The 71,073-nt window shown below is 45.4% G+C and overlaps 4 protein-coding genes across 4 annotated transcripts; all 4 read left to right on the top strand.

Annotated features, from left to right (window-relative positions):
* The first annotated feature begins 983 nt into the window (after nt 1–983).
* LOC123190268 (villin-4) lies at nt 984–9,355 on the top strand. The gene is made up of 23 exons (XM_044602883.1): nt 984–1,210; nt 1,509–1,613; nt 2,319–2,418; nt 2,746–2,814; nt 2,917–3,159; nt 3,233–3,410; nt 3,487–3,619; nt 3,764–3,926; nt 4,474–4,624; nt 4,716–4,816; nt 5,104–5,259; nt 5,504–5,572; nt 5,639–5,707; nt 5,791–5,928; nt 6,008–6,136; nt 6,561–6,708; nt 6,819–6,832; nt 6,921–7,061; nt 7,150–7,275; nt 7,466–7,531; nt 8,236–8,539; nt 8,637–8,788; nt 8,877–9,355. Exons 2-23 carry the CDS (start codon nt 1,558–1,560, stop codon nt 8,988–8,990), a joined length of 2,820 nt encoding a protein of 939 aa, XP_044458818.1. The 5' UTR covers nt 984–1,210; nt 1,509–1,557; the 3' UTR covers nt 8,991–9,355.
* A 3,227-nt stretch (nt 9,356–12,582) lies between these two features.
* Nucleotides 12,583–14,096, top strand: LOC123185967 (uncharacterized). The gene is made up of 3 exons (XM_044597772.1): nt 12,583–12,850; nt 12,914–13,411; nt 13,489–14,096. The coding sequence occupies exons 1-3, from the start codon at nt 12,772–12,774 to the stop codon at nt 14,031–14,033; spliced, it is 1,122 nt and encodes a 373-aa protein (XP_044453707.1). The 5' UTR covers nt 12,583–12,771; the 3' UTR covers nt 14,034–14,096.
* Nucleotides 14,097–15,148: 1,052 nt separating this feature from the next.
* LOC123185968 (uncharacterized) lies at nt 15,149–19,005 on the top strand. The gene is made up of 2 exons (XM_044597773.1): nt 15,149–15,845; nt 17,450–19,005. Exons 1-2 carry the CDS (start codon nt 15,328–15,330, stop codon nt 17,517–17,519), a joined length of 588 nt encoding a protein of 195 aa, XP_044453708.1. The 5' UTR covers nt 15,149–15,327; the 3' UTR covers nt 17,520–19,005.
* Nucleotides 19,006–19,326: 321 nt separating this feature from the next.
* Nucleotides 19,327–25,404, top strand: LOC123191858 (probable plastid-lipid-associated protein 12, chloroplastic). The gene is made up of 12 exons (XM_044604431.1): nt 19,327–19,370; nt 20,143–20,566; nt 20,688–20,741; nt 21,329–21,403; nt 21,542–21,661; nt 22,810–23,001; nt 23,186–23,269; nt 23,346–23,435; nt 24,134–24,193; nt 24,288–24,367; nt 24,937–25,047; nt 25,184–25,404. Exons 1-12 carry the CDS (start codon nt 19,327–19,329, stop codon nt 25,260–25,262), a joined length of 1,413 nt encoding a protein of 470 aa, XP_044460366.1. The 3' UTR covers nt 25,263–25,404.
* The last annotated feature ends 45,669 nt before the right edge of the window (nt 25,405–71,073 follow it).

The raw sequence follows: 71,073 nt of genomic DNA on the forward strand, positions 1-71,073 counted from the left end.
CCAATATAATGGATGAATAACTAGACGTATAACAATTAACAAATAATAAAATTACATTAAAAAGTATACTAGTCTTTTTCTTCATTTGATTTTACGCTACCCGCCAAAGATTGAAAATTGCACTGAACCAACAACAAAGAAAAACGACACTTGCAAACGCCCTGGCCATACCAGGCTTTGAAGACTACAATAGTCACTCGTTCTTTGAGATGAGATCTAAAAATCGATGAAGCAACATCGGCCGGAGAATCACGCCACGTAAAAACAAGCTTGCAATCCATCACCACCAATCCAGAGGGTTAGAGAAATCAGACCAAGTCATAGAAGAACACCGAAGAAGATCTTGAAGTTGCCACACCAATAGATAACCAAAAGCTCTTCTTGAAAGAAAAACAAACTGCCAAGATCTGAAGTGAACCAACGGATTTTGGGACACAAACTCTCACAGGCCCTTCTTCAACGTCGGATCGGACATCGTAGAAGTAGGCAGAGACCGAAGAGACCTTGTTCCAACACGCCATTGCCGTCGTCGTCTCGTCGATGTTGCTGGAGAAGCAAAACCTACGCAAAAAAAGAGATGGACGGATCCCGGCTGCCGGACGGGGAAGAGGAGGGGGACCGAGGCGGCGGCGGAACCTGTGGCGACCCCTAGGGTTGGGAGGCGGCGGCTGTGTTCTAACACCGGAATGAATCACTTCAATCTCTTCTAACATTTTTTAATACTTTGACCTAGTATCGATGAAAAGCGAGAGATAGACTCTTGGTACTAGAGCTGTCTTCAGTCTCCTCGGGGCTCAGGGGCATTACCCTATGTACTGTACTCGCTATTCCGTTCTTCTATAAATGAAAGGATACGCAAACTTTGTGTATTTATAGAAAAAATATATTTTAAAAGGGAGGGAGCCTTTTTGAAAAAGGACAAGTGGAGTGACACAGATAGGCTATAGCCGCCAGCTCAAATCTGATGGTCGTGGACCGCAAATCGCCGAGATGAGGACGAGACGAGCAAAAGGGGTTCGAGGCCAACGAACGAACGGACTGGAAAAAAAGCTGAGCTTCCACAGTTTACCTCTTCCCTCTCCGGACCCGATCTCGGCGGATGGCCATTTACTTCGGCCCCTCTCCTTCTCCCCACGGATGCTGCTTCCCTCTCTCTCCACCCCCCAAAATTCCCCAACCCCGTCGACAAGGCCAGCACGGGCGGCCTCAGGTGAGCGACTCTCTGAATCCATCCGTATTCTCTGTTTCTTCCCTCCTCTCCGAATCAATGCGGGCTTTCTTGCGGATTTCGGGACCGAAACATGGCCCGATTGCACGCACGGTTTCTTTTCGCCGATCGTCGTGGCGATTTGGGGGATTATGGGCACAACCTTTTTTATATCGGGGTGTTGGGATTGGGTGGATTGCTGAATTCGGGGGCGCTTGCAGTGTCGCGGATTTTGGCGGCGAATTATTGGTTCTGTTAATAATATATAATGGGTGATCATTTTCCTGTTACCTCTTTGCAGCGTAACGCCAGCGCCCCTCTGATTCGAGGGTTCTTCGGCAACATCCATCATGTCTATTTCTATGAAGAATTTGGATCCGGCTTTCCGCGGGGCTGGACAGAAGGAGTATCCTTTTCATGGCTTTTAATCATCAGTTTTGCTAAAGCACTTTAATCATCGCTATTTCTAGCTTTTTTTTCTTGAGATTATAGGCCGGGCCTGGTCAGGACGATTTTCCTCGGCAGAAGAAGCAGAAATCATCTAGGTCTATTATATCGATGGGATAGAACTGTTTCTAACAGTAAACTTTGTTGAATTTCTATTCTGAATAGTATTAAGGATGTAGACAACAAGTAATGCTTATTTAAATTTCTTCATTCAATTGCCACAAGTCATACCCCCTCCCCATTCCAAGTCATACTAGTAGTTCTTTCATGGTTAAAATGCTGCGCTAACACAGTTCAGTTATTAGCAAGCATGAACTAGAAGACCTATCATGTCGTCAATGCTCATTGTTTAGTGGTAGAAGTAAGGGCCTTTTGTAATTTGTATAATGGTCACAGTGTTGCGTTCTTCTTTATACAAAGACGCTCAAGCTTTTCTGCATTATGGACAAGAAGTAGAAAAATGGCTAGATACACTATATTGGAACGGTGAGTAAACAAAACAGTAAGGATGATGAGTCTAAAGCAAAGATCAGGCAAACAATAGTAAATGCTGATAAAGAATGCAATTTTTTTCCTTTCGAAGTTCCTTTTCTTCATTGATCCCCATAAGTACTGTTCATAGGAGTGTCATATACGCCCATAGTGCTCCTTAATTACAATACAGCGGTTTGGAGATATGGCGTATTGAAAATTTCAAGCCAGTTCCTGTACCGACATCTTCACATGGAAAATTTTACATGGGTGATTCATATATCATCTTAAAGGTATGGGCATATTTATGCCTTGTTATGCAGGCATTTTTTGTTTGGAACATTGTTGGTGCATAATTGTAGAAGTAGAAGAATTTTTTATTTTGAAAATAAAAAAACTTAGGTCAAAATATAATATTAGCTTTCTCGTCACTATATCAGTACAATGTTTAATCATTTTGGTGCATCGCATTATTCATATCCATAACAAGCTAGGTTGTTTATGCCAATACACTTATTTTATCTTGATGTTCGGATTGTGTATGGCTCGAGTTCAGCTCCTTATGTTATTGCTTACGGCACCAAAAGATCCCGCCCTCATGTTCTTTTGTCTCCCTACAGACAACAGCCTTGAAAAACGGTTCCTTCCGCCATGATATCCATTATTGGCTTGGTAAAGATACTAGTCAGGTATATTCTCAAATCATTTGGCAATGCACCACTTGATTTAGCTATTCCGACCTGTTTCCCAGGCTTTGCGACAACTAACATGCTGAATATTTGTCCTTGAAGGATGAAGCAGGAACTGCTGCAATTTTAACTGTGGAGCTTGACGCTGCACTTGGAGGGCGTGCTGTCCAGTACCGGGAATCGCAAGGCAATGAAACTGAAAAGTTGCTCTCATATTTTAGACCATGTATCATGCCACAGCCAGGAGGGGTAGCTTCTGGGTTCAATCATGTAGAAGTCAATGAGCAGGAGCACGTTACCAGGTTATATGTGTGCAGAGGAAAGCATGTTGTTCATGTTAAGGAGGTAAGCTTTCTAATGTCCTGTTCAATTTAAGTTTAGTTCATTTCTTGATTGTGCTGGCTACTTCACGAACCAGGTTCCTTTTGCTCGATCTTCCCTCAACCACGACGACATATTTATTTTGGATACCAAGTCCAAAATATTCCAGTTCAATGGCTCCAACTCATGTATTCAAGAGAGAGGAAAAGCTCTCGAAGTTGTGCAGTATATCAAAGATACTTTCCATGAGGGGAAGTGTGAAGTCGCAGCTGTTGGTAAGCAACTCTCATAATGTGCCTCGAGTATTTCAAATCACGTTTACAAGATCTGACAAGTGAGAGTCCTCTGTAGAGGATGGAAAGTTGATGGCTGATGCCGAAGCTGGTGAATTTTGGGCTTTGTTTGGTGGCTTTGCTCCTCTTCCGAGGAAGACAGCTTCAGAGGAGACTGGGGAAGAAACAGAAGCTGCAGTCAAATTGCTATGGTAATTGATTACCACTAAATACCCATAGCACAACATCATCAGTAGCCAATAGAGTAATTTGATATCCACATGATTTCATCCATGACTGTGAGATATATTAACTCTTGAATATCCAATTGAGTAGCTATTTTTGTGACTTCTCAGTTTTAATCAAGGACAGCTGGAGCCTATTGGTTTTGAATCGTTGACGCATGATTTGCTTGAGACAAACAAATGCTACTTGTTAGATTGTGGTGCTCAAATGTATGTTTGGATGGGCAGAACTACTTCTTTGCAACAGAGGAAAGGTGCAAGTGAAGCTGCCGAGGTAATTTGTATGCCTAGATTGATTCTACTACATATTAATTACATCTATGCAAAAGTATTATAAAGCCTGAAGGCTCTGATGACCAGATTGTAAAATTTTCACTAAGTGGGAATATGACAGTGACCCGGTTGTAGGGAGAGGCTGCTTAACCTCCTCACCAACCTCAGTTGAGTTCTGGGAACTGTTTGGGTGCATGTCGCCTTGAGAGCGCTTGTCATTTTTTTTAATATGAATGTTCTCACTTGCTAGCTGATACTATAATATGTCCTGTTGATTCTCAACAGTCAACTATAGTTTTGTAGAGAAGTATGATAATGTTCTGGAGCAACTTGGATGCATTAATACATGTTCTTTTTGACGGTTTACTTATTTCCGTCTCAGAACGACAACAATACATTATATATTCAACTGACTTAAGAAAAAGTACCACCTTGGAGAAATATCATATAGCATTCTCTGGAAATATCTTTCTAATCCTACAATCAAAGTATGCTCATGTTTTATATTTGATGTAGCTGCGTGCTCAGTATGCTTTACTTTTGTACAGAAATTGCTCACTGGTGATAGCCGAACAAAATCACATGTTATGAAAATGATTGAGGGATACGAAACAGTAACGTTCAAGTCAAAATTTAATGAGTGGCCACCAACTCCTGATTTGAAATTGTCGTCTGAGGACGGAAGAGGCAAAGTTGCAGGTTACTGTCCATAAATTATCAGTTTTGGTATTACGGATTGCCAAAAGATTCATTAAATCACACATATTTATCTAGTATTTTCTTTATACAGCTCTCCTCAAAAGTCAAGGATTAGATGTCAAGGGCTTGATGAAAAGTGCACCTGTAACAGAAGAACCTGAGTCTTATATTGATTGCACTGGTCATTTACAGGTATTCTTTTTGATGACTTCCTATAAATTTGTATTGTATGAGTAGTGATCAGTGGTTATCTGTCTTGTGCATACATGTTTTAAGGTGCTAGTCTGCTAGGTCTCTTTGAATAGTCCACATACAAATTAGTCATCTTGTAAATCCCTAAACCCAGCCATGCCATTGATCTGCACTCGTTTACCTTTCGTGCTCACCCTCCAACAAAATTTTCTTTGCATAACAGCATTCACCCATTTTATCTTGGTCCATGTTTGATGGTGGTTTTGTATTCTACATCTTGACATCAGGTCTGGCGTGTAAATGGAAATGCCAAGACTCTTCTGGCATCATCCGAACAATCAAAATTTTACACTGGAGATTGCTACATTTTTCAATACACATATACTGGAGAGGACAAAGAGGAATGTCTTATTGGAACATGGTTTGGGAATAAGAGTGTTGAGGTACTACCCATACACAAAACCAAGTCGAGATATGAGTTTGGAATTGATATGACACATGGGTGGTAATCAGTAATTGGTATCTGTTCTGAATTTGTTAGCCAAAATAACTGAAGATTAGCAGTCTTAAGCTGCTAGTCGTTTCCTGTTCTCTGTTGATAAGACAACAGATTTTTGGACAAATAGTTGTGTATTTGCCTATTTTAAATGCGGATTTGTGCATTCAAATGATCTTAATTGCTTTCAGGAGGAGAGGGTTGCAGCAATTTCACTGGCTAGCAAGATGGTTCAGGCTGCAAAATTCCAGGCTACCATGGTAGTAACCCATTAGTTTTTCATATGTGAATCTTGTTTCCACTCTCTAATTTATTCTTCTGTGCAGGCTCGCCTTTATGAAGGGAAAGAACCAATTCAGTTCTTTGTCATATTTCAGAGTCTCCAAGTGTTTAAGGTTTGCTTCTGACAGACTGAAGTTGTTAGATAGATAATTCGAGTTGAATGTAACATCTATTATCTCACTAATTTCCGATGTAGGGTGGTCTTAGCTCTGGATACAAGAAATTCATTGCTGAAAATGGTCTGGATGATGATAGTTACTCTGAAGCTGGACTAGCGCTATTCCGGATTCAAGGCTCAGGACCAGAAAACATGCAAGCAATTCAAGTAGATGCAGTAAGTTCATAATCTTTTTTTTTGTGATTAAGATCATATCTTCATATCATTTGCTTTATCTCTACCATCCTTTCACTAGGTGTCTTCATCCTTAAATTCGTCATATTGTTACGTTCTACATGATGGAAACAGTGTGTTCACATGGATTGGGAACCTGACTACCTCACTGGATCAGGAGTTAATTGAGAGACAGCTAGATGCAATTAAGGTGTGAACAATCTTTCCTAGGCATTTTTTTTGTATTTATGCAACTTTCCTCTGTATCAGTTGCAAATTCAGTATCTGAGCTCATTAGTCTTGAAGGAACAATAGATGGCATAAAATGAGCTCTTGTTTACATTATTAGTATATGTTCTCCAATTGCCATGAAAAAGGAAAAAAAGAAGTGCCCACAAGAGTAAATGGCGTCTACTCATTTTAATCATGATATATATAATTCTAATAATTATCTGTGGTTATCTGATGTTTTGAATCGTATTGTTTGGTTATCACCATTGTCACCGCCCTCCTTGCTATCTTGGTTGGTTTGATTTGAATTGTGTTATTTGATTATGCTCTGAAATAGCTTTGACTTCGGTTTGGCTATCCATTTGTTTATCTTTTAATTTGTGCTTCCCCTTTTGGTTATACAGTCAGATCTGCCATCCAGATCACAGAAGGAGGGCAGAGAAACTGATAAATTCTGGGAATTACTGGGTGGTAAAGTGAAGTATTCAAACAAGAAAATAGAAACAGAGCAGGAAAGTGACCCTCGTCTTTTTTCATGCATCTTACCCAAAGGTATTCACAAAGTCATTGTATGATGTCCTACTCAGTGGAGTTTGCATTCCAACATGTACTGACACTTCTGTTCTTCCGGTGCCAACAATATTGCTGTTGGGGGGTTCAAGATGGCAACTTGAGGGTAAGCAAAACAACAACGTGAAGGTTTTCTACCTGAGAATGCCCGTCGCATGTCTAATGCCAATTTCTTTCAAATTCTACTTGAACAGGTCAAAGAAGTATATCACTTTACTCAGGATGATCTGATAGCAGAGGATGTTTTTGTTCTAGATTGTCACTCGTACATATTTGTTTGGTTCGGTCAGGAGGTTGATGCTAAAGTGAAAACACAAGCTATGGATATTGGAGAGGTAATAACAAAATCTTGCGTAGTCTAATTAGAACTTACATTTCCTATTTGCTCTCTTACTATCTTTTTTTTCATTGCAACTGTGCCAGAAATTTCTCGTGCGCGATTTCCTTAGGGAAAATCTCTCCCGGGAAACAACGATTTTCACTGTCTCGGAAGGAAGTGAGCCTCAATTTTTTACTAGGTTCTTCACCTGGGACTCTGCAAAATCTTTGGTACGTTTTTCTTCTTTTTTGCTTTTTTGGTGAGGCATTGGTTGTTAGTTGGTATATAAATTGCATGCGCTTGTTGTGAAATTAATTGCAGTTTCTGTTTATTTATGATTGCACAAGCACCTAATTATCCCTTAATCCTTATTTAGTTCTAGAATAAAATGCATCTCACTAACTCTTATTTTTGTTGCAGATGCATGGCAGTTCATACCAAAGGAAGCTTGCCATTTTAAAGGGTGGAGCAACTAAATTGCTTGATGTAAGTCTTAATCTAATCATCTTGCAGTCCTCGGTGGAAATCTTAGGTTCCATGGCTTGTAAACGATACTTCCATTCTGTCATTTCTTTGCTTTGTTAGTGGCTGGCTGAGTCTTCCCATGTTTTGTGATATACTCTTGCGTTTGCGGATATTGGTGCTGAAGTGTGCATATATGCATGTGACTACTGACTAATGATCATTACCTCTCGTACAGTCGACAGTCCTATGAATGAGCCCATTGTTCAGCATTTGTAGAGCCATTTTGTCATCTACATGAATGAGCCTAAACACAATGCTGCACATTAGTTTGAAATAAGGAGATAATTGAGTATCACTTAGTTGGATGTCTGTCCTCGCTCAGCCCACCCAGGGTCGATGCCTGGCCTCCCTGTGGTCCTCGGCTGTTTGTTCTAAATAAAAGTACCACAGGTGGCTAGTGCCTGGTGACGAGTTTATTATTTTACTTTATTTTGAAATAAGGAGTACGAACTGGGTAACAGTAGTCCTGTAGTGGAATAGCTGTTTTTTTCTTGTTTGATTACATAATTTGGAACTGATCAATACAGTTTTACTTTTGGTCATGTATAGTGGCACTAATATCTTTCAACTACAATCTTAAGTAGTATGCATCTTGGTATTATTTTGTTTTACTGATAAATTGCTTTAATGACCCTCTGCAAAACATCTCTACTCTGTGTTGTCAGAAACCAAAACGCCGAACACCAGCAGTTTCAGGAAGAGGTGCAGCACAAGATAAAGCTCAGCGCTCAAGAAGCATGTCCACCAGCCCGGAGTGCCACCGCGTTCGAGGCAGATCTCCGGCCTTTGCAGCATTAACTTCTGCCTTTGAGAAACCTAGTACCAGGAATCTTTCCACCCCTCCCCCTGCTGTTAAAAAGCTTTTCCCTAAATCAACCGGACCTGATACGTCGAAAGAGGCAGCTATCAGTGAGCTCACCAGTTCTTTGGAGGGTCCCTTGAAAAGAACAATACCGAAGTCAGTAAAAGGTATTGTGCAATACAACTGCTTAGACTTTGTGATGCCAATTGTGATAGCACTTCTGTTGCCTTACATATCTCCTTTCTGGACCTTTGCAAAATTAAGCGAGCCAAGAGGCAGGGAAGGCAATACAGGAGGAAGATGGCGCAGGCGACGACGAGCCAGAGGATGACGAGGGGCGTACAGTCTTCCCGTACGAACGCCTGGTAACCACATCCGAGGATCCTGCGCTCGACATCGACATCACCCAGCGAGAGGTGACTGATGAACTGTTCCTCTTCCACTCCCTACCCCCTCGTGTACTGCTACCTGACATGTGCTGCTGCTTCTGTAAACCGAATGCAGATCTACTTATCGACGGCCGAGTTCCGCGAGAAGTTGGGCATGAAAAGGACAGCGTTCTACAAGCTCCCCAAGTGGAAGCAGAACAAGCTGAAATCTGCAGTGCAGCTCTTTTAGCCCCGTCGAATGCCGACCAATTTTGCGGGGTTCTTCTCTTCGCCTAGCTCGAGTCAATTGTTTTCCTAGGCTCTGCTTCTTCTTCCAGTAAATATAGGTCTTTGAGGGGTGTTTTTCTCTACTGAATCAGAGCTCAGGCAGGTTCTTTCTGTTGTGGGGCTCAGCGTTTTTGTATTCTTTTTATTTTTTTATAAGGTTGGTCGTTTGTGTGCCTGCCGGGCAGCAGAGATAAACAGGGTTGAAAATGAGTTGTAGCCTGGTGCCTAAACATATATGTACAGCAGACTGTCGAACCTGCTCAGTCGCCAAATTCGTTTTGTTTATTGCATCAATAAAGCCTTATTGCGTGGGTAGCTGACATTAAATCCATCTATGGTTAACTCCTGCTCCATCTGTGGTTTTTGGGCCGTTGGATTGGAAAACGATGGACAAGACGCACACTTTGTAGAAGTAACTATGTATCATCAAAGCCAATCTGTGCTCCGAAACGATGGACAAGACGCACACTTTGTAGAAGTAACTATGTATTCATCAAAGCCAATCTGTGCTCCGATTTCCGCTTTCATTGTTGTTCCTTTGTTTCAAGTTGCTCATGCACAACATTTCAATTTAACTGTGGCTTTCAAATATATATATTTTATAAGGTTAACAAAGATTACTTGAGTCTTAATTTAGGATTCGGTTATTCATTGTATGTCCCCTCTTATTGATGCTTAACTGGAATTTAGCCGAGGTTAAAAAAAAGGATTAAGCGAGGGATTCAACTATTCATTGTGCTTTCTCCTCGTCGTCGTCATTTCAATGATGTTTCCCACAACTAGTGAGATTTCAAATAAGTTTCAAAGTCTAAAATGAGGCTTGACAGAAACTCGGTAAAACTCAAACCACAATTTTACCACAGTGAAACCCATATGAAGCCGAGAAATCATCAAGCAATCCTGAAACTTAGTGAAACACAAATTGAAACTCCACGAAGAAATGTGTGGTTTTAGAAAATTTCATATTTGTCAATCAAGTTGCAAAAAAGTGAATATTTCAAACTTTGAAAACATATTCGACATTGGTGTTGTTTCAAAGATGATCAAAATGGATTTGAAATTGGACATTCGGTTCAAATTTTATGACTTTTTTGTTTGGACATACAAAATAATACGTTTATTGATGGGATAGTGAGATGCGTTCCACAGGTTGCTTTTGATGAAATAAAAGGTCTATTTTGAAGATGTGTGCTGCCGATATTGTAGCCTCATAATTGCCCTCTATTTTCTGTCCAATTGCTCAAATACCATGGGTGAGGAGTCTTCCATGGGCGGGCTCGATACGCCATGTCCATAAGCCACACCTCTTGCTTTAGGTGCACAGTGTCATCTCTACATTTTGTGGTGACTATATAAATGGACAGAGTTGTGACACTTGAAATTTATGTAGTGGCACGAGGAGTGTGGAGTTATGGGCGAGGCCTCGCAGGCATACAATCCGTTGCCAAACTCCACTTGAGGCAACTTGGTTTTCCAACGTTTTTGCCAACAAGTCGATTTGAGTGAGCTGGATTGGGTTTAGCTCAACCCATAATTTTAAAAAGCGAGCGAGATGGATTCGACTCGATCTACGCAATGTAAAATTTGAGTTCAGCGTGTTTTGTAATGTAAAATTTCTAGGGTCCGCTTATTGTTGCATTGCACAAGAGCTATGGTCTTACAAATGAGAGGCCTATGCAAGTACTCCCTCTGATACCTTTTAGTCTGTGCATAATTTACCCCAAAAAAATCCGCAATGGTCTGCATGGTTAGATCTTTTGCCTATTCTTTCCAAGAATGCCCCTTCCCTTCCATCGCATTGATTACGCCAGTTCGCTCGCCTCCTTTCTTCCACGTACGCTACGCCAATCAGCACGCACACCTCCTCCTCCTCCTCCTCCTCCTATATCTTTGCCTTCTACTACATCGATCTCTTCTCCTTCCAAGCTCATCTTCATGGAAGATAACCTCTTGTGGGAAGACCGCCAGCCCGTCGAAGAATTTGAGATAGCGCTAGCTCATCCCGTGCATGTGTGCGAGGGCAATTTTGTCCACAAAGCATGCAGTGGAGCTTGTCTTGGTATGCGTGTCTCCTATGCGCGAACAAAAAAAAAGGATTAGAGAGAGTACTTATTGCCTTAGGCCTCTTATTTGTATGACTAGCTTAGCCTGCATGAAAGATATTCAAACTGGCATGACGGTGTCAAGCAATGTAAGAGGGTAAAAGTGTAAATCTTGATCAAACTAACAAAACAAACTTTATGCGGTTCATACGAGTTGAGATGGCAAGTGCTATTACAAGGCAAGTACAATGTATTAAGCTACATCAACTACTTCTAGAACCAAGCAATGTGAAAGACATGTTTGTTCATGAAAGAATAAACAAACTACGCCAACGATCGAGAACAACCGCTTAGGAATGTGCCCTAGCTTAGAGGCAATCATGTGATGATCAAGTTCAATGTGCCTTAGCGTAGAGGCAACCATGTTATGGTCAAGTTCCTTGTATTCATGAGATATTAAACACTAGCCCTTGAATACCATCTTAGACATGGAATACGTGATTAGTTCGTGAAACTATATATTGTACCATGACATTATTCTAATGTCCCTGGTTGTGGATGATATGGGGAGGGGGGGGGGCACATATCCAAAGTGTAGCATGTCTATCAGCTGATGATCATGTTTGAAGGGTCATGGATATAGAGATATCGATCCGATAGATGTGACTGAGTTGGACTATCGTGTTTTCGGATGCAACGAGTAGTGACAGTATAGAAGTATGGATATAGGAAACCGAGATTTGTATAGAAGATCAAGCCAAGCCCAAGAGTTGGAGCTGGGGCGCGGAGTGGAGGTCGGCTGCTAGGAAAGTAGGTCGGTCCATCTATGATGGGCCTCTCCATATAACCCCTCAGTTGGTATCCCAAAGGGGAGACTCTTTCGAAAAGCCCTAGATCCAGGTCTTCCCTACCTACCACCACCTTCGACCTCTCCGCTGCGAGGTTTATAAACACTATAGGATTACAATTACCAAAGCATGGGTTTCAAACGGAGGTAAGTGATATTCAGACGTACCTTACACTACAAGGCCACAAGCAAAAACAAACAAACAGAAACCAAACTAATACGGAAGAACACAAGCCGTGGGCCGGTTTTGACCTCCAAATATGCTTAAGTTTAATATAGTACGTACAGTACATAGGAGATGAGGAGACTTTCCGGTGAAGCGAGTTGGTAAAAAAATTGATCCTATTTGGAAATAATCTTGGACAAGGCAAAAAACAAGAGGGAAAATGGTCGGTGGGAACGGCAGCCGAGGGAATCGACACATCGGACGAACAAATACCTTCATCGTGGCTGCATTGTGCGACGCTAACCGGGGCAACCGGCGGGAGCCACGGCGCCGACGCCCTGGCTGGCCCAGATTGCGCGTCGGTGGCCACTAGCCACGGCGCAGGCCGAGGCCGTCGCTACGGCGCCCGAGGCACGAGACGGAGCGCACACAGAAACTGGAGGCGGAACCTTCGCACGCATCGGACGAAACGGAGCGCCACGTGAACCACCCGCAGGGCCGGCCAACTGCAGAACCGAGAGATGCCCGTTGTCCCTTCCGGCTCGTGCCCTCCCGCGGCGCCGCCCCCGGCCGGTGGCCTTGCACAACGGCTACGCCTCCTCGGTCAGCGGCGCGCGGGACTGCTTATAAAGCCACAGCGGCAGCTCCGCTTTCCTCCATTTCCTCCTCCACCCCAGTAGTAGAGATCATGGCGAGGAGCGCGCGCTCGATGGCGTTCTTTGTGCTCGTCGCCGTGGCCGTCCGAGCCATCTCCGCCGTCACCGACGGTAAGAAGAACTCGGAAACTTCATCCCACGAATTTCAGTTTCTGACCATCTTGTCGCGTGCAGGGCTGTTGCCCAACGGGGACTTCGCGCAGGGGCCGGACAGGTCGGAGATGAACGGCACGGTGGTGACCGCGCGCCACGCCATACCGCGCTGGGAGATCTCCGGGTTCGTGGAGTACATCGCGCCCGGGCACAGGGAGGAGGACATGATCCTGCCGTTGCCGCCCGGCGCGTCGGCCGTGCGGCTGGGCAACGACGCCACCATCCGGCAGCAGCTCAACGTCAGCCGCCACATGTTCTATTCCGTCTCCTTCATGGCCGCGCGGTCGTGCGCCCAGGCCGAGAAGCTCAACGTGTCGGTCGACCCCGAGTTCGGCCTGCTCCCGATCCAGACCGTGTACACCAGCACCGGCTGGGACACCTACTCCTGGGCCTTCAAGGCCAGGCACGGCACCGGGTGGCTGACCATCCACAACACCGGCGTCGAGGAGGACCCGGCGTGCGGCCCCCTCCTGATCGCCGTCGCCATCAAGACCCTCTACGCCCCCCACCACACCAAGGGTTCGTCGTACCATATATAATTCCCAGCATGTCACCATGATCAGTTTGGAAATCTAACTAGCTATCTCGATCGACAGGTAACATGCTGAGGAACGGGGACTTCGAGCAGGGGCCGTACATCTTCCCCGGCACCCGGTGGGGCGTGCTGGTGCCGCCGATCACGGAGGACGTGCACTCGCCGCTGTCGGGCTGGACTGTCATGTCGGACACCAAGGTGGTCAAGTACGTGGACGCGCCGCACCACGCGGTGCCGCGGGGCGCGCGCGCCGTGGAGCTGGTGGCCGGCCGGGAGAGCGCGCTGGTGCAGGAGGTGCGCACCGTGCCGGGGCGGACGTACAGGCTCTCCTTCGCCGTGGGGGACGCCGCCAACGGCTGCAGCGGGTCCCTGGTGGTGGAGGCGTACGCGGGGCGGGGGACCCTGAGGGTGCCCTATGAGTCCCTCGGCACGGGCGGCTCCACGCCCGCGGCGCTCGAGTTCACGGCCGTCGCCAACGAGACGCGCGTGGTGTTCCAGAGCTCCAGCCACCTCATGAAGTCCGACGCCACGCTGTGCGGGCCCGTCGTCGACGACGTCTCCCTCGTCCCGGTGCGCGTGCACGCTGCCCGCCGGCTGCGTTTGTAGCGGATATCTATCTTTTTTGCAGTAGTTTCGGAGTTCGTTGCGTTTGTACCGGCCGGCATTCGGTGCGCCCTGTGTCTGACCGCCGCGCTGGAGGCCTTACGTGTCTCGTTAGTCGCGTGTCTGGGTGACACAATATATAACAGTCTCCGTGAACGGAGACTTCAACGACGCAAAACTCCCCAGCATGGGCTGCGTAAGTTGCTTGAAAATTTTGCACAGAGAAGAAGAAGTGGGCAGGGCAGAGGCGCGCGTGGAGCTCCGTAGCCGAGGCGAGGACGCTGGAAGATGCATAGGAGCCTTTGGATTTAAATCGGACGGCTCAAATAATCGACCAACACCAAAAAAAAAAAAGAAACAATAGGCAACATGCACATGCATGCATGCCGCGCGCTCCGTCTAGTTAGCACGAACACATTCTAACAGCCGCCCAATGCGCGGCGCCCAAATAACGGATTTACAGCACGTAAATAGATTTTTTTAGAGCGCTAGAAGATGTTTGCTCCAACAAACGCTGCAAAATATGCTGTGCGCGCGAGTCCAACGATCCCAATCAAGCGGTCCCATCTGCAGCAGCCCAGAGTTTGCAGCGCGCGCGACCGGGCGCATTAAATATGCTACGCGCGATGCCTTTTTTATGCGCACGCTGCATTAGTTATAGCGCGCACGCTTTTTGTGCGGCTGCTGGAGACTCCAAACTGGATCCGCGCGCGTTAAAACAGTTTTTATACCACGCGGTGCTCATATAGCGCTTCTGTTGGAGATGCTCTTACACATCAAACATGCGCACTCGTATGATTTAAATGTAATATGTTTGCATCAACATACGAAAGCCAGCGATAGTCCCTACACAGGTACTTGCTTGATCACACATGCGTACGTGACATATATGTGTACGTCCCAGCACGGGTTTGAAACCAATCGATTATCGAAAACAAACTTCTCATACAAATAATATCGGAAATGTTAACGTTCACACGTGTGGCATTTAGAAACCCACCCACACGCATTCGATGCCGTTCGATCCATCTGCACGAATTTTATAGCAATTGCAATCGGGGTCAAAAGCCACGTAAGCAAACGGTGTTGTGTGGGCGAAACACTCCTCGCCCGAACGCGTGCGGCAGTTCACAATTCAGCCCGAACGCTTAGATGTTGAATCTTCAAGCATCTGCCGAAGGACCAGCGCACCTTATCCTCTCGCCTCAGGCCCCCACCCCCACTCCACTCGCTAGAGCGGCTGTGGCGGAGCCTTCCCCCCGCATCGACGGCGGCCTCCGAGTCAACAGCGGCGGGCATGGAGGAGTGCAGCTACGCGACGAGGAGCTCCGCTGCTCCGCGGAAGCCTTGCGCCGAGGAGCTCCCCTCCACCCACCCCGCATCGACGGAGGGCCCTGCTTCGACGGCTGCGGCCTCCCATGACCGCCTGACATGGAGGAGTGCGGCGGCGGCGCTCTCCCTTCGTCTCCGTGCGCAGCGGCGGCGCTCTCCCTTCGTCTCCGTGCGTGGCGGCGGCGGCGGAGGTGTGCATGCGCACAGCAGAAGGATGGTGCCGCGAGCAGTTTTGGTGGCGGGTTCGATTCCGGCGAGGACAAGAAGGCCGCCGCGCTTGGGGCTGCACGGTCCGACGACGTTTCTGCTACGCAGGCGATTTGGGCTCGGCTCCACCCCCTGCAGAGGCCGGTGCCCTCGACGACTATCGCCTCCTGCCGTGAGCCCGAGCTGCCAGTGCTACCGCCGCGCTCTTGGTACTGCTCGTCGCAACCCCAGAGCAACCTCCTCCCACTCCTCCAGCCGGCGCCACTGCCCTCCATGGTGAGTCCATCCCCTGCTAGATACACCCGGGGGGCTAGCCGCTGGATGCTCTGCTTCATTAGTGTCGCACTACCCCTAAAATTTGGCGCTCTGCATTTTGCTAACTGTTGCTGCTAACTGCTTTTTTGGTCTATGTTCTGTAGCGTTGTTGCTGACTAATGTGTGCTAGTAGCTAACTCATGGAGATGATAGGGGGAATGGAACGATGTGCATTGGTCAGTAGAGATTCCCCTGGCTTCCTCCTAGCCTTGCTTTTTTCTATAGCAACTTCATCATGTGAGAGGAAGCCAAGGGGATCACGAAGTTATGTAGTGGAGTTGCCATGAAAAATTTGTTGCCATGGGCATAATATGTTACGAGTAGTTGCCATGGCTTTGATAAAAAAAATTCATGGCAAATTTTAAACATACATTTGCCATGGCAATTTTTCATCATTTTCCTTATCATTTCATATTCGTGGCAAATTATTCTATGAAACCATGGTAAATTTGAAAAAAAATCCAACTACATTTTTTGATTATGCATTTTTTCCATGGCAAATTTGATCATTTTTGCATTGTTTCACCTACACAACAATTTAATCATACTAAAAGATGGCAAATATTGGTAAAATACCATGGCAAATTTGAACATGCATTTTTGCCATGGCAAATTTGATCATACATTTGCCATGGCAAATTTAAAATATGCATTTTTTTGCCATGGCAAATTTGAAATATTCATTTTTTCTGCCATGGCAAATTTGAATATGCATTTTGCCATGGCAAATGTGAAGTATGGCAGTTTTTGCCATGTCAAATCTGAATATGCAGTTTTGCCATGGCAAATTTAATCATTTTTTGTGTTGTTTTCTCATACATGGCAATTTTAATCACATAAAATATGGCAAGTTTTGGTAAATACCATGGCAAATTTGAACATGCTTTTGCCATGGCAATTTTCTCTTTCTTTTTAACATGCAAAAATTGCTTCATATTTTTTGACCATGGCAATTTACTTTCATGGAGCATGGGCAACTGTAGTTTACGGAGCATGGCAATTTCTTTTGTTTGCAACATGTCCAAAAATCACTTTTGTTTGGACCACAGATTTTAGTTTAATAGATCGTGGCAAATATAGTTTATGGACCATGGCAATTTTATTATATGGACCATGGCAAATGTCTTCTCTTTTTTTTGCAGCATGGCATTTTTCTTTTTGAACGGGCCCATGGAAAATTTAGTGAATGCATCATGGGACTTATAGTTTATGGATCATGGCATTTTTTAGTCTATGCCTCATACAAATTTTCTATTTTTTGAACGGGACCATGGCAAATTTTCTTTCATGGCAGTTCGTGGAGCGTGGCAATTTTTCGTCCTTATTTGCAATACGGCAAATTTTCTTTTTGAATGGGACCATGGCAAATGTAGTTTACGAGGCATGGCAAATTTTTAATTATATGAACCATGGCAAATTTTCTTTCTTTATTGCAACATGGCAAATTTTCTGTTTTCAATGGGACCATGGCAATCTCAGTGCATCTTTCATGGCAACGGTAGTTTATGGAGCATGGCGGATTTTCTTCCTTCTTTTACAAGCTTGCAAATTTTGTTTTCGAACAGGACCATGGCAAACTTAGTGTGTGTATCATGGCAAATGCAATTTTCGGAGCATGGCAATTTCCAATTTTAAGGACCATGGTAAATTTTCTTTCCTTTTTTGCAACATGGCAAATTTTCTTCTTTGAAGGGACCATGGCAAATTTAACGGGACCATGGCAACATTAGATTTACTCATGTTTCAAAAATAGATACCATCGCAATTTTATTTGCCCCATGGCAAATTAAGTTCAAGCATGGCAAATGTAGTTTAAGGGTCATGGCAATGTTCTTTTCCTTTCGCAACACGGCAAAATCTACTTTCCATTTGACAATGGCAATGTAACTCCTCCCCCGGCCTAGACGTCGACTAAGATGCCGACCAGGAGGTCGTCCTCCATGATGACGACCATGATTTTTTTTGTTTTGTTTTTTGAAAACATGGCATTTGTTTGAATTTTTATGTGATGGCAAGTTGATATGCATCCCCGCTGCAAAACTTGCCAAGTTTTTAGCTTGGGAAACAACAATATTTTCCATGTCAAATTCATACAATTTGCCATCATATAGCAGTAGAGATGTCATGGCAATTTTCAACCAATTTTTTTCCTTGGGTATAATCAATATGCAGTTTTTGCGTTGGCATTGTTTACTGCTTAGACCATGGTAATTCCAATACTTTTAGACCATATTTTTCATAACCAGATCAATAACAGCAATTTTAATAGAAATCATTCGTATACAGCAACTCTATCAAACTTGTTGCGCCATGGCATTACATATATATGTATATATATCATTTTGTACAATACTTTTCCATGTACACTTTGCAAACTTGTTGCCATGGCAAAAAAATTCTGACACAAGTCAAATTGTTTTTGTTGGCATGTATGTACTATACGGCAACTGTATTGTTTTTAATTTTTATAAACACATGTTCCTGGTGCTGTTTTTTGGCTTGTTTTAGTGAAGCAATAGGTAACTGGGCTGCATGTGCTTTTTTCGTTGCCAGCGTCATGTTGTGCCAACAGGAAATCATTCGGTCTGGGTTCGATCCCGAAACATGTATGTTGATACAGGGGTGTGTGGTAGGGTGTTCCTCCTGCCACACGTGTGGGCGGTTTTAATATTCGCCCACACATGGCACGTGCGGGCTGTCTTCTGCTCACACCACACACGGTGTATGGACGGGTGTTGCTCCCACCACACGTGTGGCAGTTATCGGTTTCCAATAATATCTGCATTCCAGGTGGGTGGGGCTCGCCCGCATGTCTTCCAAGGCAATGGAGCAAGTCTGGACGGCCGCCTCGTCAAGAAGCTTCCGCTTGCATGATTGAGCCAGCGTCGGCATGCTCAACATGGCAACGTTCCACTTTCATGTTCGTGCGGCCAGTGTCATCCGTAAAGCAATTTCGAAGCTAAAGTGGTACCCTCCATGAAATTGCAACCGTCAACACTTCGCCTCTTCGACGATCTTCCTCACAATACCATCGAGGGTGATCATCTCCCACTCTTTGTCATTGAGATGTAAATGAGTGAGTGGATCCATCAGCCGCGAACTGCACACCAACATTTTGCGTTCGTGTTGGACGGGTCCCCATGCAGAAAAGGCTCTCCAATTGTGAACTGAGGGCCATGTAAGGGTATTGATCATGCATGTTAGAATCCCCTTCTACCCTTTGGATCTTGAACGACGTGGTCATGTCCAGTGGCGGAGCTAGCGAGGAAGAGCAGAGGGGGCAAATGACGAAATACAATTTGTGCCACCCAAAATAGAGTTTCTTTAGAAAAAGTTCATGGACGGGGGGGGGGGGGGCATGGCCCCTGCAGCAATAGAAATAGCTCCGCCAGTGGTCACATCACATCCAACGGTCAAGATGAAACGTTGGTTGTTGTCGCCTATGGCCTTCCAGGTTGTGAAGAAAGCAGTGGACTCGGCTTCTAGGTATCACTTCCGAACAAAATCACCGCCCATCTCTATGATGCACGTTGTCGTACAAACTACACCAATGACCGTCATCGTGATATAGTCAACATTAGTGGGGAAGGAAGTCAAGCAATGATTAGGGTGATGATTTGGAGAGGAGTAAGGTGGTTTCAAGAGTATACGACAAAGATGACGACAGTTAAGGGCGAGAGGGGGTGAGGGTAGAAAAGGCAACACCTTCATAATTGGAATTTTTATCGATCATGTGGACGTGGAAAACCACATGTTACATTTTCGATAGTTGTTGATGTGTCGATCCAATCCGAGCAATCGCCCGAGAGCTGCATCTTATCATTAATTACACTCAACTGACAAAAATATGGCATGGTTAGCCAACCAATAAAACTGAAGTAAATATTATGTTCGCCTCCCTCACACGTATGGTTGGTCCGGCATGTCACACTAGAAACCAATGTTGCCTCCGTTGTGTCGCTCATCGAAGGCAGCAACGTCGTCGGCTTATTATATCACCGGCATGTGAGACTGTTTGTGTGCAAACATAGTAAGCCAAAACTCATCTCTCCATTGCGTATGAAAATTTCCCGAAAACCCTTCTCCACCACGCTTGAAAATTTCGCTTTTTTTTCATGTTTTCTTTTTAGTTAAGTGTTAAGAGTTGTCCTTTTCAAGGAGGAAAAAGTGATGTACTGAAGGACTCACACAAGCGTTGGATGAAAATTGAGCGGTGGAGAGTACCGATGGGAGCATGTACACGGAGAAGGTAGAGCAGCGTCCGTGTAAATAACGGCCGTGGCAGCCATCCCGTCCACGTGGCGCCCAACTGCTGGTCCAGCAGATCGATTGCCCATCCAACACCGGCGCACTACACCCGGGAGGCGCGAACGCAAGCCACAAACAAACGACGCGCCCCCGTTCTTCTTCTACCGGGCGCCATGGCCGCCGCATTAGCAGCGCCTACAGGCCTCCTCAAGCTCCCTCCTTCTTACGCGCCGCCTTCTTCCCCCTCTCCCCCTCTCTCCAGCACCTCCTACGGGCGGCGCTCGCGGAGACGGCCTCGCCTTTGGCGCCGCGGAGCCCCGCTGCTCGCGGTGGCGGCCGGGGAGGTGTCGTACACTGAGCCGGAGGAGGCGCTGCTGGAGGCCCTCGTCGGCGTACAGGGCCGTGGCCGTGCAGTCGCGCCGCGCCAGCTCCAGGCAAGGAGCCAGCCCACTTGCCTTTGAGACTTGAGCACACGCGTGTTCTGCGCAGCCGCGCGCCATGTGCTTGTTGAAATGTTAGTGTTACTGATGCAAGCGTGGTGATCCGCATGTGCAGGAGGTGGAAAGCGCAGTGCAGACTCTGGAGGCGCTGGAAGGTGTGCCCGATCCGGTAGGTGGCCTTGTGCTTTTTTTCTGTATGATTTGTGCTTGAAGGTAGGTATTGAGTTACCTGATGAACTCATGGAAGTGTATATTTGTGTTTTACAAAAAAGGACAAAAAATAACCATCATTTGTCGGCAGCATGTGCATATTTGTCTCGAAATACTTTGATCTTTAAATGGGCACAACTGAAGATATGCATATTGTGCCATGAAGTGAATTGCCATCAACAATTTTCATTATTCTAGAAAAAATAAAATCAAATGATCCAATCATGTTTAACTAATTAATTGTACCAGTTCAGAAGATGTTCTTCCTCCGTTTAAGTTTACTTGTCACTTTTGACTGTAGCATGGTTACCAAGGAAACAAATTCATTCATCCAGTGTGTCAAGAACTGAAATGCATCTATAACCGAAGATGAAGTATGGTGAATGAAGTATTACATTGTTCTTAGCATTTATCGAGGTGACTATTAGAGAAACTACAAACAATGAATACCTCCATTAGCATGCATGTATTTGACTGCTGTAAATTTTCTAGAAAAATATATTAGAAAACAAAGGTTGCTGCTTAGCATTTATGGTTTATATGCAGACCTCTTCAAGTTTAATTGAAGGTAGTTGGAAGCTCATATTCACTACAAGACCAGGGACGGCATCCCCCATTCAGGTAGAATAAAACTAGCATGCTCATGTGAGCAACTATATGTTCCATTTTGCATTTTATCTATGCATTACGTATTCAGCTGTTGGATTGTTCACACCTGTAAAAGTGACTAAATTTGTTCTCAATTCACATTTGATGCAGAGGACATTCGTTGGAGTTGACTCTTTCAGCGTCTTTCAGGAAGTTTACCTTAGAACAGATGATCCAAGGGTGGTCAACGTTGTCAAGTTTTCAGAAACAGTTGGTGAACTGGCAGTACAGGTAACTGCTCTGTCGATAACTCAATGTCGCCTTAGCTTCAAATGTATAGGGAAGCTTTGTGTATTTTGATGTTTCCTATTCAACCATAAATATGCTCGTGATAGTCTTGCCCCAAATTCTGCTGCTTCATTTATTGCTGCCCTCAGTGTCTAATTGTGTCTTCCAGAGTCTGGTTCTATATAGAAACTCATCGGGTTGTAGAAGAATTATATAATAATATATGTAAAGTAAGCTTCAATGTCATGCTAGAGGGAAGTGCATGGGTATTTCCTGCACAGAGTAAATACAACGCTGGAATTAATATGAGGACCAATATTATCAGGAGCTAAACAACAAAATTAATAAATATAAATTCACTTGATCATCTGATTTTTTTGCTAATAACAGTGTTTTAGGATAGACCGGAGGGGATACGGTAGCGCTATACTGAAACACGTTGTATAATACATGATACCATTATGGGTGTCCTGATCTTTCGATGAAAACCATGATATTGATTCGGTGGAGTAGACTTTGACAACTGGATTACTCTGTGCCCAAGAATTCTTTTTTACCTTCATGGAGAGGCTTCATTTTATAATATAAGTCACCAAGCAACACATTGTCTTCATGCACTGTCTTCATCTTGAGTGACATGATCGTCATTTTCTTCTTGGTCTTGACATTGATTCCTCTTTTGAACTTAGATTCTTGGTCTTAACTTGTGCTTGAACCTTCTTTTGACCAGCAAGTGGAAGTAGAGGTAGTAGTGGTTCTATCTACGGTGGTCATGTCCTCGTTAGTACATTACAAAGCCGGTAGTAGAGCCAAACACATAAATATCGTTCATTTTTCTTAGTGTGGTTCTTTCATAAGACTTGGCGGATAGAAGATTACTGCTGAATTAATATGTATTTTTTTATTATTGGAAATGTTGAAGACTCACTGAGTGTTTAATTGATCTATTGCCATAGTAAAAATGTAGAATGTTGGGAAGAGATGGCTTCTGCTCCCTTAAATATGGATACCTAAACTAGTAGTCTGGAACTGTTGATTATATTCAAGGAGGATATATGCTCTTACTTATGCTACTGCTAAGTGGTACATCTATAGTGCTTTAAGGATGTTCTACATGATTTTGCAATGAGGTTTGTTAAACAAAATATCAGGCAGAAGCGACTATAAACGATGGGAAGCGCATTCTCTTCCGTTTTGACCGAGCAGCATTCGCTTTCAAGTTCTTGCCATTTAAGGTTCCATATCCGGTGCCATTCAGGCTTCTTGGGGATGAAGCAAAGGGTTGGCTTGACACTACATACTTATCTCGTAGTGGGAACATACGCATTTCAAGGGGAAACAAGGTATGTAATACATTGTCTGCATGTAACGTTGCAGCCATGGATTTAGGGTTTTGAATTGCATAATTATTCTCTCAGTTTTGTTGAACCCATGGTGGAGTATATGTAAAGCACTTCTCCATAAAATATGCGGTTTTTCCAGACCTCCTTGTATTTTATTAGCTTTCCAAAACAACATGTAGTGCAGGGAACCACATTTGTTCTCCAGAAAAGTGCAGACCCAAGGCAAATGTTGTTGTCAGCTATATCTGCAGGAACCGGAGTAAAAGAGGTGTGTTATTATATCTTGGACGTCCGTTATAGCAGTAACATGAGGTATTCATTTGTACAATATGCTTGTTGGCCAGGCTATAGATGATCTTACTTCAAGCAGAAAAGGGGTTGTGGTTGATATGAATACCCTAGCGGGAGAATGGCAACTGTTATGGGCTTCAGAGGTCAACCTTTACATAAGCATTACAACAGCGATTTGAGATTTCTATGCATGCCATTTCTTTTCTGTAGAGCTTGATTTCTTGTTGGTCATGATTTTATTATGATTGATTAGTTGACTATGGAAATCAAAATATAACAAAGCACTCCCAGACACTTATGAGTAACATCATTTTTCTCTATCTTCTTTTCCAGTAATCATATTGTACAGTTTGTTATGATTTCTGTGTAAATCTATTTACACTAGGGTTCTTCCCAGCCACCCTTATAAAAGAACATAAAAAATTGTACGGGTATCAGACCGAGATTGAAGTTATGATTCTCGCTAGAGTCAAAGAAGGTGGATGCTTTTCTGTATTTTTTGAAGGGCCTGAGAGCTAATGCATATTTATGTTTGACGAATGCAACTGACTTGGTAGTCATGACTCCTGTTATTCACAATTTTTTTGGCTGTCCTGAATGCAATCTAATGGTTCAGAGACTAACTCTTTTCTGTGTAAAAATACGAAGGTTTTAAGAAAATGGGTTCAAAACTATCTGACTCCCGTGCAATTTTCCATGTAATCGCATAAGTAATTAAGTATTTTCAAAATGATACAGGAGAATATATACTATACTTTAGAGATGGCATATGAGGGGTAGGGGTAACTTCCACTGCTTGTAGGATGTGTTTTCCCTTTCATATATTTAGTTGTATGTGCAGAGTGAGAGTGGAGGTGGAAGCTGGTCATCTGTTGCATCTGCCGGTCTCAAGGATTTCCAGGTAAGCTACAGAACTTCAGAAAAGCCGAGGAAAAAGATGATATGATACTCTCGTGTGTTTCTTGGTACTTGACGCGAATCAACTATTCATTCAGACCATAAAGGAAGATGGGCAACTGAAGAATTTGGTGAACCCCTTTCCAGGTGTCAGCCTCAGTGCAAGAGGCAACATATGGTAAGTTTGAAGAACTGCATATATGTTTATGTGTATTTCCTCTCTCGGATCGTTTCAATCGTCAACGATAATGAAGCAAATATAGTGTGAGTATCTTTACTCCATTCCGTCAGTACATGTGATGTACAACTCTTAAAACTAATATGTTGACAAAATCAAATAAAACGGTAATATATTTCCTTAATGCCAGAAGGAAATGCGAACATGCATTGACTGTACAGTACAATATTCTGTACACATGGTCACATGCAGGAGAGGTGATGTTACATGTGCTGCGTAAAGACTATAAGAATGGTACATACAAATGACTTAATAGATGTTTAAACCATCGGGACATTGACTCACTTCATGACTACTTTCATACATCAATACGCTGTTGCCGCACAAGCTTCATACAGCAGTCTGTTACTATCCATTATGGACATGTATCAAAATTCGGGTCACACAGATTTTTTTCTGTTCCTCTCTTGGAGTTCCCTTGTGATCCTGATTTATACACCTCCACTTCAACACTACTACAAAAGGTACACTTATATTTTTGTGCTAAGTATGTTGTGTTGAACTTGCAGCAAAACTGGGAACAACAATACCTTCAGCGTGTCCATGAATGAAGGCGTTACTCAAGTTGGTGGCGTACAGTTTCCTTTAGAAACCGGAGGAGAATTTGTCATGGAGATCTTGTAAGACTCGACTCCCATTTCCCTTTTTTGACTTAAAAGATAAGAGTTATGGACTGACCAATTTGTTGGTGGTCATTGTTGGCTCGACATATTTGATAATTAATTCTTGTCCTGACACCTATGAATTTCCTTTCAGGTACATTGACAATAAGATAAGAATATCTAGCCTCAACCAGCACAAGCTTGTTCATTTACGCATTGTAAATAAAACATAAATGGCCAAATTGCTTGAGCTTATTGCTGTAGAAATTGTTGTATATAAGACAGTACTTATATTGATGAAATAACTGTATTTTAATGTAATATAAGAGATTTCTCAAATCATTATGTGATACACCCATTTTTTATTTTCCCTAATTATCATTTCCCCTGGATTTATGCTTTTAGCTAGGAATCTTTTTCTCTGCTAGTCATGATGTTTGAAGAATGCCAAGACCTCCACCATATATAAATCTTGTTATGACATTCCTCAATCCGCATCCACCAAAAATACCTCCCCCCAGTTCCCCATTTTACCCCTTGGTAAAAAGCCTCCAAAAATAATATGAAGAATTCCACCATTTGCATACACTCACAAAGACTCTTATAGGTATAGCATCACGAGGGTAAAAAATATGTCTAACCATATCCTCATCCCAACTCTTTGTCCCGGAGAGGAACATGTTACACCCACTTAATCCTTCATCTATCTCTCTTGCTAGAATTTTTTAGTCCAGACTTTCTTGGCAGCCAATTGTTCAGCAAATATTGACATTCTTTCCACATACACTCTCCACATGACTCTTTTTTCAATAATTCCAAACCATGCATGATTTACTTGCCACAACAGTGAAAAAAATAGAGGAAAAGGATTGTCCAATAAATGATCATTAGGATAATATTATCTCTTAGTAGTCTAGCATAAAAAGGTATGGGATTCACTAGGAGGTGTCAAGCCTGTATTGCCAAAAGAGCCACATTAATAAATGTGAGTCACGAAAACCCATGCCTCCATGCCCTTTTGGCTTGATAGTTTTTTCCCCATGAGTACCTTTTGTGCTTTTCTCCTTCTCCCCCACTAGTAGTCCCTAATCAAATGAGACAAGTCGTCGCATAAAGCAGCGGGAAATCTAAAAGTCCCTATCACATAAGTTGGCAAGGCCTAAATGACAGATTTAATCAAACTCTCCTCAATCGCTCTAGAAAGATACTTCTTCATCCAATTCACTAATTGCTTCAGGAATTTGTCTTTTGTAGATTGAAGTTTGCCATCTTTCATGTGTCCCTCGAGAATTGAGAGTCCCAAACATTTGCCCTCGAAATTGTCCGTGACCACCTGAAGAATCACCATGATGCCTACTTGGTCCTCAAACTGCACTTTTTGCCAAACATAATATAAACATTTGGATGAACTTAAATTTCCGTCTCGCACCCAATTCTTACGAAGCCAGTATATTCTTGATGACCGGCAATTGATCAACGAATGTTTTACAAAATAATTGCATTCGAAATTTCCATTCGGTCGGTCGTGAGTTCGATTCCACCACTTTTAATTTTGGCGAAATGTGTTACATCGCTGCATTCGAAAAAGTTTTTTTTTTTTGGGGGGGGGGGGGTAAAATTCAGAAAATGATATTTTTTGACTCCTCCTTGTATGAAAAAAAAATAAAACTACTTTGCCCCCTTGTACGCGTTTTTTTTTGCGGGGTTCGGCTACATGTTAAGGTGTATAAAAAGCTGATGTGAATGTGATGCTCAGTTGGAGCAATAATTTTATCTTATAACTAAGGCTGTGAAGCAAACCAATCTGTGGTTGTATAGTTAGGAGGAATAGTTAGAAGGACAGCAATATCATCAGCCCATCACTTAACACCAATACTCATATTTTTCAGTACTTATTTCAGGCCTTGAGACGATGTATCTTCAATGGAAGAAGACGTTTTCGTTGTGTTTTCCAACTTTCCCAAGGCGAGGCACAAAGGCCATAATCAATAAGCCATACCATAGGAGGTAGCGCTTGTGCGCGTCAAACTTCACCAAACTCTTTTGATGCAACGGAGCGGACGGCGACCAGTGCTGCTCGTCAGCGTACGGCCACACCGCCCGAGGTCGCCGTCGCCGAGCAGCTCCACCCTCGTGCGGATATACAATAGTAGGCCCAATACTACTCCGACGATATCATATTGGCAGGAGACGACGACGCAGGTCGCGGTCGGGCCGGTCAGTTCCCTGTCCCCGCCGGCCGGGGTCCGGCAACGCCCGCGCCGCACGCACGCACGCACGCCACGCGCGCGGCTCACAGGCGTCCGTCTCGCCGTGCCGCCACGACCCATCGCCCCCTCCCCCGACGCACGCATGAGCGGCCGCGGAGGCGTGACCGGTCGGCTGTCCCGTTCCGGATGCCCACCTACGTCGGCGGATCTCCATCCGGGAGATATATGTCTGCGTACGGTTTGCTCGTTATGGCCACAGGACTTTGCCGGTGCGTACAAACCATCGCACGTTCGAAAGATGCTACCGGCACATGCCCGCTCCTCGAGGCGGGCGAGATTTCGAAGATACCGGTACACACGTAGCCGGCCACGGGAGACTGAATTGAAGGCGCAGAAATTTCAGGATTTTTGAGAAGAATGTTCGGGTCTCACAGAAACGTGCTCTCGGAAGGAGAGTATCGGCGGGTGGAGTGCGCCGTGGTTGACTTGAGCGAATAGGAGCTCCACACGTGCCACCATGTGAGGCGGAGGTTGAAGCCCCGTGCGTGGGCCTGAAAACGGTATGCTGAAAATGTTGTGGCCACGCACGAGAGTGAAGAAGAGTCGGTGATCTGCTCATCATCGTCATAGCAGTGACATGCGGGCCCATGGGTTGGTACAAAGATATATAGAACCAAAAAATGCACTATGTAGATCTATGGACTACTTCCTCAGTTCACAAGTACTCCCTTTGTAAACTAATATGTCACGATGTTATAAGATGTTTTGAATATTTTGGTAGGAACTACATACAAACCAAAAAATTAGTGAACAAACACACTAAAACGTGTCTACATACATCAGGTTCGGAAAAAAATTTAAACCACGGAAGGAGTACAACACTTAAAAATGTATGAACCCACGAAAAATTCACATTATATTGTGTGCTTTCAACATCTTTAAAATTTATGGAGCATCGAAGAAGAAAAATATCCGGAACATGTTTCCTAAATTTTATAATACGTTGGCCCCTTGTACATTGTACGGTGAAGAGCTATGAGCGCGCCGACACGGTATTATTTCTACTCCCTCTATTAACTTTTATAAGGCTTTGTAGATGTTTTAGACAGTGTGCAAACCAACTCAATTTCACTTGTGAAACGACTTATAAAAATGAACGAAGGGAATACAATTTTCCCACATCTAAATGCACCATCGTCTTCCTTTTGGCAGTAACATCCAAGTAGATAGTCCGTCAATAGTCCGCGACAAGCCACAAAATGTACAGCTCATGCAAACCTTGCATCGCACCATCTTCATATCTCATGGATCATAGAAGATACCAAACTCTAGAACGTGTTTTCTACAAAATTTAATAGGTCATGACATCTTCTGTAGAACTTGCATTCTACTGAATTCATTTTATTTTGCGTTCTCTCACCCTCTTCAAATCTTATGGATCATCGGAGAAACCAAACTACAAAATGTATTCTCTACAAAATTCTATAGGTCAAGACATCTTCTGCAGAACTTGCATTCTACTAAAATTGACTTTTCTTTTGCGTGCCTTCACCCACTTCAATTTGTATGGGCACATAAAAAAAACAATCTCGAAACATGTTTTCTACGGAATTCAACATGTCACACTCTAGAATTTTCCATAACTGAAATGCTTGATATGCTTGTGTGTTGCCTTGTGCCTTTTGGCAATACCATCCAAGTAGCTAGCCTGTCAATAGCCCGCGACGAGCCACAAAATGTACATCTCCTGCAAAACTTGCATCATACTAAAATTCACTTTTTTTGTGTGCCTTCAACATCCTCAAATATTATGGATCATGGAAGAAACCAAACTCTAGAACATTTTGCTGAAGTTCAATATGTCACGACATTGTCTGCCAAACTTGCATTCTACTAAAATTGAATTTTATTTTGTGTGCCTTCACCCTATTCAAATTTTATGGCACATAAAAAATTATCTCAAAACATGTTCTCTACGGAATTCAACAGGTCATACTGTAGAATTTTCCATAGCTGAAATGCACGATATGTTTGTGTGTTGCCTTGTGCCTTTTGGCAATACCATCCAGGTAGTTCATCCATCAATAGTACGCAACGAGCCACAAAATGTACATCTCCTACAAAACTTGCATCGTACTAAATTCACTTTATTTTGTGTGCGTTCATCATCTTCAAATCTTATGGATCATCCAAGAAACCAAACTCCAGAACATAATGCCTACGAAGTTCAATACGTCATGACATCTTTTGCCGAACTTGCATTCTACTAAAATTCACCCTTTTTATGTGTTCCTTCACCCTCTTCAAATCTTATGGACACGTACACAATATATCTCAAAACGTGTTTTCTACGGAATACAACAGGTCACACACTAGAATTTTCCATAACTGAAATGCATGATATGCTTGTGTGTTGCCTTGTACCTTTTGGCAAACCATCCAAGTAGCTAGCCCTTCAATAGTCCGCGACCAGCCAAAAAATGTACATCTCCTGCAAAATTTCATCGTACTAAAATTCACTTTATTTTGCGTGCCTTAACCATCTTTAAATCTTATGGATCGTCGAAGAAACCAAACTCCAGAACATGCTACCTATGAATTTCAATACGTCACGCCATCTTCTGCCGAACTTGCATTGTACTAAAATTCAGTTTATTTTGTGTGCCTTCACCCTCTTAAAATCTTATGGATCATCGAAGAAACCAAACACCGAAATGTGTTTTCTACGAAATTCAATAGGTCACGACATCTTCTGTAGAACATGTATTCTACTAAAATTGACTTTTACTTGTGTGCCTTCTCTTCAAATTTTATGGAAACATAAAAAAGCCAATCTTGGAATGTGTTTCATACAAAATTCGACATGTCACGCTCTAGAATTTCCATAACTGAAATGCACGAGATGCTTGTGTGTTGCGGCGTGCCTTTTGGCAATACCATCCAAGTAGCTAGCTCATCAATAGTCCGCGACGAGCCATAAAATGTACATCTCTCGCAAAACTTGCATCATACTAAAAATCACTTTGTTTCGCGTGCCTTCACCATCTTCAAATCTTATTCATCATCAAAGATACCAAATTCTAGAACATGTTGTCTATGAAATTCAATATGCCATGATATCTTCTACCGAAATTGCATCATACTAAAATTCACTTTATTTTGCGTGCATTCGCCCTCTTCAAATCTTATGGACCATTGAAGAAAACAAACCCTTAACGTGTTCTATACAAAATTCAATAGGTCACGACATCTTTTGTCGAACTTGCATTCTACTAAAATTCACTTTATTTTTGCGTGCCTTCGTCATCATCAAATTTATGGACATATCGGAAAAAACAATCTCCGAATGTGTTTTCTATGGAACTCAGCGGGTCATTTGTAGGAATTTCCATAACTTAATGCAGGTGAAGGTTGTGCACTGCTACCTCTTTTAGCACTGCGTTGGTTTTCCTCGAAAAGGAAAGGATGATGCACCAGAGCGTGATAAAATAGTGATTTCAATTGCTTCTGGTCAATAAAAAAATTTCCTAGGTCTTCCTAGTTTGGCTGATTTTTTGTAGTTCCAGAAGTTTGCGTTATTTACAGATTACTACAGACTGTTCTGTTTTTGACAGATTCTGTTTTTCGTGTGTTGTTTGCTTATTTTGATGAATCTATGGCTAGTAAAATAGTTTATAATCCATAGAGAAGTTGGAATACAGTAGGTTTAACACCAATATAAATAAAGAATGAGTTCATTACAGTACCTTGAAGTGGTCTTTTGTTTTTCTTTCGCTAACGGAGCTCACGAGATTTCTGTTGAGTTTTGTGTTGTGAAGTTTTCAAGTTTTGGGTGAAATTATTTGATGGATTATGGAACAAGGAGTGGCAAGAGCCTAAGATTGGGGATGCCCATGGCACCCCCAAGACAATCCAAGGACACCTAAAAGTCAAAGCTTGGGGATGCCCTGGAAGGCATCCCCTCTTTCGTCTACTTCCATCGGTAACTTTACTTGGAGCTATATTTTTATTCACCACATGATATGTGTTTTGCTTGGAGCGCCTTTTATGATTTGAGTCTTTGATTTTTAGTTTACCACAATCATCCTTGCTGTACACACCTTTTGAGAGATCCATACATGAATTGGAATTTGTTAGAATACTCTATGTGCTTCACTTATATCTTTTGTGCTTTATAGTTTTGCTCTATGTGCTTCACTTATATCTTTTGAGCTTTATAGTTTTGCTCTAGTGCTTCACTTATATCTTTTAGAGCACGGTGGTGGATTTGTTTTATAGAAACTACTGATCTCTCATGCTCCACTTAGATTATTTTGAGAGTCTTAAATAGCATGGTAATTTGCTTAATAATAATAATATGCTTGGTATTCAAGATTTGTAAAACTTTCTTTTGAGTGCGTTGAATACCAAGAAAAGTTTGATGCTTGATAATTGTTTTGAGATATGAAGATGGTAATATTAGAGTCATGCTAGTTGAGTAGTTGTGAATTTGAGAAATACTTGTGTTAAAGTTTGTGATTCCCGTAGCATGCACGTATGGTGAACCGTTATGTGATGAAGTCGGGGCATGATTTATTTATTGATTGTCTTCCTTATGAGTGGTGGTCGGGGACGAGCGATGGTCTTTTCCTACCAATCTATCCCCCTAGGATCATGCGTGTAATACTTTGCTTTGATAACTTCTAGATTTTTGCAGTAACTATATGAGTTCTTCATGACTAATGTTGAGTCCATGGATTATACGCATTTTTCCTATCCTTCCACCATTGCTAGCCTCTCTAATACCGCACACTTTTTGCCGGTATCATACACCCACCATATATCTTCCTCAAAACAACCACCATACCTACCTATCATGGCATTTATATAGCCATTCCGAGATATATTGCCATGCAATTTTCCACCATCCCGTTTATTATGACACGCTCCATCATTGTCATATTGCTAGCATGATCATTTAGTTGACATCGTATTTGTGGCAAAGCCATCGTTCATAATTCTTTCATACATGTCACTCTTGATTCATTGCATATCCCGGTACACCGCCGGAGGCATTCATATAGTCATATTTTGTTCTAAGTATCGAGTTGTAATTGTTGAGTTGTAAGAAAAATAAAAGTGTGATGATCATCATTTTTAGAGCATTGTCCCAAGTGAGGAAAGGATGATGGAGACTATGATTCCCCCATAAGTCGGGATGAGACGCCGGATGAAAAATAAGAAAAAGGGAAAGAAAAAAAAGAGGCCATAAAACAAAGAAAAAGGCCCAAATAAAAAAAATGAGAGAAAAAGAGAGAAGGGACAATGTTACTATCCTTTTACCACACTTGTGCTTCAAAGTAGCACCATGATCTTTATGATAGAGAGTCTCTCATTTTGTCACTTTCATATACTAGTGGGAATTTTACATTATAGAACTTGGCTTGTATATTCCAATGATGGGCTTCCTCAAAATACCCTAGGTCTTTGTGAGCAAGCGAGTTGGATGCACATCCACTTAGTTTCTTTTGATGAGCTTTCATATACTTATAGCTCTAGTGCATCCGTTGCATGGCAATCCCTACTCACTCACATTGATATCTATTGATGGGCATCTCCATAGCCCGTTGGTACGCCTAGTTGATGTGAGACTATCTTCCCCTCTTTTTGTCTTCTCCACAACCACCATTCTATTCCACATATAGTGCTATATCCATGGCTCAGGCTCATATATTGCGTGAAGATTGAAAAAGTTTTGAAAATGTCAAAAGTATGAAACAATTGCTTGGCTTATCATCGGGGTTGTGCATGATTTAAATACTTTGTGTGGTGAAGATAGAGCATAGCCAAACTATATGATTCTGTAGGGATAACTTTCTTTGGCCATGTTATTTTGAGAAGACATAATTGCTTTGTTAGTATGCTTGAAGTATTATTATGTCAATATGAACTTTTTTCTTGAATCTTTCGGATCTGAATATTCATACCACAATTAAGAAGAGTTACATTGAAATTATGCCAAGTAACACTCTGCATCAAAAATTCTCTTTTTATCATTTACCTACTCGAGGACGAGCAGAAATTAAGCTTGGGGATGCCTGATACGTCTCCAACGTATCTACAATTTTTGATTGCTCCATGCTATATTATCTACTGTGTTGGACCATATTGGGCTTTATTTTCCACTTTTATATTACTTTTGGGACTAACCTATTAACCGGAGGCCCAGCCTAGAATTGCTATTTTTTGCCTATTTCAGTGTTTCGAAGAAACGGAATATCAAACGGAGTCGAACGTGATTTTCTCAACAAATATGATCCAGGAGACTTGGACCCTCCGTCAAGAAAGAAGAGAGGCGGTCACGAGGGTGGAGGGCGCCCCCCTAGGGCACGCCCCCTGCCTCGTGGGCCCCTCGAAGCTCCACCGACGTACTCCTTCCTCCTCTAAATACCTACGCACCCCAAACGATCAGATACGGAGCCAAAAACCTAATTCCACCGCCGCAACCTTCTGTACCCACGAGATCCCATCTTGGGGCCTGTTCCAGAGCTCCGCCGGAAGGGGAATCCACCACGGAGGGCTTCTACATCATCACCATAGCCCCTTCGATGAAGTGTGAGTAGTTTACCTCAGACCTTCGGGTCCATAGTTAGTAGCTAGATGGCTTCTTCTCTCTTTTTGGATCTCAATACAATGTTCTCCCCCTCTCTCGTGGAGATCTATTCGATGTAATCTTCTTTTTGCGGTGTGTTTGTTGATACCGATGAATTGTGGGTTTATGATCAAGATTATCTATGAGCAATATTTGAATCTTCTCTGAATTCTTTTATGTATGATTGGTTATCTTTGCAAGTCTCTTCGAATTATCTGTTTGGTTTGGCCTACTAGATTGGTTTTTCTTGCAATGGGAGAAGTGCTTAGCTTTGGGTTCAATCTTGCGGTGTCCTTTCCCAGTGACAGTAGGGGCAGCAAGGCACGTATTGTATTGTTGCCATCAAGGATAACAAGATGGGGTATTTATCATATTGCATGAATTTATTCCTCTACATCATGTCATCTTGCTTAAGGCGTTACTCTGTTTTCTTGAACTTAATACTCTAGATGCATGCTGGATAGCGGTCGATGAGTGGAGTAATAGTAGTAGATGCAGGCAGGAGTCGGTCTACTTGTGTCGGGCGTGATGCCTATATACATGATCATACCTAGATATTCTCATAACTATGCTCAATTGTGTCAATTTCTCAACAGTAATTTGTTCACCCACCGTAGAAATACTTATGCTCTTGAGAGAAGCCACTAGTGAAATCTATGGCCCCCGGGTCTATTCTCATCATATCAATCTCCAATCACTTTATTATTGCTTTGCTTTTTTACTTTCCCTTTTATTTTACTTTGCATATTTATATCAAAAATACCAAAAATATTATCTATCATCTCTATCAGATCTCACTCTCGTAAGTGACCGTGAAGGGCTTGACAACCCCTAATCGCGTTGGTTGCGTTGATCTATTTGTTTTGTGTAGGTATGAGGGACTCGCGCATAGCCTCCTACTGAATTGATACCTTGGTTCTCAAAAACTGAGGGAAATACTTACTCTACTCTACTGCATCACCCTTTCCTCTTCAAGGAAATCCAACGCAGTGCTCAAGAGGTAGCAGCAGCCGAGAGCGGAGGGTGGTGTAGCCGTGGTCGAGGTAGCCATGCGAAGAATGTCGTGGTCGATGTCGAGTCAGGGAGCCGGTGTCGAGGATGTCGTTGTGGAGCCGCGGGCACAAGGGGGTGCCTAGTTAGTATGGGCGCAGTGGTGTCGAAGTAGTGGTGCGCCGGAAAGGAGATGTTGTTGACGACGCGTCGCGCCGGGGTTGCCAACCCCGGGGACATAACGTAGACGAAGGCACGCGTCGGTGTTGCCAGCACCGGGCATACGTAGACAGACGAAGACGAAGTTGACGAAGCGCCGCACCAGGCTTGCCAGGCCCGGGGACATGTCGTGGACGAAAGCACGCGGCAGTGTTGCCAGCACCGGGCATGCGTAGACTGGGACCTGCACGAGCTGTACGCCATGTTGAAGAAGTATGAGGCCAGCAGAGAAGGACTCAACGACGGTTGCGGCGTCCATCGGCGCGGGGCTGAAGTCACCCGCAGTTGTCAGAGTAGACGAAGTGCTCGGGGTAGATGACGGTGACGCTGGCGACGGGCTGGTGCTGGACGAAGATGAAGGAGGTGGACGGGCGGCGGCTACGTGGGTAGCGGCGGCGGCGGCCAAAGAAGAGCGGCGGCGGCGGCGGTGCTCGAAGTAGGCGAAGAACCCGACAACATGATAAAGACCGGCACAGACGGTGGCGTTCCCACGCCAAGGGAGGCGGCACAGCGCATACCACGGGAAGTTGACGCGCGGGGACGACGAAGTGGACCGCCGGTCGCCGCGCTACGACCCGAAGGGGTGACGCAGCGGCGGTGGGCAGGTTGGGGCGATGACAAGAAGACCTCAGGGTGGAGGCACGGACCCTGGGCTACGGCGCGACAGCCCGAAGGGGCGGCGCGGCGGATTAGCGCGGGTCACTGCAACCGCGGGGACGGCCTCGAGACGGCGGCGTGGACCACGTGCCATGCTCGCTACGGTCCGTCGGGGTGACGCAGCGGCGGCGCGAGGCTCCGTGCTACCACAGGGACGACTTGGAGCGGACGGCCTCAGGGAGGCGGTGGACCGCGAGCCGCGGCACTGCGGCCCGAAGGGGCGACGCAGCAGTGATGCGGGTCGGTGCAGCCGGGAGAGGAACCACGGGGCGGCGACGCTGCGGCCCGACGGGGCGACGCAGCGGCAGCCCGTTGCTCGATCGGTAGAGGGGCGTGCTAAACTCGGGACAGTCTTCACAGGGCCTGCGGAGGCGCGTGCAACCGACGGGCTAGGTCGGTCGCAAGGCATAGATGAGGCAGATCGCGGCGGCGGGCGGGTGATCAATCTGATCGCGCGCGAGGTCGGGGTCGCTGCTCGATGGAGACGAGGTGGCGGCGGAGTCCGAAATGATGACGATGGACGGCGTGGGACGACGTGTGAACGAGCACGTCAGCACCGACACCCGGGCCACCAAAGCAGCGCTGGCGCCTAGGCAGCGAGACCCGAGCGACCAACAGAGCAGCGGCGCCCAAGCTCAAGGCAGCCATGGGCCTGATGCAGCTGGGGACGAGGCCGGTGAGGCAACCCGCAGGGCTGCCGTGCAAACGCGGCGGAGGCAGGTGGCGTGGATCAAATGGCGGGCCGATGCGCGAGCGGCGGCTATGATTGGCCGCTGCATGGCGCGAGGCCGCCGGGTGTAGGCGATGTAGTTGTCCCGGTCGGAGCAGGGCGGTGACGGTCGGCGCACGGACGACGGCCTTGAGGGGCCGCCTGTCGCTCGAGGCCGCCTGGTCGGTGAAGTAGCCGGCCGGTCGCGCCGGTGTTGGAGTAGAGGCGCGGGGTGTCGATGGCGGCGGCGAGCGACGTAAAATGATCAAGCAGAGGTCGGAAAACCAAAAAGAAAACACCGATCAAAACGACCGGCGAGAGAGCGAAAAAACCCGGTGCTAGGCCTCGGTGAAAGGATCGAGAAGAGGTGTCTAGAGGGGGGTGAATAGACTCTTAGCAAGAAAAGTGGCAGTTTTTACTTTCTTCAAGTTGAAGTGGAGTTTTAGCACATGTTTCACAATTCACAATACATATCAAGCAAGCATGATAAGAGTATATGAGCAGCGGAAAGTAAAGCATGCAATTTGCAAGAATGTAAAGGGATGGGATTGGAGTGTGCAAACGCAATTGGAGACACGGATATTTTTGGCGTGGTTCCGATAGGTGGTGCTATCGTACATTCACGTTGATGGAGACTTCAACACACGAAGGGTAACGATTGCGCGAGTCCACGGAGGGCTCCACCCACTAAGGGTCCACGAAGAAGCAACCTTGTCTATCCCACCATGGCCATCGCCCACGAAGGACTTGCCACACTAGGGTAGATCTTCACGAAGTAGGCGATCTCCTTACCCGTACAAACTCCTAGGTTCAACTCCACAATATTGATGGAGGCTCCCAAGTGACACCTAACCAATCTAGGAGACACCACTCTCCAAAAGGTAATAGACGGTGTGTTGATGATGAACTCCTTGCTCTTGTGCTTCAAATGATAGTCTCCCCAACACTCAACTCTCTCTCATAGGATTGGATTTGGTGGAAAGATGATTTGAGTGTGGAAAGCAACTTGGGGAAGGCTAGAGATCAAGATTTATGTGGTTGGAATGGAATATCTTGACCTCAACACAAGTGTAGGTGGTTCTCTCTCAGAAAATGTATGTTGGAAGTGTAGGCATGTTCTAAACCCATATATAGCCTCCACACAAAATCTAACTGTTACACACAATTTACCAAACTCGGTGGGACCGAATCAGAAAACTCGGTCAGACCGATTTAGTTCATAATGTGACCGTTAGGCATTTCGGTGGGACCGATATGATCAACTCGGTAGGACCGATGTGCTAGGGTTAGGGTAAAGCGTCATCTCGGTTTGACCGATTACACAAACTCGGTGGGACCGATTTGGGTAATAAGTGAAACAGAGAGTTGACCAAGAAAACTCGGTGAGACCGATTGCATATTTCGGTGGGACCGAAATTATTGCAATAGGCAATAGAGAGTTTGTAAGCCCATCTCGGTGAGACCGATATCCCATCGGTGAGACTGAATTGACTAGGGTTTGAAAGGATCGATATAGTTGACTAGAGGGGGGGTGAATAGGCAACTAACAATTTTTAGCTCTTCTTTACCAATTTAAACTTTGCATCAAAGTAGGTTGTCTAGATATGCAACTAGGTGAGCAACCTATATGATGCAACAACAATAAGCACGCACGCAAGCAAGAGATATAGCACAAATAAGCTTGCACAAGTAAAGGCGCGAGATAAACAAGAGTGGAGCCGGTGAAGACGAGGATGTGTTATCGAAGTTCCTTCCCTTTGAGGGGAAGTACGTCTTCGTTGGAGCGGTGTGGAGGCACAATGCTCCCCAAGAAGCCACTAGGGCCACCATATTCTCCTCACGCCCTCACACAATGCGAGATGCCGTGATTCCACTATTGGTGCCCTTGGAGGCGGCGACCGAACCTTTACAAACAAGGTTGGGGCAATCTCCACAACTTAATTGGAGGCTCCCAACGACACCACGAAGCTTCACCACAAAGGACTATGGCTCCGCAGTGACCTCAACTGTCTAGGGTACTCAAACACCCAAGAGTAACAAGATCCGCAAGGGATTAGTGGGGGAATCAAATTTCTCTTGGTGGAAGTGTAGATCGGGGCCTTCTCAACCACTCCCGAGCAAATCAACAAGTTTGATTGGCTAGGGAGTGAGATCGGGCGAAAATGGAGCTTAGAGCAACAATGGAGCTTATGGGTGGAAGAGGTAGTCAACTAGAGGTAGAAGACGCCCCTTTTATAGTTGTGGACAAAATCCAACCGTTATCCACCTAACCAGCCCGCGACTTGCGGTACTACCGCCCCTGACAAGCGGTACTACCGCAAGGCCATGCGGTACTACCGTGAGGGACCACGGTACTACCGCAGCAACGGCAGGAACTAGAAAAAGCCCGAAGCATGGAGGCGGAGAACGGTACTTCCGTAAGCGCGGTACTACCGCTCCCCCTTGCGGTACTACCGCAAGGCAGGAAAGTCCTAGCCTCGGAAGGGCGCGGATGAATAAAAATACATCTGTGCCTACTTCCGCTGGAAAACAAATGATGCAAAAATCTGACATGGTACTACCGCTCAGGAGCAGTAATACCGCATGGCAGCTGAACCAGGCCGCGCGCGGTACTACCACGCACGAAGTGCGGTACTACCGCGGAGGCACGGATGTAAAAAATTACATCCGCCCCTACTACCGCGATGCAGCGGCACTTGGCCTGGGGGCCACGATACTACGGCTCCAGAGGAGCAGTACTACCGTGGGCTCTTGCGGTACTACCGTGCCGAGGTACGGTACTACCGCAGGTGCCTGCGGTACTACCACTCCAGGGAGCAGTACTACCGCAAGCCCAATATCAGCAGCCAGGACAATTGCATAGAGGATAAACGGAGGATGCTCCAAAGTGTAGGGGAAAGGTCGAGACAAGGAAGAAAACATGTACGTGATGATTCCACCCGAACCTTTCCAACGCAGACTCCCTCTTAATAGTACGGCTTCCCTACGACTCAAATCCACCAAAAAGAAACGTAGAAAAATGCTGTCTTCAATGGTCTTCGAGGGGCACAAAACCGTCTTGTGCCTAGTGATGAAATGTTTGAGAAACTCAAGGCACACGATTAGTCCGCAAAAGCATTGTCATCAATCACCAAAGCACCTTAGGAATAAATATGCCCTTACAATCTCCCCCTTTTTGGTGGATTGATGACAATACAAGATTTGCACAAAGGGAAATGATATTGAGCAAACGCAAACCCCTCCTCTCTAAAATATAGACGGGCTCCCCCTAGATTTGTGCAATCTAGATGGATGCTTTGGACTGCACATCACACAAACTAGGATCAACACTCCCCCTATATTTTAGAGACAAGGCATATCTTGCAATAGTAAGGCTAACATTAAACAAGAGCATAACATAAGTAGCACAAAATGTCAAAAGCTCACTAAGATAAGATAGAGTGCATATGTCTTACACCATATGAAGGATAAGTCTCAAGACCGCAAACCAAACCAAAGCAAACGAGGTTCAAACGAGAAAGAAAACACACCGAACACGACACACGACTCGCAAGCACGCAAATCCCTACACTCTCTCCCCCTTTGGCATCGAGACGCCAAAAAGGCAGAGAGGACACCTACACACAAGGGGTGGCTCAGGCAGAGTAATCATCCCAACGCTCCTCGTCAGACTCGGCGGTGGGAACGGTCTCCTCGATGTCCTCCTCAGAATCAGTCCACTTGTAGCCTTGCTTCGCCATCCATTTGGGCTCCGGAGTGATGTGACTCTTTGACCCGCTAGATTCTGCCTCACCAAAGACCTTCATGATCCTCTTGTCACGGCGGCGAACCTCCTTGGAGGCAACGTGAGTCCTGTATTGCCCCTTTACCTGCATGTAGAACAGAGTCTTCATCTTGTCCTTCAGCTTCTTGGCCCACGAGGGCTCAGAGGAACGACGGGTATGCCCAGCACCACGGTCCTCAGCAACATCCTCTGCTCCAGCCTCCTCCTCATCAACAGCCCTCCTAGCAGCGGACGCCTCAACACGAGTAGTAGTGTTGGCGCACTTGGGCTTCACACAGAGACTGATGGACTCATGCCAAATCCAGTCCGGAGCAAGGAACTCATCACCAGGGAACAGCTTCTCCCAAGTCTTGGAGATCAACAGAAACAAGTATGGTCCATATATAGGTACCTTGCGGTTGAACACCGCGAACCAAAGCTCACACCACATGATGTGTGATACATCAAGTGGTTGAGTCTGAGACACACGTGCCTCCTCACACAGGAGCATCATATCCACCAGATAGGCATGAACCTTGTCCTTGTCGCCAATGCAAGGAAACAGAGAGTTGCGGAAGATGCGATACATGATATCCAGAAATGGGTTCAACACCCACGTCGACTTGCCACTGGGAAGCACCTTCTCAACATAGTAATGCTGGATCTTGTTCTTGCTAGCGGACTCAGGATTGGCATGGGGGCGAACACCAACGGGTGTGGTGAGCCCGTCATCAGGAACATGTAGCAGATCCATGAACTCCTTCCAAGTAGCAGTCAACTGACGACCATTGGACATCCAAGTCATCCTCCACTCCTCCCTAGGGTGAAAGTGAACAGAGGCAAAGAACTGACAGATAAGCTCAGGGTCATAGTCCAGGTGGAAAGAGATCACATGTTCAATACCAAACTGCTCCACCAAATCCAAAGCCTCTCCAAAGTACTCACGAAACTTGTCCTTCCTCATGTGATTCATGTCAATCCACTTGACATCCATGTAGGTATTTTGCTTGGCCTTGATCACATCCAGATAAATGAGAGCCTGCTGCTTGGTCCAAAACAAGTCATTTCCTCTGAAGGTAGCACGAGCATGCACATATGGGTTGATTTGTCTGCGAGGGATAAACTCAGCGAGGGGAATCTCATCCATGCCCTTAGCGGGTTCCTTGTACTTGCTAGCTGAGGTCTTGACATTGCGCTTGGGGGCACTGGAGCCCTCTGGTGCTTCATCTTGATTACGCAGTCGCTTGGAGCCAGTGTCACGACTGGGATTGGAACGGCGAGAGCCACCACCTAAGATACAAGAGAATCACACACAAAGAGTGAGAAGAATCAATGCAAAGACCTTAGCAAGACAAGAGAAACAAATAGAAAGCATACGTGGTAATTGCCATGAGAAAGACTGGACAACAACGGTAGTACGACCAGGTCGTGCGGTACTAAAATTTTAGTACCGCTCCTAGCCACGGTAGTACCGTGTGAGGGCACGGTAGTACCGGGGCTTGGAGCGATAGTAGGATTTTAGTGCCACAGCTCGTGCGGTAGTACCGCACCTGATAGGCGGTAGTACCAGATCTGCGGTAGTACTGCATACTAGATGCGGTAGTACCGCACGACGGTAGATCCAAATCACTTTGAATCTGAGAAAATCCGCGAAAACATGGCAGTACTACGGTTGATCAAATCTACCACAGGACAACATATCAAGTATAATTTCTACGTAGCACTACTCTCCTACATCCTACTCTTGCATAAATTTGGCCTAAAATCTCAAGAACACATGCATCTCCCCAAAAACCTAGAAGCAAAAGAACAACCAAAAGAGAGAGGGATTTGGGGAGAAACCTTGTTCCATGGCAAGAGGAGGTGGTGGGGAACGATCCCACTGGTCGGAATCCGAGGAGAGTGGCTGGAGAAGGAGATCCGGCGAGGATCTCCGGCGCCGTTCTTGAGCGAGAGAGAGAGGCGGCGGGGAGAGAACAAAGTGAATGGGTATGGGGAGTTGGAACTCCCCTGCCCGAGTCATAACCCCCACGCACACTCGTCAGTGCGGTAGTACCGCGCTTCATCGCGGTACTACCGTTTGGGCGGAAGTACCACACCAAAGAAGTAGTACCGCTCTCCCAGGCGGCAGTAAAAAATTATTGCCGCGTTGGGGCGGTAGTACCATACTCTCGACACCAAAGAAGTAGTACCGCTCTCCCAGGCGGCAGTAAAAAATTACTTCCGCATTGGGGCGGTAGTACCGTACTCTCGACACACGGTAGTACCATGGCAGGCCGTGGTAGTACCGTGAGCTCAAGAAACTGCATGTTTCGAACACAAGTAAAGAGAGGTCTTTGCATGGAAACTTCAAGCAAACAAGACACCACCAAAACATGCTCAACACAAAGAGAAAAAGGAGAAAAATGACAACAAGAGACAACCACGAGACACCACCTCTCCAAAGAGAGGGCGGTGGCCGGAGCTAGCTATGTTTGAGTCAATTGGTATGGCACTGCGAAGAATTATCCTTGGGCCCATGACCAAAGCTCGTCTTTGAAGCACAGGTTGTAACGCCCCGAGACCGATGTGCCAGGTGTCGTCCAGTTATTCGCTGTTGTTGCGTGTCATTTGCTTGCGTGTCATGCATTGCATATCATGTCATCATGTGCATTTCATTTGCATACGTGTTCATCTCATGCATTCGAGCTTTTTCCCCGTTGTCCATTTTGCATTCCGGCGCTTCGTTCTCCTCCAGTGGTCATTTCTAGCTTTCTTTCGTGTGTGGGGATTAAACATTTCCAGATTGGACCGAGACATGCCAAGCGGCATTGGTTTACTATCGGTAGACCGCCTGTCAAGTTTCGTATCATTTGGACTTCGTTTGATACTCCAACGGTTAACCGAGGGACCGAAAAGGCCTCGTGTGTGTTGCAGCCCAACACCCTTCCAATTTGGCCCAAAACCCACCTAAACCCTCTCCATCATCTCGGTCGTTCGATCACGATCGCGTGGCCGAAAACCGCACCTCATTTGGACTCTCCTAGCTCCCTCTACCTATAAATATGTGTCTCCCTCCGAAAATTCACGGTGCAAACCCTAAAAACTCCTCCTCTCGCGCCGCCGGACGCGTCCACGCCGCGCCTGACGTGTCCATCTCGCCGGCCACCTCACTCCCACCAATAGGAGCCCGCCACCTCAGCTCCACCGCTCCGCTCGACCAACCGCGGCTCGCCACCTCAACGCCATCCTCCCTCTCTCTCCTCCACACCCCGCCGCCGGCCCACGGGGCCCGCAGCCGGCCCGCGTGGCCCGTGCGTCGCCCGCCGCCGCCCGCGTGCTCGGCCGCCGCCGGACGCCGCCTCCCCGCCTCTTCGCCCGTTCGCCGCCGCCGCCTTGCGCCTCCCCGCGCCGCCGCACTTACCCGAGCCCCACCGGACTCGAGCCGGCCATCTCCTCCGCCACTCGCTGCGCCGCCCCTCGTCGCGGACGTCGTCGGAATTCGCCACCTCGCCGGCGTCTTCTTCCATTCCGGCGAGATCCCGGAGGGTGGACCAGATCCACCACTCCCTCGATCCAAACGCCCCGTCCAGATTCGGATCCCTCCGTCCCGTACCACTTCGTCCCGGTTTGACTTTTTCCGTAGGTATAATTTTCACCAAGTCCCGAGAATCTCAGATCCATGTGCCCATGTTCATCGCATCACAACTTTGCATCCGTAGCTCCGATTCATGCATATAGCATATCAAAATGTTCGGCTCAGAGAGCACATCATTTGATTCCATTGCATCATTTTCATTTGAGTTCGTCTTGATGCCCGAAATGCTGTTAGAAGAGGGCTACTTGAGATATTTGTCAGATCTGCTGCTCCATTTAGCTATTTGTCATTTTTGCCATGATTAATGTGTGCATGATATGCCCTGATGCTCTTCATATGTTTTGTTAAGGGTTTTGTCATCTTTCCAGAGGTGCAACCCATGTATTTTTGTGATGTGTGTGGTGGCTAGTGCAAGCTTGCAAAGTGAGGAACTTGGTAATTCCGTTTTCAGGGACTTAGTAATTTCACTAAGTCCTGGATCTGTTTATCTCATGATGCCTTATGTCCATGTTGTTTCCTAGTGATCCGTGCCTCTTTTGAGGATGATCAGTAAAGGAGTTTTGTTAATATTGTGGTGCTCTATCCATCCATGTCTTTGTTTGCATTTATGGAGCACCCTAGCTTGAGTCAATCGAGCTCTACTTTTGCTACTTTGTGAATCTGGGCAGATTGTCAACTTGTTTGCAATTTTGCCGATGATGTTGTAGTTGATCCGTGCATGCTATGCTAATGTTCTTGCCATGTCTAGCTTTCATTTTGTGTGTTCTTGATAGATGTATGCCTACCTTGCCATGACTTGCACCGTAGTGAGTGCATCGATCTCGTAAACATGCCTACTTGAGTTATGTTTCAGCATGTGCCAGTTTTCATTAAGTCTGAAAACTGATTATGCTTTTGCTATGTTCACATGCTTGTTAGTATATTTTCTGATCCCTTTTGACTCAAGGTCACTAAGGGACTTTTGTTAAGCTTTTTGAGTAGCTCCATGCCATGTTTTACTTTGCCATGTTCAGATCCTGTAGCATGTAATTTTGTTGCTCGGAAGAGTGCTACTTGGTCTGAAATTCCAGACAAGTGTTAATTTCACTAAGTCTGAGATCTGTTTTCCATATGCATTTTTGCCATGCTTGTTTGAACCTGTTAATGGATGAATTGGCTGTAGCTCAGTGCTAGACTTTTGTTAAGAATCTTGAATGCATCCCTGCCATGTATTTTGTTGTCATGTTTGAGTGCTTTAGCATGTTCATCTTATTGCATTTAGATGACTACTTGCTGTAAATCGCAGATCGCGGTCATATTTGAATCGCTTGCCATTTCCAAACCGTAACTCCGATTCCGGTGATCTTTATATCGTTTTCAAGCGATTTCATCTCATCTTTCCAGTGGCACACTTGGTTTTCCAAGTTGAGGCCAGGTTCATGCATTCCTTGTCACATCATGCATATGCATCGCATACCGCATCCCGCATATCATATCATGTTCATGTGTTTGTTGTTTACTATGTTGTGTGTTTCTTTCCGATGTTTGCTTCTTCGGGTTGGTTCCGGTAACGTCGCGTTGTGAGGACCCGTTCGTCTACGTCCGTTTGTCTTCTTGATGGACTCGTTCTTCTTCCTTGCGGGATTTCAGGCAAGATGATCATACCCTCGAAATCACTACTATCTTTGCTATGCTAGATTGCTCAATCTTTTGCTATGCCTATCCTGCTATACATACCACTTGCTTCCCATGCATCCTATATTGTTGAACCAAGCCTCTAACCCACCTTGTCCTAGCAAACCGTTGATTGGCTATGTTATCGCTTTGCTCAACCCCTCTTATAGCGTTGTTAGTTGCAGGTGAAGATTGAAGTTTGTTCCTCGTTGGACCATGGAGATGTTGTTCCTTGTTGGAATGTGTTTACTTGTTGGGATATGTGACGCCCCCGATTTGACCGTACACTAATCATGCACGCAAACGTGTACGATCAAGATCAGGGACTCACGGGAAGATATCACAACACAACTCTAAAACATAAATAAGTCATACAAGCATCATAATACAAGCCAGGGGCCTCGAGGGCTCGAATACAAGTGCTCGATCATAGACGAGTCAGCGGAAGCAACAATATCTGAGTACAGACATAAGTTAAACAAGTTGCCATAAGATGGCTAGCACAAACTGGGATACAGATCGAAAGAGGCGCAGGCCTTCTGCCTGGGATCCTCCTAACTACTCCTGGACGTCGTCAGCGGGCTGCACGTAGTAGTAGGCACCTCCGGTGTAGTAGGGGTCATCGTCGACGGTGGCGTCTGGCTCCAGGGCTCCAGCATCTGGTTGCGAGAACTAGAAAGAAAGGAAAAGGGGAAAAAGGGGGGAGAAAGCAACCGTGAGTACTCATCCAAAGTACTCGCAAGCAAGGAACTACACTACATATGCATGGGTATATGTGTAAGGAGGCCATATCAGTGGACTGAACTGCAGAATGCCAGAATAAGAGGGGGATAGCTAATCCTGTCGAAGACTACGCTTCTGGCAGCCTCCGTCTTGCATCAAGTAAAAGAGAGTAGAATGAAGTCCTCCAAGTAGCATCTCCAAGTAGCATCTCCAAGTAACATCTCCAGTAGCATAATCCTACCCGGCGATCCCCTCCTCGTATCCCTGAGTGAGAGCGACCACCGGTTATATCTGGCACTTGGAAGGGTGTGTTTTATTAAGTATCCGGTTCTAGTTGTCATAAGGTCAAGGTACAACTCCAAGTCGTCCTGTTACCGAAGATCACGGCTATTCGAATAGATTAACTTCCCTGCAGGGGTGCACCACATAACCCAACACGCTCGATCCCATTTGGCCGGACACACTTTCCTGGGTCATGCCCGGCCTCGGAAGATCAACACGTCGCAGCCCCACCTAGGCACAACAGAGAGGCCAGCACGCCGGTCTAAACCTAAGCGCACAGGGGTCTGGGCCCATCGCCCATAGCACACCTGCACGTTGCGAGGGCGGCCGAAAGCAGACCTAGCCTAGTGGCGTTCCAGTCCAATTCGGCGCGTGCCGCTCCGTCGCTGACGTCTGAAGTGCTTCGGCTGATACCACGACGTCGGGATACCCATAACTACTCCCACGTAGATGGTTAGTGCGTATAGGCTCGTAGCCGACTCAGATCAAATACCAAGATCTCGTTAAGCGTGTTAAGTGTCCGCGAACGCCGAACAGGGCCAGGCCCACCTCTCTCCTAGGCGGTCTCAACCTGCCCTGTCGCTCCGCCACAAAGATCCACACAGAGGGCCGTCGGGACAAAGGTCCTTTCAGCCCCCACTCCGTGGATCACTCGCGGGTACTCTTCGAGCTGACCCGACTTTAGTCACCATCTGTATAGTATGTATGTATGTATAGTATATACCCGTGATCACCTCCCGAGTGATCACGGCCCAATAGTATAGCAAGGCAGACTGACAAGAATGTAGGGCCAATGATGATAAACTAGCATCCTATACTAAGCATTTAGGATTGCAGGTAAGGTATCAACAGGTGTAGCAACAATGTCAGGCTATGCATCAGAATAGGATCAACGGAAAGCAGTAACATGCTACACTACTCTAATGCAAGCAGTATAGATAAGAATAGGCGATATCTGGTGATCAAGGGGGGGGGGCTTGCCTGGTTGCTCTGGCAAGAGAGAGGGGTCGTCAACTCCGTAGTCGAACTGGGCAGCAGCAGCGTCGGTCTCGTAGTCTACCGGAGAGAAGAGGGGGAAGAAATAATGAATACAGAGCAAACAAAGCATCACAAAATATAACAAGGCAATACGCGGTGTTCGATGTGCCCTAACGCGGTAGTAAGTGATACCGACGAAAGGGGGAAACATCCGGGAAAGTATTCCCGGAGTTTCGCGTTTTCGGGCAAAGGAACCGGAGGGGGAAAGTTGCGGGTTCGATAGGTTAGGGGTGTGTGGCGGACGAATGGACCGCGTATCCGGATTCGTCTCGTCGTTCTGAGCAACTTTCATGTTGAAAATAATTTAATCCGAGTTACGGATTAAAAGATATGATTTTCTAAAGATTTTATTAATTTCTGGAATTTAATTAATTAATTAGTTAATTCGGAAAATGAATTTATGACGTCAGCATGATGTCATGCTGACGTCAGCAATCAACAGGGTTGACTTGGTCAACCCGACGTGTGGGTCCCGCATGTCATACACTGTTTTAGTTAACTAACAGTTAATTATGTTAATTAGTGATTAGGTTAATTTAATTATAATTAATTAACTTAATTAATTCCTTAATTAATTAATTAATTTAATTATTATTGTTTATTTAATTATTTTTGTATATTTTTTAATTCTTTTTTTTTATTAAAACATTCTGGGGGATGGGGCCCCCTTGTCATAGGCCCCGGGGGGCCTTAGCGGGTTAGCGGGCAGGGGCGTGCGGGTGGCTGCCGTCGCCCGTGCTGAGGCCGAGCCCAACCGGGGGGGAACAAGGCAAGGCCGCGGCCGGAGCGGGACTGAGCGGGCGTGGCCGGCGTGGGCGACAACCGGCGACTGCGTATGGCAGCAGCGAAGGAAGGGAGTGGAGCGGGGCCCAACGCCTCGGAGGCGGGTGCAGATGGTCGCGGTGGCCGCGGGCGTGAGGCGCGGCGCAGCCTAGCGCGGAGCGCGCCGGGGCGGACGACGGTGCGGACCACAGGCGAGGCTAGCGCGCGGGTGCACGCGTGCTCACCGCGAGCACGAGCACCGGGCGGCGCGTGCACGACCCCAGGACGGCGCGAGCAGCAGAGAGGAAAGGAGGCCGGGGGCCTCACCGCGGATCCGTAGGGTCAAGGGCAGCATGGCTCGGGGAGGAGTCGGGGAAGCGAGATCCGGCGACGGCGAGGTAGCTTCGGGCGGCGTCGGGCGATGGCGGTGGTTGGCGATGGGGACGGGGCGCCGAGCGGCTTCGGGTCGGGCAGCGCCGCGTGGAAGGAGAGGGCGCGCGGGGTCGAGGTGGTGGCGGTCGGCAGGGCGCGGACGACGGCGAGCTGCGACGCGGCGACGGGGGCGTCAGCTGCCGTCGGGGGGGAAGAGGCGAGGTCGGAGGGGGGGGTCGCGCCGGGGCGGCGGGCGTTCAAGCCCGATCCCGATTGGATCGGGGAGAGGGAGAGTGGGGGCGCGAGTGGGGGGGAGTGGGGTGTCGGTGCCTAGGGTTAGGAGTGGAGGGGGTTATGGGGGAGTGGGGACGGGCCGGCCTAGTCGGCGTGGTGGCCAGCTGGTTGGGCCAAGGCCCAGTTGGCCTGGGGGGGGTTCTTTTCCTTTCTTTTTTTTAGCTTTGTTTTTTTTTAACTTTTTATTATTTTCCTTTTTTCCTTTTTGTTACTATTTATGTTAGTTTTATAAATTATAAAATTAGTTCCTAAAATTGTATTACTACTTATTCTAATGCCACAATAACTTGGGCGCCCAAACAATTTAGTTTAACATTTTATATCTTATAAAACGAATTTAATTACTGGTTTTAGCTACTGTTTATTTACTTTAGAGCATTTAGCTATTTTATAAAAGTGTGGTTTCTCCACCATAATTACCTATGCAATATTTGGTTCACTCCGAACATTTTAGTTTTAATATTTGAAAACTTTTATTGTTTGCTTGATTTTGAATTTGAATTTGAATTGATTTCGAACTAACTCGAGATTAGCAACTATAAACGAGGTGACGTGGCACCATTAGCAGAGGATCACTGTAGCTTAATTACCCGGGCGTCACAGGATATCACATTATATCTTATTTAATTAATGCATCTATATACTTGGTAAAGGGTGGAAGGCTCGGCCGTATGCCTGGTGTTTTGTTCCACTCTTGCCGCCCTAGTTTCCGTCATATCGGTGTTATGCTCCCGGATTTTGCTTTCCTCACGCGGTTGGGTTATAATGGGAACCCCTTGACAGTTCGCTTTGAATAAAACTCTTTCAGCAAGGCCCAACCTTGGTTTTACCATTCGCCACCTAGCCTTTTTCCTTGGGAGTCGCGCATCCCGAGGGTCATCTTATTTTAACCCCCCGGGCTAGTGCTTGTCTAAGTGTTGGTCCAACCCAGAGCACCAAGTGGGGCCGTCCCTTGGCAACTTGGGTTACGTTCGCTCCCGTACGCTTAGCTTATCCGGTGTGCCCTGCTGGACTTGTTTTACCATTGTCGAGGATGTCTTGGAGTACCGAGATACCGAGTCTGATTGGAATGTCTCAGGAGGAGGTCTATTCCTTCATTGACCGTGAGAGCTTGTCATGGGCTAAGTTGGGACACCCCTGCAGGGATTTGAACTTCCGAAAGCCGTGCCCACGGTTATGGGCAGATGGGAATTTGTTAACGCCCGGTTGTAGAAAACCTGAAGTTGACCTTAATTAAAATGAATCAACCGCATGTTTAACCGTGATGGTCTCTTTCCGGCGGAGTCCGGGAAGTGAACACGGTGTTGGAGTTATGCTTGACGTAGGTTGTTTTAGGATCACTTCTTGATCATACTTTTATTGACCGTGCTTTACCTTCTCTTCTCGCTCTCATTTGCGTATGTTAGCCACCATATATGCTAGTCGCTTGTTGCAGCTCCACCTCATACCTTTTACCTTACCCATAAGCTTAAATAGTCTTGATCGCGAGGGTGCGAGATTGCTGAGTCCCTGTGGCTCACAGATACTTCCAAAACCAGTTTGCAGGTGCCGATGAGTCTGTGTAGATGACGCAACCCAGCTCAGGAGGAGCTCGATGAAGATCTTGTCCTTTGTCTTGCTTCATTCTAGTTGATCAGTAGTGGAACCCAGTTGGGGTCGATCGGGGACCTTTGTCGCATTTAGGGTTCTTCTTTTATTTTGGTTCCGTAGTCGGACCTTGTTTGTATCTGGATGATGTAATGCTTTATTCATGTAGTTGTGTGAAGTGGCGATTGTAAGCCAACTATGTATCTCTTTCCCTTATTATATTACATGGGCTATGTGAAGATTACCTCACTTGCGACATATGCCTTCAATGCGATTATGCCTCTAAGTCGTGCCTCGACACGTGGGAGATATAGTCGCATCGAGGGTGTTACAAGTTGGTAATCAGAGCCTTCCCCGACCTTAGGAGCCCCATTGCTTGATCGTTTTTAGCGGCCGAGTTGTGTCTAGAAAAATGTTTTGAGTCATTTAGGAATTATATATCGGAGAGTTTAGGAATTCTTTTTACTTCCCAGTCTCCTCATCGCTCTGGTAAGGCATCCTGACATAGAGTTTTGACTCTTCTCTTCTCAAATTTCACTAAAAAAAATTTTACGATCACACGGGTATCTTGGAATCGTTCCCATGGTTTTATGATGAGAACATTGTCTTGGTGCCTCCTGTCAGGGGTTTAGTGGAAGTGTCCCGAGGAGTTGAGCTCTGAAGTGTTGTCGCCATAATTTTATCGTTGCAGTTCTGGAATACCTCAGTTTAGTACGCCGACATCGAAAATCTCTTTTATGCAGTTCGTTGGTGAGATAACCTCGACGCCACCCAGTACTGGGGCGGGAGTTCGGGAGTATTGCCATAACTTGTATAACGGATGCTTTTCGAAGGTTGAGGTAGATGATTTCCGAAGGTTTCTTGGTTATGTGTTGAAGGATGGATACAGCTGGATGTAGGATTTGCTAGTTTTGGGTGAGATATTATGCTTCCCCTGTATCCTCAACACCTGATTGCATAATCGGAAAATTTCGGGAGTTTCATAGGTGGGAATTCAAGTAGCTCTTAGGATATCTTTCCGACAAATGTATGATACGAAATTGGGGTTCGACGTCTAGTGGTCCGCCTTTTCACGATCGGTTTTACAGTGGTCTCGTTGTGTCTTAAAGAGTCCTTGGCTATGCTGACTCAGGGACGCTTCGTATGTCATGTGCAATGCCTTGCACATGATGGTGCTGTACGATCGAGCCCGTGTAGGCCCCACCACGAAAACTTCAGACGAAATCTCTATCATATGTTTGTTCCAGCTTATTTTGCAAGCCAATCCTTTGTTTTGTTTTGAGTTGTGGTATTCGAGTTGCTTCAATGTCAAGTGTTGATTCCATACCTTTCCTAAATGGTGTTCTCATACTCCTATGTGAATACTAATACTTCTCGATCATTGAGTTTGTCATGTCAATCCTTTTTACCGGTGTGTTTCTTTTCAAGTGGATCCGATCATTTCAACATCCGCAAGATCCAATCTCAGCTTTCTCAACGGTGTCGTTTTCTTCCATCCCAAGTTGCCTTTGTTTTCCCACCCACCCACCCTTTTTCTTCGAGGACTCGGATTTCTTTATCAAATATCCATTTTATTATGGAAGTCTCTCCATTCTTCTCCCTTCATGTTCTTATCCGGTGATTCTCATGAAGATTCTAATGGAGCTTCAAGTTCGTCATTCCTCGTTCTTGTCTTCTCCGGTGGAACTAATTCAAACTTTGTGGATCATATCCCTTTCCTCGTTTCTATGCTCTCTCATGCTGGTGCAATTCATAATAATTCACTTCTTGCTATTCATTTGTTCCGGAGTGCTGAAGATATCCCGAAGATTCGTGTTTTCCACTCTACTTTGGTTCAAGCCATTTCGAGGTCCTATCTTATTCAAGCTATTTAATTCAACCGGTGCAACCTCTCTTTTAAATCTTTTCAACGGTGCTTCTTTTGAGTGGGCCCTAACCCACAGGTCTTTTCCCAGGATCTTACCTGACTCTTCTTATTTTCCCGGCGTTATTTTCGAATTCTTTTGTAGTTTGACGTAAGAATGAGTTATCATCAGTCATATGTATTTCTCCAAGATCTGTCAAATTTTTTCATTGTTGGCTCAACCTCTTCGTTTTGATTCTTCCGGAGTTTCTAAATAATTCTTGGTGGTGTTTCTCGTCGTCATTCTCAGATTTTGAAGGCCGAAGAAGAGTTTCTTTTAAATCTTGCCCCATTCTCTGCCATTCTCCCATAATTGTTTCGGTTGTGAGAATTTCTTTTCACCCATCCGGAGTAATTCAGGAGTCTTTTCAGTTTGATTATCCGGAGCCCACCATCTAAGATTTATTCATTCCAGCTTTCAGCTCTCATACTCTAAATCTTACCGGTGCTTCGTTCAAGTGATCTCTATTCGGTTCGTGATCTCCTCGTTTCTCATGTATCTAAATCCTCTCAAGCATCTTCGTTCATTTTATAATTCTTCCCGGTGTTTCCTTATCTTCTCTTTGTTTATTTTAATTCTAACGGTGGTTTGCTCAAGAGTTCTCTTACTTCATCATATCAATTTATTCATTGTTTCTATTCTACCGGTGGTTCGTTGAAGACCTTCTCAAGTTTGATATATCTCTTTTAATCCTTTCTACAAGAATAAGTAGTATGCCAAATCCATTGATTGTCATCAATTTAATTGATGAAGGACGAGCATAATATAATTCTTATTCCTGTTTCATCGAGTTTGTTCAATTCCTGTTTTTCCGGAGTGGTTCATCATACTTATTCTTGGTTTCAAGTGCTCATTTTTGTTTCCCGGAGTTCCAAGCTCTCGCAATTATGTAATCACGGAGATCTATCTAAATCTGTACAAGGTTCCACCTTGTGTTTTCAACTACCCTTTCTTTCCGTTTGATCATCCTTTTGTTACCGGAGTTCTTCATGAAGGTTCCACTTGTTGGTTCATAGAGGATTTATTTACTTCTCAAAGTGTTCATCGAGATTCTTTTCTAAAGAGCTCAAGTTTTCTTCATCTTGCTATCCGGAGTGCATTTCTTTCTACCGTATCATTGGAGGTGGTTTTACATCATTCTTGATAATTTGAGTTCATGTTTTTCATGATTCACATGCTGTCAAGATTGGGATATTTTAAATCCATAAATTTCGTCATTGGAGTTATCTTGGGTTTATTTTCACCTAAAACTTTCCCTAAGGTTTGTTGCTATTAATGGTGATAATATATGACCCAAGTTCTTCATTCATCTTTTCCAGTGCGATATACTTTCTCGTCCCCTCGTTCTTATCAACCCAATTCTTTTTCCCGTTAGTGGCAGAATTTCACCTCGGTTTTGAGATGTCTTCCATAAGACCATATCAAGTTATTCTTTTCGTTGTGGATTGTTCCAACAACTCCATGTGACCCTTCTCTTTAAGATGCTTTTCAAGCTCATTGGAGGTAGAAGATGTTGTTTTCTTCTCCGTTCTTTTGTTCCGTCGATACAACTTCTATTCTTTCGTTCCGGAGGCATTGTGTTGTTGTTCTCTTCAACCCATCTTCTTGTTTTGTCAAGATAATGTTCTTTTCATGATTGTCCATTTAACCGGAGTGTCGTGCCCTCTTTTCAAGTTATATCACCTTATCAAGTTCTTATTCAATTCCTCTCTTTTCAACCGGAGTGCTACCCAAATTTGGTCTTCCTTGATCTCCTTCCTTAATCGGAGTGTTTTCAATATATATATTCCCTTCAACCTCAAGGCTGTCGCAAGGTTCATTGTTCCTCTTTTCTAACGGAATGTTTTCAACTTTGTTCATCTCTGTTGTATTCTTTCTTTCAATTTGTTCAACTTTTCAAGGTTTCTTGGTTTCACTCTTTTGTCAAAGAAGCAACTTAGTTTTACCTCTTCTCTTTCTCTTCCGTTTTCCCTCCGGTGCCATTCTAGATATCGGGACGAGATCCTCTCGTAGTGGTGGAGTGTTGTAATGCCCCGAGACCGATGTGCCAGGTGTCGTCCAGTTATTCGCTGTTGTTGCGTGTCATTTGCTTGCATGTCATGCATTGCATATCATGTCATCATGTGCATTTCATTTGCATACGTGTTCGTCTCATGCATTCGAGCTTTTTCCCCGTTGTCCGTTTTGCATTCCGGCGCTTCGTTCTCCTCCGGTGGTCATTTCTAGCTTTCTTTCGTGTGTGGGGATTAAACATTTCCGGATTGGACCGAGACTTGCCAAGCGGCCTTGGTTTACTACCGGTAGATCGCCTGTCAAGTTTCGTATCATTTGGACTTCGTTTGATACTCCAACGGTTAACCGAGGGACCGAAAAGGCCTCGTGTGTGTTGCAGCCCAACACCCTTCCAATTTGGCCCAAAATCCACCTAAACCCTCTCCATCATCTCGGTCGTTCGATCACGATCGCGTGGCCGAAAACCGCACCTCATTTGGACTCTCCTAGCTCCCTCTACCTATAAATATGTGTCTCCCTCCAAAAATTTGCGGTGCAAACCCTAAAAACTCCTCCTCTCGCGCCGCCGGACGCGTCCACGCCGCGCCTGACGTGTCCATCTCGCCGGCCACCTCACTCCCACCAATAGGAGCCCGCCACCTCAGCTCCACCGCTCCGCTCGACCAACCGCGGCTCGCCACCTCAGCGCCATCCTCCCTCTCTCTCCTCCACACCCCGCCGCCGGCCCACGGGGCCCGCAGCCGGCCCGCGCGTCGCCCGCGTGCTCGGCCGCCGCCGGACGCCGCCTCCCCGCCTCTTCGCCGTTCGCCGCCGGCCACCGCGCCCCGCCACCTCGCACCTCGCCGCCGCCTTGCACCTGCGCCGCCACTGCCTTGCGCCTCCCCGCGCCGCCGCACTTGCCCGAGCCCCGCCGGACCCGAGCCGGCCATCTCCTCCGCCACTCGTTGCGCCGCCCCTCGTCGCCGGACGTCGTCGGAATTCGCCACCTCGCCGGCGTCTTCTTCCATTCCGGCGAGATCCCAGAGGGTGGACCAGATCCACCACTCCCCCGATCCAAACGCCCCATCCAGATTCGGATCCCTCCGTCCCGTGCCACTTCGTCCCGGTTTGACTTTTTCCGGAGGTATAATTTTCACTAAGTCCCGAGAATCTCAGATCCATGTGCCCATGTTCATCGCATTACAACTTTGCATCCGTAGCTCCGATTCATGCATATAGCATATCAAAATGTTCGGCTCAGAGAGCATATCATTTCATTCCATTGCATCATTTTCATTTGAGTTCATCTTGATGCCCGAAATGCTGTTAGAAGAGGGCTACTTGAGATATTTGTCAGATCTGCTGCTCCATTTAGCTATTTGTCATTTTTGCCATGATTAATGTGTGCATGATATGCCCTGATGCTCTTCATATGTTTTGTTAAGGGTTTTGTCATCTTTCCAAAGGTGCAACCCATGTATTTTTGTGATGTGTGTGGTGGCTAGTGCAAGCTTGCAAAGTGAGGAACTTGGTAATTCTGTTTTCAGGGACTTAGTAATTTCACTAAGTCCTGGATCTGTTTATCTCATGATGCCTTATGTCCATGTTGTTTCCCAGTGATCCGTGCCTCTTTTGAGGATGATCAGTAAAGGAGTTTTGTTAATATTGTTGTGCTCTATCCATCCATGTCTTTGTTTGCATTTATGGAGCACCCTAGCTTGAGTCAATCGAGCTCTACTTTTGCTACTTTGTGAATCTGGGCAGATTGTCAACTTGTTTGCAATTTTGCCGATGATGTTGTAGTTGATCCGTGCATGCTATGCTAATGTTCTTGCCATGTCTAGCTTTCATTTTGTGTGTTCTTGATAGATGTATGCCTACCTTGCCATGACTTGCACCGTAGTGAGTGCATCGAGCTCGTAAACATGCCTACTTGAGTTATGTTTCAGCATGTGCCAGTTTTCACTAAGTCTGAAAACTGATTATGCTTTTGCTATGTTCACATGCTTGTTAGTATATTTTCTGATCCCTTTTGACTCAAGGTCACTAAGGAACTTTTGTTAAGCTTTTTGAGTAGCTCCATGCCATGTTTTACTTTGCCATGTTCAGATCGTGTAGCATGTAATTTTGTTGCTCCGAAGAGTGCTACTTGGTCTGAAATTCCAGACAAGTGTTAATTTCACTAAGTGTGAGATCTGTTTTCCATATGCATTTTTGCCATGCTTGTTTGAACCTGTTAATGGATGAATTGGCCGTAGCTCAGTGCTAGACTTTTGTTAAGCATCTTGAATGCATCCCTGCCATGTATTTTGTTGTCATGTTTGAGTGTTGTAGCATGTTCATCTCATTGCATTTAGATGGCTACTTGCTGTAAATCGCAGATCGCGGTCATATTTGAATCGCTTGCCATTTCCAAATCGTAACCCCGATTCCGGTGATCTTTATATCGTTTTCAAGTGATTTCATCTCATCTTCCTAGTGGCACACTTGGTTTTCCAAGTTGAGGCCAGGTTCATGCATTCCTTGTCACATCATGCATATGCATCGCATACCGCATCCCGCATATCATATCATGTTCATGTGTTGGTTGTTTACTATGTTGTGTGTTTCTTTCCGGTGTTTGCTTCTTCGGGTTGGTTCCGGTAATGTCACGTTGTGAGGACCCGTTCGTCTACGCCCATTTGTCTTCTTGATGGAATCGTTCTTCTTCCTTGCGGAATTTCAGGCAAGATGATCATACCCTCGAAACCACTACTATCTTTGCTATGCTAGATTGCTCACTCTTTTGCTATGCCTATGCTGCGATACCTACCACTTGCTTACCATGCCTCCTATATTGTTGAACCAAGCCTCTAACCCACCTTGTCCTAGCAAACCGTTGATTGGCTATGTTACCGCTTTGCTCAGCCCCTCTTATAGCGTTGTTAGTTGCAGGTGAAGATTGAAGTTTGTTCCTCGTTGGAACATGGAGATGTTGTTCCTTGTTGGAACATGTTTACTTGTTGGGATATCACATTATATCTTATTTAATTAATGCATCTATATACTTGGTAAAGGGTGGAAGGCTCGGCCGTATGCCTGGTGTTTTGTTCCACTCTTGTCGCCCTAGTTTCCGTCATATCGGTGTTATGTTCCCGGATTTTGCGTTCCTCACGTGGTTGGGTTATAATGGGAACCCCTTGACAGTTAGCTTTGAATAAAACTCCTTCAGCAAGGCCCAACCTTGGTTTTACCATTCGTCACCTAGCCTTTTTCCCTTGGGAGTCGCACATCCCGAGGGTCATCTTATTTTAACCCTCCCGGGCCAGTGCTTGTCTAAGTGTTGGTCCAACCCAGAGCATCGTGCGGGGCTGTCCCTTGGCAACTTGGGTTACGTTCGCTCCCGTACGCTTAGCTTATCCGGTGTGCCCTGAGAACGAGATATGTGCAGCTCCTATCGGGATGTCGGCGCATCGGGTGGTCTTGCTGGACTTGTTTTACCATTGTCGAGGATGTCTTGGAGTACCGGGATACCGAGTCTGATCGGAATGTCTCGGGAGGAGGTCTATTCCTTCGTTGACCGTGAGAGCTTGTCATGGGCTAAGTTGGGACACCCCTGCAGGGATTTGAACTTTCGAAAGCCGTGCCCGCGGTTATGGGCAGATGGGAATTTGTTAACGTTCAGTTGTAGAAAACCTGAAGTTGACCTTAATTAAAATGAATCAACCGCGTGTGTAACCGTGATGGTCTCTTTCCAGCGGAGTCCGGGAAGTGAACATGGTGTTGGAGTTATGCTTGACGTAGGTTGTTTTAGGATCACTTCTTGATCATACTTTTATTGACCGTGCTTTGCCTTCTCTTCTTGCTCTCATTTGCGTATGTTAGCCACCATATATGCTAGTCGCTTGCTGCAGCTCCACCTCATACCTTTTACCTTACCCATAAGCTTAAATAGTCTTGATCGCGAGGGTGTGAGATTGCTGAGTCCCTGTGGCTCACAGATACTTCCAAAACCAGTTTGCATGTGCCGATGAGTCTGTGCAGATGACGCAACCCAGCTTAGGAGGAGCTGGATGAAGATCTTGTCCTTTGTCTTGCTCCGTTCTAGTTGATCAGTAGTGGAGCCCAGTTGGGGTCGATTGGGGACCTTTGTCGCATTTGGGGTTCTTCTTTTATTTTGGTTCCGTAGTCGGACCTTGTTTGTATCTGGATGATGTAATGCTTTATTCATGTAATTGTGTGAAGTGGCGATTGTAAGCCAACTATGTATCTCTTTCCCTTATTATATTACATGGGCTGTGTGAAGATTACCTCACTTGTGACATATGCCTTCAATGCGATTATGCCTCTAAGTCGTGCCTCGACACGTGGGAGATATAGTCGCATCGAGGGTGTTACACAGGTACCATAAAAAATGGCTAATGTGAAAGAGTTGATCAATTTATGCATAATTGGGGGAGGGAGAGTTCATTGAGAGAACAACACTCCCCCTATGTCCATGCCTACACGTAAACAAGACAACAAGTTGAGTATGGTGGGGTGTGAAAGGGTTCAAGCAACATTGCTCGAATCAATGATATTTAGCTCATGCCTTAACTCGGGAAAGCTTGCTTTATCCAAAGGCTTCGTGAAGATATCTGCAAGGTTATCATGAGTGTTGACATAGTTGAGCTCGATCTCCCCTCGCCTAATGTGATCCCGGATGAAGTGATACCGAATCTCAATATGCTTCGTCTTGAAATGTTGCACCGGGTTGAGAGAAATCTTGATGGCACTTTCATTGTCACACCAAAGAGCCACTTTTTCACAAATGACACTGTAATCCTTTAAAGTTTGCCTCATCCATAAGGGTTGTGCACAACAACTACCGACCGCCACATACTCCGCTTCGGTGGACGAGAGAGACACACAACTTTGCTTGTTGGAAGACCAACTCACCAAAGAGCAACCAAGGAATTGGCACCCTCCGGAAGTGGACTTCCTATCCACTTTGTCTCCCACCCAATCAGAATTTGAATATCCTACAAGCTTGAAGTTTGCTCCTCTTGGGTACCATAAGCCAAAGTTTGGGGTATGAGCCAAATATCGAAAGATTCGCTTGACCGCCACATAGTGGCTTTCCTTAGGTGCGGCTTGAAACTATGCACAAATTCCCACACTCAACATGATATCTGGTCTAGATGCACAAAGGTAAAGCAAGGAGCCAATCATGGAGCGATATACCTTTTGATCCACCGCTTTACCATTGGGATCAATGTCAAGTTGGCACTTGGTGGGCATTGGAGTGGGAGCCGGCTTGACATCGCTTAGCTTGAATCTCTTGAGCATGTCTTGAGTGTATTTGGCTTGGTTGATGAAGGTTCCTTCTCGTCTTTGCTTCACTTCGAACCTGAGGAAGAACTTCAAGTCTCCCATGGAAGACATCTTGAACTTTGAGGTCATGAGATTGGAAAATTCGTGATTGAAAGCTTTGTTAGGGGAACCAAAGATAATATCATCAACATATAGTTGGCACACAAACAACTCCCCTTTGACCTTCTTAGTAAAAAGAGTGGGGTCGATTAGCCCAACTTCAAATCCACGATCTTGTAACAACTCGGTAAGGTGGTCATACCACGCACGTGGGGCTTGTTTAAGGCCATAGAGTGCCTTATCGAGTTGATACACATGATCGGGAAAGTAGGGATCCTCAAACCCGGGGGGTTGTTTGACGTAGACCAACTCATTAATGGGACCATTAAGAAAAGCACTCTTCACATCCATTTGTTGCAACTTAAAGTTGTGATGAGAAGCGTAAGCAATCAACAAATGAATGGATTCAAGGCGAGCAACGGGAGCAAAGGTTTCACCGTAGTCGATACCCTCGACTTGGGAGTAGCCTTGTGCCACCAATCTTGCCTTGTTGCGAATGATGGTCCCATGAGCATCTTGCTTGTTCTTGAATATCCACTTGGTTCCAATGACATTGTGGTTCCCCGTTGTCCTTGGCACCAACCTCCACACCTTGTTGTACTCGAAGTTGTTGAGTTCTTCATGCATGGCATTAAGCCAATCCGGATCTTCGAGTGCTTCGTATACCTTTTGGGGTTCAACACAAGAGACAAACGCGTGATGTTCACAATAGTTTGCCAATTGTCTACGAGTGCTTACCCCCTTTTGAATGCTTCCAAGCACATTCTTCATGAGATGACCCTTGGTGGAGAGCTTGGATGCAATCTTGGTGGCACGACGCTCTAATTCCTCCTCGGTGTTGAGTTGATGAGCGGTCACTTGATCATCTTGAGCGCCGACTTGAGCTTGTTCTTGATCTAGAACTTGCTCAGGGGAGAGAACTTGACCTTGGGCATCACTTGGTGTGTCAACACCTTCTTGAGCATGATCTTGCCTTGGTCTTGTTCATGAGGTTGAGGGCCTTCACTTTGTTCTTCAGAAGCGTGTGGGCCTTAGGTTTGTGATGGCTCCACTTGAGTGGAGCATTGTCCTTCTCCTTCGGCCACAAGGAGTTCCTCAATGGGTAGGATAAAACCAACACCCATTCTTCTTATGGCTTGAGGAGGAATTTCATCACCTACACCACAAGTGCCACTTTGCTCCACTTGGGAGCCGTTATTCTCATCAAACTCCACGTTACATGTCTCCTCAATAAGTCATGTGGATTTATTGAGGACACGGTAAGCATGAGAGATTGTAGCATAACCAACAAATATGCCCTCATAAGCTCTAGCCTCAAATTTAGACAACCGAACACCTTTCTTGAGAATGAAACACTTACACCCGAACACCCGAAAGTACTTGAGGTTGGGCTTGTTACCGGTGAGTATCTCATATGGAGTCTTGTTCAAGCCCTTGCGGAGGTAGAGCCGATTGGATGCATGACATGCGGTGTTGATGGCTTCGGCCCAAAAGTTGTATGGAGACTTAAACTCCGCCATCATGGTTCTTGCCGCATCCATCAACGTCCGGTTCTTCCTCTCCGCAACACCGTTTTGTTGAGGGGTGTAAGATGCGGAATATTGATGCTTGATCCCCTCATCACTAAGGAACTCATCCAAGGTTTAGTTCTTGAACTCGGTGCCGTTGTCACTTCTTATTGTCAAGATCTTTGCATTGTGTTGACGTTGGGCTTCATTTGCAAAGTCAATGACGATTTGTTGGGTCTCGCTCTTCCTCTTGAAGAAATACACCCAAGTGTATCTTGAATAGTCATCCACAATCACCAAGCAATACTTCCTACCCCCAAGACTATCAAAGGATGGAGGCCCAAAGAGATCCAAATGAAGGAGCTCCAAAGGCCTCTTCGAATAAATGATAGTCGTGGGAGGGTGAGCCTTCTCATGTAGCTTTCCTTCGATACAGGCACTGCAAGCACGATCTTTAGCAAAACTAACATTCTTTAGTCCACGGACATGGTCCCCCTTGAGAAGACTTTGCAAAGATCTCATATTGACATGGGCTAAACGGCGATGCCAAAGCCATCCCACGTCAACTTTAGCCATTAGGCATGTCGCGGTCTTAGTGGGTCGCTCCGAAAAGTTAATCACATATAGACCATTCTCGACATGACCAACAAAGGATACTTTAAGAGTCTTGCTCCACAAGAGGGCCACGGTATCAATATCAAAGAAAGTGGCAAAGCCCATGATTGCAAGTTGACAAACGGAAAGTAAATTGTATGCAAGGGACTCAACAAGCATGACCTTCTCGATCGTGAGATCATGAGAAATGACAACCTTGCCGACTCCCAATACCTTAGAAGACGAGGCATCACCCCACTCGACATTGGTGCGCATAGATGAAATCTTGTGCACGTCCACCACCAAGTCCTTGCTTCCGGTCATATGATTTGTAGCTCCACTATCGAGCAACCATGATCCCCCACCGGAAGCAAACACCTACAAGAGATCAATGCTTGGTTTTAGGTACCCATTTTGTAATGGGTCCTTTGATGTTAGTAACAAGGGTCTTAGGAACCCAAATAGACCATTCAATATATTCATGAGGAGAACCAACAAATTTGGCATAAACATGCCCATCACTAGCACGGCATAACACATAAGAAGGATTAAAGTTGCTGGCTTTGTTGGGAGGGGTGGCATTTCCCTTCTTGACAGCGCCACCCTTCGCATTGTTCTTATTCTCCTTGGAAGCACCCTCTCCCTCCTTTACAAAAGTTTGCTTGAGGGGAGGAGGTCATTTGGTCTTGTCATTCTTCTTCTTGTTCTTGGGCTTGGGTGCAAACCCAATCCCCTCCTTAGCCACAACTTCCTTTTGATTGCTCAAAAGGTCATTGAGGTTCTTCTCACCTTGTATGCATGACACAAGGCCTTTCTCAAGTTGCTCCTTCAACTTAGCATTTTCCTCAATAAGATGCACATGCTCACAACACGGGTTAGTAGCATTTGCATTATCAATTAAAACCATATGAGGAAAAGTGGCTTTCTCCTTAGTTAGCTTCACTTGGAGTTGATCATGAGACTCCTTGAGACTAGAACGAATACCTTTCAAGGTCTTATGAGCCTTGTCAAGTATATCAAACTCCTCCTTGAGTCTAGCAAGATCAACCCCAAGTTTGCCTTCTCGGAATTTAGCACACGAGAAACAACAAGAGCATGATCAAGATCTTTCTTTAATTTAGCATGATCATCGTTGTGTGACTCCTCAAGAGCCAAACAAAGACCACGCTCTTCCTCAAGAGCATTGGAAATATCCGAAATCTCATCGGCATAGTCTCGACTATGCCCCTCCATCTTAGAGATGGTATCTTCATGAGCCTCAATCATGTCATTGGCTTCACCAAGTTGTTCCAAGAGAGCAATGAAGTGCTTCTTGGCTTTACCCTTGAGTTTACCCATAAAGGCCTCAAACTCATTCTCCTCCACATTAGTCCCCTCATGTTCATCAATGCTATCCGTCGAAGAAGGATGATTAATGATGGTACCTTGTTGGTGGCTTTAGCCATGAGGCACTTGGCGGTGATGCTCTCATTGGGTGAGTCGAAGAGAGACACCCATGGAGTCGTCGCAATGGCAACGGAGGCCATGGCAACTGACTCACCATCTTCATCATCGTCATCATCCTCATTGTACTCTTCTTGTACCACCAACGCCTTGTGAGGAGTCTTCTTGGTGAAGTTGCTCTTGTTGGGGAAAGACTTGGCCTTGTCCTTTTAGATGAGCTTGCCATTGTTGTCTTCCCTCTTCTCATAAGGGCACTCCGCAACAAAGTGGCTCACATTGCCACAATTGAAGCAAGTCCTCACTCGTTGCTTGCCCTTTGCGCCACTTGAATTGTTCTTGTTGAAGTTGGGCCTTGAGTTCTTCTTGCTCCAAAATTGCCTTGAAGCAAGGGCCACGTGTTAATGATAGGCATACTTTGTATCTTCGAGGTTGCTCTCCTCTTCTTCCTCTTCATCCTCTTCCTCCATGCTAACCTTGGCCTTTAGAGCAAGGTTGGGTTTCTTTACTCTTTGAGAGCAAAGAACCGCATTGTCGGCGGTCTTGTCCAAGATGCTCATAGCAACGAACTCATCCAACACATCACTTTAGGACAAGGTGTGGAAGTCCAGCCTTTGAAGAATGACGGAGGACATGGCTTTGTGGTAGGGCATGATGTCTACTACACAACCTTCTTCTTGTAGACGTTGTTGGGCCTCCAAGTGCATAGGTTTGTAGGACAATAGCAAATTTCCCTCAAGTGGATGACCTAAGGTTTATCAATCCGTGGGAGGCATAGGATGAAGATGGTCTCTCTCAAGCAACCCTGCAACCAAATAACAAAGAGTCTCTTGTGTCCCCAACGCACCCAATACAATGGTAAATTGTATAGGTGCACTAGTTCGGCGAAGAGATGGTGATACAAGTGCAATATGGATGGTAGATATAGGTTTTTGTAATCTGAAAATATAAAAACAGCAAGGTAACTAATGATAAAAGTGAGCGTAAACGGTATTGCAATGCGTTGAAACAAGGCCTAGAGTTCATACTTTCACTAATGCAAGTTCTCTCAACAATAATAACATAATTGGATCATATAACAATCCCGCAACATGCAACAAAGAGTCACTCCAAAACCACTAATAGCGGAGAACAAACGAAGAGATTATGGTAGGGTACGAAACCACCTCAAAGTTATTATTTCCAATCAATCCGTTGGGCTATTCCTATAAGTGTCACAAACAGCCCTAGAGTTCGTACTAGAATAACACCTGAAGACACAAATCAACCAAAACCCTAATGTCACCTAGATACTCCAATGTCACCTGAAGTATCCGTGGGTATGATTATATGATATGCATCACACAATCTCAGATTCATCTATTCAATCCAACACAAAGTACTTCAAAGAGTGCCCCAAAGTTTCTACCAGAGAGTCAAGACGAAAACGTGTGCCAACCCCTATGCATAGGTTCATGGGCGGAACCCGCAAGTTGATCACCAAAACATACATCAAGTGAATCACATGATATCCCATTGTCACCACTGATACGCACGGCAAGACATACATCAAGTGTTATCAAATCATTAAAGACTCAATCCGATAAGATTACTTCAAAGGGAAAACTCAATCCATTACAAGAGAGTAGAGGGGGAGAAGCAACATAAGATCCAACTATAATAGCAAAGCTCGCGATACGTGAAGATCGCGCCAAATCAAGAACACGAGAGAGAGAAAGAGAGATCAAACACATAGCTACTGGTACATACCCTCAGCCCCGAGGGTGAACTACTCCCTCCTTGTCATGGAGAGCGCCTGGATGATGAAGATGGCCACCGGTGAGGGATCCCCCCTCCGGCAGGGTGCCGAAACAGGGTCCCGATTGGTTTTTGGTGGCTACATAGGCTTGCGGCGGTGGAACTTGAAGGAAATATGCCCTAGAGGCAATAATAAAGTTATTATTTATTTCCTTATATCATGATGAATGTTTATTATTCATGCTAGAATTGTATTAACCGGAAACATAATACATGTGTGAATACATAGACAAACAGAGTGTCACTAGTATGCCTCTACTTGACTAGCTCGTTAATCAAAGATGGTTATGTTTCCTAACCATGAACAAAGAGTTGTTATTTGATTAACGAGGTCACATCATTAGTTGAATGATCTGATTGACATGACCCATTCCATTAGCTTAGCACCCGATCGTTTAATATGTTGCTATTGCTTTCTTCATGACTTATACATGTTCCTATAACTATGAGATTATGCAACTCCCGTTTGCCGGAGGAACACTTTGTGTGCTACCAAACGTCACAACGTAAATGGGTGATTATAAAGGAGCTCTACAGGTGTCTCCAAAGGTAGATGTTGGGTTGGCGTATTTCGAGATTAGGATTTGTCACTCCGATTGTCGGAGAGGTATCTCTGGGCCCTCTCGGTAATGCACATCACATAAGCCTTGCAAGCATTGCAACTAATGAGTTAGTTGCGAGATGATGTATTACGGAACGAGTAAAGAGACTTGCCGGTAACGAGATTGAACTAGGTATTGGATACCGACGATCGAATCTCGGGCAAGTAACATACCGATGACAAAGGGAACAACGTATGTTGTTATGCGGTCTGACCGATAAAGATCTTCGTAGAATATGTAGGAGCCAATATGGGCATCCAGGTCCCGCTATTGGTTATTGACCGGAGATTTGTCTCAGTCATGTCTGCATTGTTCTCGAACCGTAGGGTCCGCACGCTTAACGTTACGATGACAGTTATTATGAGTTTATGCATTTTGATGTACCGAAGTTAGTTCGGAGTCCCGGATGTGATCACGGACATGACGAGGAGTCTCGAAATGGTCGAGACATAAAGATTGATATATTGGACGGCTATATTCGGACACCGGAAGTGTTCCGGGTGATTTCGGAGAAAACCGGAGAGCCGGAGGGTTACCGGAACCCCCCCCCCGGGAGAAGTAATGGGCCATATGGGCCTTAGTGGAGAGAGAGAGGGGCTGCCAGAGGTGGGCCGCGCGCCACCTCCTCCCTGGTCCGAGTTGGACTAGGGGAAGGGGGCGGCGCCCCCCCTTTCCTTCTCCCTCTCCACCTCTTTCCCCCTCCTAGTAGGAGTCCTACTCGTACTAGGAGGAGGACTCCTCCTTGGCGCGCCACACCTGGCCGGCCGGCCTCCTCCCCTTGCTCCTTTATATACAGGGGCAGGGGGCACCCCTAGACACACAAGTTGATCCACATGATCGTTCCTTAGCCGTGTGCGGTGCCCCCTACCACCATATTCCACCTCGGTCATACCGTTGTAGTGCTTAGGCGAAGCCCTGCGTCGGTAGAACATCATCATCGTCACCACGCCGTTGTGCTGACGGAACTCATCCCCGAAGCTTTGCTGGATCGGAGCCCGGGGAGCGTCATCGAGCTGTACATGTGCTAAGAACTCGGAGGTGCCGGAGTAACGGTGCTTGGATCGGTCGGATCGGGGAGACGTATGACTACTTCCTCTATGTTGTGCCAATGCTTCCGCAGTCGGTCTGCGTGGGTACGTAGACAATACTCTCCCCTCTCGTTGCTATGCATCACCATGATCTTGCGTGTGCGTAGGAAAATTTTGAAATTACTACGAAACCCAACAGTGGTATCAGAGCCTAGGTTTTATGGTTTGATGTTATATGCACGAGTAGAACACAAGTGAGTTGTGGGCGATATAAGTCATACTGCCTACCAGCATGTCATACTTTGGTTCGGCGGTATTGTTGGACGAGACGACCCGGACCGACATTACGCGTACGCTTACGCGAGACCGGTTCTCCCGACGTGCTTTGCACATAGGTGGCTTGCGGGCGACAGTCTCTCCAACTTTAGTTGAACCGAGTGTGGCTATGCCCGGTCCTTGCGAAGGTTAAAACGGAGTCAAATTGACAAACTATCATTGTGGTTTTGATGCGTAGGTGAGATTGGTTCTTGCTTAAGCCCGTAGCAGCCACGTAAAACTTGCAACAACAAAGTAGAGGACGTCTAACTTGTTTTTGCAGGGCATGTTGTGATGTGATATGGTCAAGACATGATGCTAAATTTTATTGTATGAGATGATCATGTTTTATAACCGAGTTATCGGCAACTGGCAGGAGCCATATGGTTGTCGCTTTATTGTATGCAATGCAATCGCGATGTAATGCTTTACTTTATCACTAAGCGGTAGCGATAGTCGTAGAAGCATAAGATTGGTGAGACGACAACGATGCTACGATGGAGATCAAGGTGTTGCGCCGGTGACGATGGTGATCATGACGGTGCATCGGAGATGGAGATCACAGGCACAAGATGATGATGGCCATATCATATCACTTAAATTGATTGCATGTGATGTTTATCTTTTATGCATCTTATCTTGCTTTGATTGACGGTAGCATTATAAGATGATCTCTCACTAAAATTATCAAGAAGTGTTCTCCCTGAGTATGCACCGTTGCCAAAGTTCGTCGTGCCCAGACACCACGTGATGATCGGGTGTGATAAGCTCTACGTCCATCTACAACGGGTGCAAGCCAGTTTTGCACACGCAGAATACTCGGGTTATACTTGACGAGCCTAGCATATGCAGATATGGCCTCGGAACACGGAGACCGAAAGGTCGAGCGTGAATCATATAGTAGATATGATCAACATAATGATGTTCACCACTGAAAACTACTCCATCTCACGTGATGATCGGTTATGGTTTAGTTGATTTGGATCACATGATCGCTTAGAGGATTAGAGGGATGTCTATCTAAGTGGGAGTTCTTTTAAATTTGATTAATTAAAATTAAATTTATCATTAACTTAGTACCTGATAGTATCTTGCTTGTTTATGTTTGATTGTAGATAGATGGCTCGTGCTGTTGTTCCGTTGAATTTTAATGCGTTCCTTGAGAAAGCAAAGTTGAAAGATGATGGTAGCAATTACACGAACTAGGTCCGTAACTTGAGGATTATCCTCATTGCTGCACAGAAGAATTACGTCCTGGAAGCACCGCTGGGTGCCAGGCCTGCTGTTGGAGCAACACCAGATGTTATGAACGTCTGGCAGAGCAAAGCTGATGACTACTCGATAGTTCAGTCTGCCATGCTTTACGGCTTAGAATCGGGACTTCAACAATGTTTTGAACGTCATGGAGCATATGAGATGTTCCAGGAGTTGAAGTTAATATTTCAAGCAAATGCCCGGATTGAGAGATATGAAGTCTCCAATAAGTTCTATAGCTGCAAGATGGAGGAGAACAGTTCTGTCAGTGAGCATATACTCAAAATGTCTGGGTATAATAATCACTTGATTCAATTGGGAGTTAATCTTCCAGACGATTGCGTCATTGACAGAATTCTCCAATCACTGCCACCAAGCTACAAGAGCTTCATGATGAACTATAATATGCAAGGGATGAATAAGACTATTCCCGAGCTCTTCGCGATGCTGAAAGCTGCGGAGGTAGAAATCAAGAAGGAGCATCAAGTGATGATGGTCAACAGGACCACTAGTTTCAAGAAAAAGGGCAAAGGGAAGAAGTGGAACTTCAAGAAGAACGGCAAGCAAGTTGCTGCTTAGGAGAAGAAACCCAAGTTTGGACCTAAGCCTGAAACTGAGTGCTTCTACTGCAAGCAGACTGGTCACTGGAAGCGGAACTGCCCCAAGTATTTGGCGGATAAGAAGGATGGCAAGGTGAACAAAGGTATATGTGATATACATGTTATTGATGTGTACCTTACTAGAGATCGCAGTAGCACCTGGGTATTTGATACTGGTTCTGTTGCTAACATTTGCAACTCGAAACAGGGACTACAGATTAGGCTAACACTGGCAAAGGACGAGGTGACGATGCGCGTGGGAAACGGTTCCAAAGTCGATGTGATCGCGGTCGGCACGCTACCTCTACATCTACCTTCGGGATTAATATTAGACCTAAATAATTGTTATTTGGTGCCAGCGTTAAGCATGAACATTATATCTGGATCTTGTTTAACGCGAGACGGTTATTCATTTAAATTAGAGAATAATGGTTGTTCTATTTATATGAGTAATATCTTTTATGGTCATGCACCCTTGAGGAGTGGTCTATTTTTGATGAATCTCGATAGTAGTAACACACATATTCATAATGTTGAAGCCAAAAGATGCAGAGTTGATAATGACAGTGCAACTTATTTGTGGCACTGCCGTTTAGGTCATATCGGTATAAAGCGCATGAAGAAACTCCATACTAATGGACTTTTGGAACCACTTGATTATGAATCACTTGGTACTTGCGAACCGTGCCTCATGGTCAAGATGACTAAAACACCATTCTCCGGTACTATGGAGAGAGCAACAGATTTGTTGGAAATCATACATACCAATGTATGTGGTCCGATGAATATTGAGGCTCGTGGCGGATATCGTTATTTCTTCACCTTCACAGATGACTTAAGCAGATATGGGTATATCTACTTAATGAAACACAAGTCTGAAACATTTGAAAAGTTCAAAGAATTTCAGAGTGAAGTTGAAAATCATCGTAACAAGAAAATAAAGTTTCTATGATCTGATCGTGGAGGAGAATATTTGAGTTATGAGTTTGGTGTACATTTGAAACAATGCGGAATAGTTTCGCAGCTCACGCCACCCGGAACACCACAACGTAATGGTGTATCCGAACATCGTAATCGTACTTTACTAGATATGGTGCGATCTATGATGTCTCTTACTGATTTACCGCTATCGTTTTGGGGTTATGCTTTAGAGACGACTGCATTCACGTTAAATAGGGCACCATCAAAATCCATTGAGACGACGCCTTATGAACTATGGTTTGGCAAGAAACCAAAGTTGTCGTTTCTTAAAGTTTGGGGCCGCGATGCTTATGTGAAAAAGCTTCAACCTGATAAACTCGAACCCAAATCGGAGAAATGTGTCTTCATAGGATACCCAAAGGACTCTGTTGGGTACACCTTCTATCACAGATCCGAAGGCAAGACATTCATTGCTAAGAATGGATCCTTTCTAGAGAAGGAGTTTCTCTCGAAAGAAGTGAGTGGGAGGAAAGTAGAACTTGACGAGGTAAATGTACCTACTCCCTTATTAGAAAGTAGTACGTCGCAGAAACCTGTTTCTGCGACACCTACACCAATTAGTGAGGAAGCTAATGATGATGATCATGAAACTTCAGGACAAGATACTACTGAACCTCGTAGATCAACCAGAGCGAGATCCGCGCCAGAGTGGTATGGTAATCCTGTTTTGGAAATCATGCTGCTAGATCATGATGAACCTACGAACTATGAAGAAGCGATGGTGAGCCCAGATTCCGCAAAATGGCTTGAAGCCATGAAATCTGAGATGGGATCCATGTATGAGAACAAAGTGTGGACTTTGGCTGACTTGCCCGATGATCGGCAAGCAATTGAGAATAAATGGATCTTCAAGAAGAAGACTGACGCTGATGGTAATGTTGCTGTCTACAAAGCTCGACTTGTCGCAAAAGGTTTTCGACAAGTTCAAGGGGTTGACTACGATGAGACCTTCTCACCCGGAGCGATGCTTAAGTCTGTCCGAATCATGTTAGCAATTGCCGCATTTTATGATTATGAAATTTGGCAGATGGATGTCAAAACTGCATTCCTGAATGGATTTCTGGAAGAAGAGTTGTATATGATGCAACCGGAAGGTTTTGTCGATCCAAAGGGATCTAACAAAGTGTGCAAGCTCCAGCGATCCATTTATGGACTGGTGCAAGCCTCTCAGA

This window comes from Triticum aestivum, chromosome 2A (genome assembly GCF_018294505.1).
Source record: "Triticum aestivum cultivar Chinese Spring chromosome 2A, IWGSC CS RefSeq v2.1, whole genome shotgun sequence".
Classification (NCBI taxonomy): Eukaryota; Viridiplantae; Streptophyta; class Magnoliopsida; order Poales; family Poaceae; genus Triticum; species Triticum aestivum.

What these genes read in the sequence shown, in the direction of transcription:
- LOC123190268 (XM_044602883.1), top strand. Translation starts at nt 1,558, where the DNA reads ATGTCTATTTCTATGAAGAATTTGGATCCGGCTTTCCGCGGGGCTGGA. An exon ending in AGAGTCTCCAAGTGTTTAAG is followed by an intron (nt 5,708 to 5,790) that starts GTTTGCTTCTGA and finishes TTTCCGATGTAG; the next exon opens with GGTGGTCTTAGCTCTGGATA. An exon ending in GGGACTCTGCAAAATCTTTG is followed by an intron (nt 7,276 to 7,465) that starts GTACGTTTTTCT and finishes TTTTTGTTGCAG; the next exon opens with ATGCATGGCAGTTCATACCA.
- LOC123185967 (XM_044597772.1), top strand. Translation starts at nt 12,772, where the DNA reads ATGGCGAGGAGCGCGCGCTCGATGGCGTTCTTTGTGCTCGTCGCCGTG. An exon ending in CATCTCCGCCGTCACCGACG is followed by an intron (nt 12,851 to 12,913) that starts GTAAGAAGAACT and finishes TGTCGCGTGCAG; the next exon opens with GGCTGTTGCCCAACGGGGAC. An exon ending in CGCCCCCCACCACACCAAGG is followed by an intron (nt 13,412 to 13,488) that starts GTTCGTCGTACC and finishes CTCGATCGACAG; the next exon opens with GTAACATGCTGAGGAACGGG.
- LOC123185968 (XM_044597773.1), top strand. Translation starts at nt 15,328, where the DNA reads ATGGAGGAGTGCAGCTACGCGACGAGGAGCTCCGCTGCTCCGCGGAAG. An exon ending in CGGCGCCACTGCCCTCCATG is followed by an intron (nt 15,846 to 17,449) that starts GTGAGTCCATCC and finishes GTTTTCGAACAG; the next exon opens with GACCATGGCAAACTTAGTGT.
- LOC123191858 (XM_044604431.1), top strand. Translation starts at nt 19,327, where the DNA reads ATGGCCTTCCAGGTTGTGAAGAAAGCAGTGGACTCGGCTTCTAG. An exon ending in CAGGAACCGGAGTAAAAGAG is followed by an intron (nt 23,270 to 23,345) that starts GTGTGTTATTAT and finishes CTTGTTGGCCAG; the next exon opens with GCTATAGATGATCTTACTTC. An exon ending in GAATTTGTCATGGAGATCTT is followed by an intron (nt 25,048 to 25,183) that starts GTAAGACTCGAC and finishes ATTTCCTTTCAG; the next exon opens with GTACATTGACAATAAGATAA.